The sequence below is a fragment of the Trichechus manatus genome, unplaced genomic scaffold (assembly GCF_000243295.1).
Source record: "Trichechus manatus latirostris isolate Lorelei unplaced genomic scaffold, TriManLat1.0 scaffold00025, whole genome shotgun sequence".
Lineage (NCBI taxonomy): Eukaryota > Metazoa > Chordata > Mammalia > Sirenia > Trichechidae > Trichechus > Trichechus manatus.
The window spans coordinates 1,397,451-1,469,539 of NW_004443961.1; positions in this window are offsets into that span (position 1 = coordinate 1,397,451).

Genomic DNA, 72,089 nt, shown 5'->3' on the forward strand with positions numbered 1-72,089 from the left:
TCAACCACACCATTTATCCTGTGGCCTCTGACAGACATACCTTAGCTCTGTACAAAATGATATTAAGAGTTTGCCTGTGACGTAACTTTTATTTACATATTTTGAAAAAAGAATGGAATATTTAAATGCTATAACTCCATTTAGTACTAAGCCTTGGTCATTGTATTCTCTATTAAAATTTTAATTATCGAATCACTGTCTGACCTAAAGCATCTTGAAGCAAAGGAAAGAGAAAACTGGTGTGATGATTAAGGTTATGTGTTAACTTGGCTAGGCCATGATTCTCAGTGGTTTGGCAGATATTATGTAATCATCCTCCATTTTGTGATCTGATGTGAGCAGCCAATCAGGTTAGAGGGGAATTTTCTTGGGAGTATGGCCTGCATCCAATATATATGGATGTTCTGGCAAAGCTGGCCCTATCTCAATCCTCTGACCACCTGTTCTTGGGATGTGAGCCAGCAGCCTGCCATCTGACCCGCCAATTTTGGGTTCCTCAGCTGCTGCAATCACATGAGTCAGAAGAAGACTCCAGCCTGACACCTGACCCACAGATTTGGGACTTGCCAGCCTACACAGCTGTGTGAGCCATTTCCTTGAAATAAATCTCTCTCTGTATGTTTATATATACGTCTCACTAGTTTTAGTCCTCTAGAGAGCCCAGCCTAAGACAACCGGATTAACCATTTAGCTAGATTTCTTTTGTTTGTTGATTGCAGTTTCCTTCTATTAAGAGTTCTGTAATATGTATTTAAATGCTATATGCTATACTGTCTTAGATATAACTCTCCAAAAATTAAATAATGACTTCCTCCCTGCCCTCCTAACAGTCCAGCCCCTGGTTCACTGGTTTTCATCTCAAAGCTTGTGGGAAAATCTCATCTCCTCCTAGATTTACCTAGAAGAACTGGAACTTGACTGTCAGTGTGCCTGACGATCAGTAAAGAAATGCTTTATTTTAAGTATTTCAATCAAGTATTTTCAGTATTATATTAAGGACTAGCAAACTACATCATCACATTTGGATATATATAAATGCCTGTGGTCATACTACGGCTCGGGATTCTTCCTGGGGAGGTACAAAGCATCGTCATTTCAGGCACCATTTAAATTATTTTAAGATTAACTTCCAAACAGAACAGCATTAAAATGCATAATCCTCACCTGCATAATTCTGCTCTGGAAATCACCGTCTCCATTTAAGAACTCCTTCTCCTTAGCAAAGATAAAAAATGCACCAGTGTTTAATTCTCTAGACAGGCATCCTCGAATGTATATGTATGTCCCAAACAAGGAGGCAGCTTCACTGAAGCTGGTTCTTCAGCATGTATAAAGTTTCTAATAGCATGTTAATTCTCTTGACATTAATGCATGTTTATTTATAAGCACCCCAAATGATTGAAAATAAAAAGTGTCAAGTAATAAATTCTGTGAAATAGACATATTGAAAGAGTAAAATGATATAAAACCACGTATGAAAAATAATTATGGCTTTTTTCTTCCCCCTCAATGAATGCCTGATTGCTTTTATATTCCCCCTGAAGGTTTTCCTTCAGCCTCAAAGGAAAAATTACCCAAAAAGGACAAATTTTCATTCATCTGCAGGCTGACATTTTTAGAATAAAAGGGCAAAAAATGTTGAAGTAAAACTAAGGATTGATCAGAGCGGCAAAAACGAGGAGATCAGAAAGGGAAGGGTGATGTGCCATCCCTAATTTGAGCAGGGAGTAAAGACCAGGACATTTAAAACTAAAAACGACTCTATATTCTGCTAGTGAGAAGTCGCTTGTGGAAGAATAATCAGCCTTCAGGAAGAATTTAGTCTTTCCTAAAATCATATACGTTGAGTTTATTACTTAACTGGTTGATTTATTAATAACCCTAATCCATAAACTTCCATTTGGGATTCAGAGGACATGGAGGACTTGGAATTAGCTCTTTGCAGACATCAGTTGGGTTTTAATGGTCAGAGGAATCAATGTCTAAACCAACGGAAGTGTGAAAATGCATATTTGGTGGCTGACTATGTACCTGATCAGTCCCTGGAGAAGGACATCATGCTTGGTAAAGTAGAGGGTCAGTGAAAAAGAGGAGGACCCTCAATGAGATGGATTGACGCAGTGGCTGCAACAATGGGCTCAAGCATGACAACAGTTGTAAGGATGGCACAGGACCGGGCAGTGTTTCCTTCCGTTGTGGGGTCGCTATGCATTAGAACCGACTCGATGGCACCTAACAACAATGACATGTATCTGGAGCTCCGTTTACTACCATGATTCTTGGTTACCTGAGAAATCCCACGCACTCAGACGATACCATTTATGTGCCTTACCACCTCACCTACAAGGCATCGGTGGTTCTCTAGTAGAAATCCAGCCTTACGTGTGGGAGACCAGATTGATTACCAGCCGATGCACCTCACGCACAGCTACCACCTGTCTGTCAGTGGAGACTTGTATGTTGCTGTGATGCTGAACAGGTTTCAGCAGAGCTTCCAGGCTAAGACAGACTAGGAAGAAAGGCCTGGTGATCTGCTTCCAAAAATCAGCCAATGGAAACCCTGTGGATCCCAACGGTCCGATCTGTGACTGATCATGGGGACGGCGCAGGAGGGGCCAGTGTTTTGCTCTGTTGTGCATGGGGTTGCCGTGAGTTGAAGGCTGACTCTAGGGCTCGTAACAGCCACCACAACCGCCTCACCTACCTTCTCTGTGTGTCTGGATCCATATCGCCTGGCTTCTGTCCTGTGAGTGAGGCTGAGCTTTGCACATGCTTACCTGAGACCAGCCCCTCCCCCAGAGTCCCCTTGAGTCCCTCTGTGTCCCCCTGTGCACTGGGTCCCATTTTCTCACACCCACTCAAGGACATTACTGCAGCCATTGCCCCTTCTCCCCGCACCTTAATTTCACCACCTCTTCCTTTGTGAGCAAAGGATCTAGTAGCTCCAGGGCAGTCCACCAAAGCGTTAACATCAGGAAGGCAGTCACCCAGCAGCTGGAGGGAGGCGCACAGAACAGCTGAAAAGTATCAGAGTCCAAGGACACTGGCTGGAGCTCCCAGCTCACTCAGAGGAGGCCACAATCCGTCTGTCACCTCTGTCTTCTCCTGTCCCCTCTCCCTTTGTCCCATTTCACTCAGAGTAAACCGCAACATCCTTACCATGCCCTCTCCCATCCTCTCCCCTGCCCCCAGCCCCCTCTCTAAACCAGCTGCGGCAGAGTTGACTCCAGCATGGCAACCCATGTGTGTCAGAGTAGAACTGTGCTCCGTAGGGTTTCCAATGACTGATTTTTTGGAAGCAGATCACCAGGCCTTTCTTACAAGGTGCCACCCAGGGCCTCTGTACTTTATTATGTGTTTGCTGTTTGTTTGTTTTGTTTTTTAAAAAGATAACTTACTCTTTAGCTTTTCTTTACCATTTGGAACTATCTAAGTGAAAAGATTGTGGGAAAAGTCGCAGCTAGCAGGAGTGGGAGGGACTCGTGAGTTTCCTGAGAAAAAAAGCTTTGCTCTTGTTTCTAATAATTGGTTTCAGAATCTCAGAGTTCTGAAGGGCCAGAGAGAGACACAGAGATGTCAGACCTGGAGGCAGCTCACTTGTGTCCAGGACACCTCGTCTGTCTCAGTTACCTAGAGCTGTTGTAACAGAAATACTACGAGTGGGTGAGTGGCTTTAACAAACAGAAATTTATTGTCTCACAGTCTAGGAGTCTAGAAGTCCAAATTCAGAGTGCCAGCTCCAGGGGAAGGCTTTCTCTCTCTGTCGGCTCCGGAGGAAAGTCCTTGTCTCTTTTCAGCTTCTGCTCCTGGGCGATCTTCATGTGGCTTGGCATCTCTCTTCCCCCATATCTGCTTTCTTCTCCATGACTAATCTGAACTTTTATTTATTTATTTTTGTACTTTAGATAAAGGTTTACAGAGCAAATTAGTTCCTCATTAAACAATTAATACACACATTGTTTTGTGACATTGGTTGTCAACCCTGAGACATGTTAACACTCTCTCCTTCTTGACCTCGGTTTCCCCATTACCAGCTTTCCGTTCCCCTCCTGCTGTCTCGTCCTTGCCCCTGGGCTGGTGTGCCCATTTAGTCTCATTTTGTTTCATGGGCTGTCTAATCTTTGGCCAAAGAGGAACCTCAGGAGTTACCTCAGTACTGAGTTAAAAGGGTGTCTGAGGGCCATGGTCTAGGGGTTTCCTCAGTCTCTGTCAGACCAGTAAGTCTGGTCTTTTTTTTTTTGTGAGTTAGAATTTTGTTTTACATTTTTCTCCTGCTCCGTCCGGGACCCTGTATTGTGATCCCTGCCAGAGCAGTTGGTGTTGGTATCCGGGCACCATCGAGTTGTGATGTAATCTGCTCTTTTTATGTCTCAAAGGTGATTGGCTTAAAATACCCTCTACACTGATAGGGCCTCTTAACATAACAAAGAGAACCCATTCCCAAATGGGATCATCACCACAGGGATAGAGGTTAGTATTGACAACACATATTTTTGGGGACACAATTCAGTCTAGAACGTTGTCCATACAAGCTTTGCTTTCCCGCTCTCCTTTTCTTCCGTGGTGCTCTCTAGTTACGAGAACTGTGTACACAATAACGTTGAACAAGACTCCTGCTTCCCTCTACAAAGGGGCAACGTGAAATATTCACCAAGCTAGACAGGTGAGACAGAAACAGTAGCTGCATGGGCTTTGCGTGTTTCTTTTTAGTGACTTGAGTCAAAAAACGCTGCTTTGTAGTATTTTAGGGGGAGTCCCAGGTGGTACAAATGGTTCATGCGATCAGCTGCTAATAAGAGGTGACCTGGAAGAAAGACCTGGTGATCTACTCCAGAACAATCAGCCATTGCAAACCCTCTGGAGCACAGTTCTGCTCTGACACACGTGGGGGCACCGTGAGTCGGAGTTGATTCTGCAGCAACCGGCAGTAGTAAGAAAGTAGAATTTGAGGTTGACGGAATACTGAAACAAGCTGTAACAAAACATTTTTCTGAATAATGTTAATAAGTTATCTTTAGAAAGTCAAAGGGAGGTAAAAGCCAAACCAAGCTCAAACCTCATGCCTTCGAGTTGATTCTGACTCATAGCGACCCTGTAGGACAGAGTAGAACTGCCCCATAGGGTTTCCAAGGCTGTAATCTTTATGGAAGCAGACTGCCACATCTTTCTCCCAAGGAGCTGCTGGTGGGTTCAAACCACCAACCTTTCAGTGCACAGCTGATTGCTTAATCATTGCGCCACCAGGGATTCTATAAAACAACAAAAAAGAAGAAGTGGTACGTATTAGTTGGAATCGACTAGACGGCACATAACAACAGTCTCCTAACAAAGTACCACATACCGAGTGGCTTAAAATAAGGGAGATTTCCTCTCTGACAGTTCTGGAGGCCAGAAGTCTGAATTCAGGGTTTTGGCAGGGCCATGCTCCCTCCAAAGGCTTTAGGGGAACATCCTTCCTTGTCTCTCCCAGCTCTGGTAGCCCCAGGCGTTCCTTGGCTTGTGGCTGCATCACTCCATTCTCTGCCTCGATCTTCACGTGGCCATCTTCCCTTTGTCTCTCTCTGCGTCTGCTCGTGGCGTTCTCCCTGTGTGCCTCTTTTCATTTTATAAGGACAGCAGCTATACCACCAAACCCTGTTCCAGAATGACCTCATGCTAACTTAACTAATTACATCTGCAAAGCTCCTATTCCCAAACAAAGTCACGCTTATAGACATGAGGGGTTAGGACTTCAACATATCTTTTTGAGGGACACCATTCAACCCATAACATGGTACAACAGGAAAAAAATGGACATTAATTGCAGTACCCTAGTAAAAGCAAGATGCGTCCACTCCTCTAGTACCTAGTTAGCGCAACCGTAATGCCAGCATTTCATTAGAAAGGGGGTGATGTGGCCATCGTCTGCACTCCCCTACGTGATGTTCCTCCTGACAGAAGCCATGTTCCATGTCTGAAGCTCCTATATGCTTTGGGCTTGAGTTTTCCCAGGCAGGATGACTAGGGAAGAAGGTCTTGGTTAAAATAACCTGAAAGGAAGCACTAACAGAACACATCTGTCTTGTGAGGAAAGAGAGGAGGGCTGAGGAGCGAATCTAGCCCTCGGGGAAACCAAAATCCGTTGTGGTCGAGTGGATTCCGAATCATAGCGATGCTGTAGGACAAGAGTAGAACTGCTTCATAAGGTTTCCAAGGCTGTAATGTTTACAGAAGCAGACTGCCACATTTTTCTTGCGCAGAGCAGCTGGTGGTTTCCAACTGCCAACCTTTCAGTTAGCAGCAGAGTGTTGAGCCACCGCACCATCAAGGCTCCTTTGCCCTGGGGGAAAGGAGGAGTGGAAGTTGGGCCTGAGAACCTCCCTTATCCTACTGCCTCATCCCATGTTCCCCTTATCACATCCTCCTCCAGGTATCTGTAAAATTAAGGGGGGGCAGGGGCTACATCCCATTCAAAGACTTCTTCAGAGAGCTTTGCTGTTAGACTGAGATTCTGAGGGACTCTGGAGGAAATGCAAATGACTAATAAACATAATATACTCAACCTCACAAGAAACCTGAGAAGCGGAACTCGAAACAGTAAGATACACTGAAGGACTGTGAATAGCAGGGTGATGTGGCCGAACCATTTTCCAAAAGAATGTTGCTTTGTTTCAAAAATGTAATGCCATATGTCACTATTTAAACAATTCGTATTTTAAAATTTTAATAGGAAAAAAATAATCACACCCACAAAAATATCAATACCTGCCCCAAAATAGCGTGAAATCCCAGAGCACAGACACCAACAATCAACTGGAATGACATTCCTAATTGGGAATAACCAACCAGAAAGCCAATTCCAGTGATTCCTGTTATTGCTGTTGTTAGGGGCCATCAAGTTGGTTCCGACTCATAGCGACCCTATGTACAACAGAATGAAACACTGCCTGGTCCCGTGCCATGCTCCCAATCGTTGTTATGCTTGAGCTCACTGTTGCAGCCACTGTGTCAATCCATCTCATTGAGGGTCTTCCTCTTTTTTTGTGACCCTCTACTTTACCAAGCATGATGTCCTTCTCCAGGGATTGATCCCTCCTGATGACATGTCCAAAGTAAATAAGACACAGTCTCGCCATACTTGGTTCTAAGGAGCATTCTGGTTGTACTTCTTCCAAGACAAGTGATTTGTAGGGATAGCTTAGATACAGCCAGAAAAAATGCATTATTTTAGAACTAAACAAAACCAAACCCATTGCCATCGAGTTAATTCTGACTTATAGTGACCCTACATGACAGAGAAGAGCTGCCCCATAGGGTTTCCAAGGCTGTACCATATTTTTACACAAATAAAGTGCACCTCTGCATTTGTTTGCTGACCACACCTCCCCCCATGAGACATCCTCACAAGAGCTACCATGCCAATCCTCTTTCACATGTTGCTATAAAAAAAGTTAGCATAGCATGCTTATGAAAATATCTCGCAGGAGGAGGGCCGGCTGGCAAACAAATGAAGAAAGCACATGTTATTTGCATAAAATATGGTAATCTTTGCAGAACCTGGCTGCCACATCATTCTCCCATAGAGTGGCTGGTGGGTTCGAATCACTGACTTTTCAGTTAGCAGCCAAGCACTGTTTTAGTCATCTAGTGCTGCTATAACAGAAATACCACAAGTGGATGGCTTTAACAAAGAGAAATTTATTTTCTCACACTCTAGTAGGCTAGAAGTCCAAATTCAGGGAGTCAGCTCCAGGGGAAGAGTTTCTCTCTCTCTCAGCTCTGGAGGAAGGTCCTGGTCATCAGTCTTCTCCTGGGCTAGCAGCTTCTCTGCACAGGAACCCCAGGTCCAAAGGACACGCTCTGCTTCCGGCACTGGTTTCTTGGTTGTATGAGGTCCCCACTCTCTGCTTGCTTCCCTTTCCTTTTATCTCTTGTAAGATAAAAGGTGGTGCAGGCCATACCCCAGGGAAACTCCCTTTACATTGGATTAGGGATGTGACCTGCATAAGGGTGTTACAATCCCACCCTAATCCTCTTTAACATAATCTAATCTTGCCTCATTAACCACAGGCAGAGGTTAGGATTTATGACACATAGGAAAATTACAACCACAAAATGAAGGACAGCCACACAATACTAGGAATCATGGCCTAACCAAGCTGACACATATTTTTGGGAGACACAATACACTTCATGACAACCACAACACCAACTAACAACATTTTTAGAACTAAGACCTTTAAAAAGAGATTAGGCTTAAAAATCAAGATAGTTGAAATGCTTCCTTCTGAAATGGCTACACTGATGTGGGGACTGGCAAGTTCAAAATCTGTAGGTCAGGCAACAGGCTGGAAATTCCAGCAGTCTTGTATCCCAAAATGATAGGTCAGGTGGTGGGAGAGGGAGAAGGTTTTGGCATAATGTCTGCTTATAGTTTGGAGACAGAATTCTCCCTCAGGAAACCTGTTTTTCTGTGAAGGCCTTCAACTGGTTGGGTGAGGTCCACACACATTATGGAGGGAATCTGCTTTACTTAAGGCCGACTGATTTAAATGCTAATCACATATAAAATACTTCATAGTAACATCTAGACTAATATTTGACCAAACAAATGGGCACTATAGCCTAGCTGAGTTGACACATAAAATTTACCATCAGGAAGCAAACAGATCTCAGTCTTTATTTCAGCTCTGGGCTTTGGCCAGATCCCCTCACCTCTCTGAGTCTCTGTTTCCTCATGTCTAAATCAGTGTTAGAAGAAATACAAGCCGAATGCTCCTTAGAAGTGAAGATGGTAAGAAAAGTTTGGTTACTTTGGACATGTCATCAGGAAAGACCAATGGGTTTCAGAAATGGACATTATGGTTGGTAAAGTAGAGGATGAGTGAAAATGAGAGAAGCCCTCTATGAGACGGATTGACACAATCGCCACAATGGACTCAAGCATACGAACCGTCATGAAGATGGTATAGAGTCAGGCATCGTTTCGCTCTGTTATGTGCATAAGATTGCTATGAGTTGGAGCCCACTCGATGGCAACTAACAGCAACAACCCAGGACCGACAGATGCACAGCTCCCAAAGTCTTGGCAACGATAAGACGAGATGGTGAACATGCAGCCGTAAAGACTAGGACCTTGCCCAGGACATTGCGAGAAGATAATAAGAGCGTTGGCACAAAGAGCCCAGGAGAGGGGTTCCTTCAGCATCTGCCACTCCATGCGAGGAAGATGGTATGATGTATTAACTTCTAAATCGACATGTCCTTGTACACCATCTTTTTGACACTAATGAAAGGACATGACTGTTTTCAAATGCCAAACATCTCACAAAGGAAATAACTGAGTTATATACTCCAGCCATCATCTGTCTCCTGGCCCCTGCCAAAAAAAAAGAGAGAGAGAGAGACAGAGAGAGATAACAGCTTTTCATTTATAACCACCGAGTATCTTAATCCAAGAATTCTCATCATAGAGTAGACTAATGTAGTCTGAAAAAAGTCCATTATAAATCAACACCCCAGCATATCTTTCCTAGTTGTCCTGAATTTCAAAGGGCTAGATTACCCTGCTGTGTATTTCTTCTTCCAGTTCAAAGTCTAAAAGAAGCTGACAAGAGAAACAGGCCCATATAATTCAACTGACTCTGGTGAGAAACAGCATGCTCATTGGGTAAGTGTAAAAATGAGACTCAGCTCTCCCTGGTCCAGGATGGCCATGCTAGTTGATCTGTCAAAATATATATTCCAAAGTAAAGAAATCATTGAGTCTAAGTTTTTCTTTTTAATATATAATGTATAACACTTCAGCACCCATAGATATGGTAGTGTCAAAAATTAAGGTGTCGCAAAGGGCAAAAAAAAATTTAATTAAATGGTTAGGAAGCAGACATCAATGTTTTATGTTGCATGGACTTAAAGCCAGTGTGTTGGCTCTCTTTTATGTCTTGCGTCTGTTTTTGTTCTGACTCTTACCAGCTCACTGTTTCATTTTGTGACTTCAAAAAAAATTATTGTGGCAAAATATATATAACAGAATTTTTGCCATTTGTCTTAGGCTGGGTTTTCTAGAGAAGCAAAACCAGTGAAGCATATATATGTATATATATATGAGAGACAGACACACAGAGAGAGATTTATATCAAGGTAATGGCTCATGTGGTTGTAGAGGCTGGAAAGTCCCAAGTCCCTGGGTCAGGCATCAGGCTGGAGGCTTCTCCTGACTCACATAGCTGCAGGGGCTGATGAAGCCAAGATCAGCGGATCAGACAGCAGGCTGCTGGCTCATAGGCTGCAGAGGTTGACAAATCCAGGAATGTCAGGCTGCTGGCTCAAGTCCCAAGAACTGGAGGTCAGATGATGATGAGCCAGATGCAGGATCCAGAACAGAGCAAAAGCCAGCAAGCTTTGCCAAAAAGTCCATATATATTGGATGCAGGCTGCACTACCAAAGAAACTCCCTTTCAACTGACTGGCTGCTCATAGCAAATCTTAACATGGAGGTAATTATATTGTATCAGACCTCATCATGGAGATGATTACATCTTATATAACTACCAAACTACATCATAACTGCCAAACCACTGAGAATCATGGCCCAGACAAGTTGGCACACAACCTTAACCATCAAATCATTCTAACCATTTTTAAGCATACAGTTCAGTGACGTTAATTGCATTCACCATGTTGTGCAGCCGTCACCATTATCCATTTCCAGAAGTGTTTCATCACCCCTAACAGAAACTCAGTGCCCCTTAAGCAGTGGGTCTCCCTTGCCCACCCAACCCCCAGCCCCAGCTCATTTGTTTTTAAAGGAAGATTATCAGGAAGTCAAAACTTTTCATTGGGCTAATTTGATTTACATTATAAAACAGCACATTTTGCCACCTCAGAAATGGTTGACTCATTGTCTCAGTATTAGGAATATGATTTTTGAGGTAGCCATTGGATTGGCTAAATTATTGGAAGCGTTTTGTTTCCCAAGGCTCTGAAAGTAAGAGTTGCCTTTTGACTAAGTGATCAATCACTATATCATGTTCTGGGGACTATGGGTAATATAACACCAATGAGGCACAATCATTGACCTTCGAGAACCAATCATTTAAATGGGACGGAACGTTCTGAGAATACAAAGACAAAAGGTAGTTTATGGTAATCACTACTCACCATGTGCTGTAATTGACACACACATTCTATGTGCTCACAACTGAGGGAAGTGTCCTAGTGAGTAATGAGCAATGGTGCAAACAGTTAATGCGTTCGCTGCTTAGCCAAAAGGTTGGAAGTTCGAGTCCACCCACAGGTGGCTTGAAAGAAAGTCCTGATGATCTACTTCTGGAAAATCAGCCATTGAAAACCCAATGGAGCACAGTTCTCTGACACACATGGGGACACCATGAGTCGAATCGACTTAATGGCAACTGGTCAGCTGCTTGTAGTTCTGCAAAATGTGAGTGCTTGTTCATATCCCAGTGCCTTTGCTTGTGCTCTGCCCTTTGAGAGAAATAGTCCCATGCCCACCCTATTCCCAGTCTACCTATAGAACTGCTATGTATACCTCCAGATTCAACCCAGGCATTACTTCTTCTGTAAGAACCTCCCTCCACCCTACTTCACCAGACCCTGCACAGCTGGGCTTGCTTTCCTTTTTACACCCAGAGCTTCCTGCGCTGCCTCTGATGTAGCACTTATCACAGGATTCAGAAAGAATTTATCAACCCGGCTGTCTCTTTAGTTTTCTCTAGACTCCTTAAGGACAGGGACTTCTTTCTGTTTTTCTCTGAATTGCTAGGATCTAGCTTTGGACTGGAGTCCTGGTGGCACAGTGGTTAACTGCTCAGCTGTTAACTAAAAGGTCAGCAGTTCAAACCCCCCAACCACCTCACAGGAGAAATGACATGGCAATCTACTGCTGTAAAGATTTCAGCCTAGGAAACCTTATGGGGCAGTTCTGCTTTGTCTTATAGAGTCACTATGATTCACTATCACCTGGATGATACACAACAACAACTCTTGGCTAGGAAGTTGAGAAGATTCTCTGCCCTAAAATTGTGTCCTGCAGGGATGCCCAAAATTCCAACATTAGCTCTTCATAGTGGAAAACTATAGCCCAAAGGAAATTGCTCTGGATTTGGCATCAGACAGATACATCTTGGCTCTGCTATTATGTTATCATCGGCACCCACCACCCTCCTGGCAGTTTGTTGTACTGTGATGGGCTTGCATGTTGCTGTGATGCTGGAAGCTATGCCACTGGTATTTCAAGTAACAACAGAGTCACCCATGGTGGACAGATTTCAGCAGAGCTTCCAGGCTAAAACAGACTAGGAAAAAAGGACTGGAGACCTACTTCTGAAAATTAGCCAGTGAAAACTCTGTGGGTCCCAACAGAAGACACCTTCTCCTCACTTAGCCACTGTCTCATTATCTTACATTTTGCATTTATGACAACAGTAAAAAATCTACTATTTGACTATTTTGCGCATTAACCACGTATGCCTGGCAGTAACAAATGCTGAGGTGCAAGGTGAGAGTAATGTTGGCTGTCATAATTAAGGTTATGTGTCAGCTTGGCTGGGCCATGGTTCTCAGTGGTTTGGCAGTTATGTAATGATGTAGTTATCCTCCATTTTGTGATATAATATAATCACATCCATGATGTGATCTGATGTAATCAGCCAGTCAGTTGTAAGGGGAGTTTCCTCTGGGGTGTGGCCTGCATATAGATGTCCTGGCAAAGCTTGCTGGCTTTTGCCCACTACTGGATCCTGCATCCAGCTCATCATCATCTGACCTCCAGTTCTTGGGACTTGAGCCAGTGACCGACTGTACTGCCTGCTGATGTTGGGATTCACTAGCCTCCACAGCCTGTGAACCAACAGTCTGTCATCTTACCTGCTAATCATGGATTCGTCAGCCACTGCAGCTACATGAGTCAGGAGAAGCCTTCAGCCTGACACCTGACCCATAGTTTTGGGACTTGCCAGCCTCTACAACCACATGAGTCATTTCCCTGAGATAAATCTCTCTCTTTCTCTCTGTATTTATATATGATTCACTGGTTTTGCTTCTCTAGAGAACCCAGCCTAAGACATTCGGCACTGAGAGTGGTCCTAGAGAAACAAAATGGTAAGGATGAGTTTTCTAAATTGGTTCTCAAGTCTGGTTAGTCTTAAAGATGTTGATGACCCTGCTTCCAGTAGTAAAGAGAACACTGCTAATCTGTGGCATGAGGTGGCAAAAGAAATTCGCAACACATCACCAAGAATAGATCAAGTATTGGTGAGAGGCGAGGTTATAGGTGACCACATGTTTGATACTTTTCTACATTTTGTCATAATGAAGCTGGCTGGTTACTCCTACTTTCACTACACAAAGTGGTGAAAGAAAGAAATGAGCCTAGGGCTTCGGAGTCACAGATGAAGCTCTGCATAAAAGACATCAAAGTTGCCACTTGTGCCCTGAAAGGAGGGCCTGATTTCTTGTAATAATAGAGTTGACATTGTCAAAAACCAAACCCAGAGTCTTATCGTAAGAGTGGTTGAATTACCATGCCAATTGAATTCCCAATCAATAACTGTCTGAATTTAAAATGAGTGCATTGATTGGGAAAAATGGGATCCTGACACTTGGGATGGGGACATATAGGCAGATAATCAGGAATCTGGGAACACTGAGCCCCTAAATTCTGTTGAATCCCTCCTGCAAATGAAGTCCCAAGTCCCAAAAGCCCTCTCACTCCCATCTGAAGAGATTACTCCACCTTTGTCTGCTAAGCCACACTCCCCAAACCATTCGCCCCTCCACCTCCATCAGATGAAATTAACCCAACTATTTCTGAAGAGCCTTCGTCTAAGTCATCACCTGGGGTGACATCTGAGTCATTGCAAGGGGTACTCCTGAGGGTTAGGGTTAGGGTTAGGGTTGGACAACCATCCCCCCTACCTTTTTTTGCTTCTAGAACTATAACTATAATCAAGTCCCAGTGAGCCCCAAAAGGTGATGTATGAAGTATGACCCCGGAGGAAGTATGCTACACTCCAAAAGAACTGCTTGACTTTTCTAATATGTACAAACAGAAGCCTGGAGAATATGTGTGGGAATGGCTACTAAGGATGTGGGATAATGGTGCAAGGAACATAAAGTTGGATCAGTGTGAGTGTATTGATATGGGCCCACTAAGCACAGATCCTTCATTCAATATTTCAGCTCCAGAGATTAGAAAAGGATCTAATTGTTTATTTGATTAGTTCCCTGAAGCATAGATTAAGTAAATGGTGCCCTACAATAAATCAAGTTGAAGTGCCAGACCTGCCTTGGAATACTGTGGAAGAAGGAATCCAAAGGCTTAGGGAGATTGGCATGTTAGAGCGGATTTATCAAGTTAGACCCACAGACCCATACATGAAATGCCCTGAGGACTCATCTTTTACCACAATGGTAAGGAACAAATTTGTGAAGAGAGCCCCAGCATCCTTGAAGACTGCCGTGATTGCTATTTTATGTAAGTCAGATTTGACAATGGGAACTGTCCTAACTGAATTAAGACACCTAATTACAATGGTGCTGATTGGAATCTGTGGTGATAGGGGCCAAGCGATAGCACTCAATTGACAAAGAGAAGGTGGGCATGGTTACCATAATGGACAACAGAGTCAAAGCAGTAATCAGAATAGTCTGACTCGTATGGACTTATGCACTGGCTACTTAGTCATGGTGTCCCTAGGCAGAAAATAGATGGGAAATCTACTAAATATTTACTTGATCTGTACAAGCAAAAGAAATCTAGGTCTAGTAAACAGCAGTCTAACTCAAATCGCCAGAATAGAGTCATGACCCCTCAATCAATTCCCAAACTTGAGCCAGTTTACAGACCCACAACCCTGTGAATGAAGAGGAGGGCAGGTTCCTTTGAGGAAGGACCCCACTACACTGCAAAAATTTATACTGTTAATCTTTCTCCCAGCCTTCCTCCAAGGGATCTACAGCCCTTTACTAGAGTAGACTATTCACTGGGGAAAAGGAAATAATCAGACTTCTTGGGGATTACTGATACTGGGACCCTAAATGTCAGTGTGGCCCATCAGTCAGAGTGGGGGTGTATGGAGGTAAGGTTATTAATAGAGTCCTAGCTCAGGTTCATTTCATAGTGTGTCCATTGCGTCCCCAAACTCATCCTGTAGTGAATTCCCTGGTTCCAGAATGGATAATTGAAATAGACCTACTCAGCAACTGGCAAAACCACATTGGACCCCTGACAAGTGGGGTAAGGGCTATTATTGTAGGAAAAGCCAAGTGGAAAACTTTCGAACTGCTCCCACCTAGGAAAATAGTAAACCAAAAGCAATACCACATTCTTGGAAGGACTGCAGAGATTACTGCCACCATCAAGGACTTGAAAAATGCAGGGGTGGTGATTCCCACTACATCCCCATTCAACTTGCCTATTTGGCCTATGCAAAAAACAGATGGATCTTGGAGAATGACAGTGGATTATTGTCAACTTAACCAGGGGGTGACTCCAGTTGCAGCTGCTGTTCCAGATGTGGTTTCATTGCTTGAGCAAATTAATATGTCTCCTGGTATCTGGTAGGCAGCTATAGATCTGGCCAATGCCTTTTTCTGGATTCTGGTTTCAAAAGAACAACAGAAACATTTTGCCTTCAGCTGAAAAGCCCAGAAATACACCTTTACTGTCCTACCTCATGGGTGTAACTAGTCTCCAGCCCTATGTCATAATTTAGTCCGTGGGGACCTTCATCACCTTTCCCTTCCACAAGACATCACACTGGTCCATTATGTGGATGACATTGTGCTGATTGGACCTAATAATGAAGAAGTGTCAATGACTCTGGACTTACTGTTAAAACATTTGTGTGCTAGAGGGTGGGAAATTAATCTGACAAAAATTCAGGTGCCTGCCACCTCAGTGAAATTTCCAGGGGTACAGTGGTGTGGGACATGTTGAGATATTCCTTCTCAAGTGAAGGATAAGTTATTGCACCTAGCTCCTCCCACAACTAAAAAGGAGGAACAATGCCTGGTGGGCCTCTTTGGATTTTGGAGCCAACATATCCCTCATCTGGATGTGATACTCTGTCCTATTTATCAAGTGACTTGAAAAGATGCTAGTTTTGAGTGCATCCCAGAACAAGAGAAGACTGTGCAACAAGTTCAGGCTGCCATGCAAGCTGCTCTGCCACTTGGGCCATATGATCTGGCTGATCCAATGGTGCTTAAAATGTCAGTGGAAGATAGAGATGCTATTTGGAGCCTTGGTAGGCCCCTTTTGATGAATCACAGCACAGACCCTTAGGTTTTTGGAGCAAAGCCCTGCGATCCTCTACAGGTAAATACTCTCTCTTTGAGAAATAGCTTTTCACTTGTTACAGGGCCTTAGTTGAGACTGAACACTTAACCACGGGCCACCAAGTCACCATGCAGCCTGAGCTTACCATCATGAACTGGATCCAACCCAAAGAGCCATAAAGTCAGACGTGCATAGCAGCACTCAATCATTAAATGGAAGTAGTGTATATGAGATTGAGCCCAAGCAGGAACTGAAAGCACAAGTAAGTTGCATGAGGAAGTGACCCAAATGCCTATGGTCTCCACTCCTGTCACATTGCCTACCCTCTCGTAGTCTGCATCTATGGCCTTATGGGGAGTTGCTTATAATCAGTTGACTGAGGAAGAAAAAACTCATGCCTGGTTTACAGACAGTTCTGCGCAATATGCAGGCACCACTCGAAAATGGAAAGTGGCAGCACTATAGCCACCTTCTGGGACCTCCCTGAAGGACAGTGATGAAAGGAAATTCTCTCAAAGGGCAGGACTGTGCGCAGTGCACCTGGTTGTTCATTTTGATAGGAAGGCAAAACGGCCAAATGTACAATTGTATACTGATTTATGGGCTATAGCCAATGGTTTGGCTGGATGGTCAGGGATTTGGAAGGAAAATATCTGGAAAATTGGAGACAAGATGGTATGGGGAAGAGGTATGTGGATAGACCTCTCTGAATGGGCCAAAGAAGCAAAGATATTTGTATCTCATGTGACTGCTCACCAAAGGGTGACCTTGGAGAGGAGGATTTTAACAGTCAAATGGATAGGATGATGTGTTCTGTGGAAACCAGTCATCCTCTTTCCCCAGCCACTCCTGTCATTGCCCAACGGGAGTATGAACAAAGTGGCCATGGTGTCAGGGATGGAGGTTTTGTATGGGCTTAGCAACATGGACTTCCACTCACCAAGGCCAACTTGGTTACAGCCACGGCTGAGTGCCCAATCTGCCAGCAGCAAAGGCCAACACTGAGTGCCCAATATGGCACCATCCCTAGAGGTGATCAACCAGCAACCTGGTGGCTGGTTGATTACATTAGACCACTTCCATCATGGAAAGGGCAGTGTTTTGTTCTTTCTGAAATAGACACTTACTCTGGATACAATTTGCCTTCCCTGCATGCAATGCTTCTGCCAAAACTACCATCCATGAACTTACAGAATGCCTTATCCACCATCATAGTATCTCACACAGCATTGCCTCGAATCAAGGGACTCCCTTTACAGCAAATGAAGTGCAACAATGGGCCCAGCCTCATGGAATTCACTGGTCTTACCATGTGCCCCAGCATCCTGAAGCAGCTGGCCTGATCGAACAATGGAATGGCCTTCTAAAGACACAATTATGGCATCAGCTATGTGACAATACCTTGCAGGTTGGGACAAGGTTCTCTAGAAGGCTGTATATGCTCTAAACCAGCATCCAATATGTGGTGCTGTTTCTCATATAGCTAGGATTCACAGTTCTAGGAATCAAGAGGTGCAAATGGGAGTGGCACCACTCACTATTACCCTAGTGATCAATTGCATAATTTTTGCTTCCTGTCCCTGTCACCCTATGTTCTTTGGGTCTAGAGGTCTTAGTTCCAAAAGGAGAAATGCTCTCACCAGGAGATACAACAATGATCCCACTGAACTGGAAGTTAAAAATGCCACCTGGCCACTTTGGGCTCCTCATGCCTCTGGATCAACAGGCAAAGAAGGGAGTTATTGTACTGGCTGGTGTGATTGATCTTGATTATCAAGGGGAAATTGGATTGATGTGACATAATGGAAGTAAAGAAGAGATGTCTGGAATACAGGAGATCCCTTAGGAAGTGTCTCAGTACTACCACGCCCTGTGATTAAATTCAATGGAAAACTACAGCAACCCAATTCCAACATGACTACTAATGGCCTAGAGCCTTCAGGAATGAAGGTTTGGGTCACCCTACCAGGCAAAGAACCACAACCAGCTGAGGGCAAAGGGAATATGAAATGAGTGGTGGAAGAAGGTAGTTGTAAATACCATTTACAACCATGTGACCAGTTGCAGAAATGAGGAGTTGTTGAGTTTTTTCCTCGTATGTGTGCATAGAGCCCTGGTGGCATGGTGGTTAAAAGCTATGGCTGTTAACCAAAAGGTCAGCAGTTTGAATCCACCAGCCACTCCTTGGAAACCCTATGTGTGCATCAAACATTTTTGTTTTCTTCACTTATATAAGACGTAAATGGAGCTAATGCGTATTCAGTTGTACACGTTAGTTGTATCATGTTAGGCCCAAGTTATGACTTTGTAATTGTTTTTGTGGCTTAAGGAGATGTGTACAGGTGCCAAGCTGACAAGGGGTGGACTGTGATGGTTAAGGTTGTGTGTCAACTTGGATGGGACATGCTTCTCTGTGGTTTGACAATTATGTAATGATGTAGTTCGGCAGTTATATATGAAGTAATTTGGCAATTATGTAGTGATATAGTTATCCCCCATTTTGTGATATAAAGTAATCCACTCCATGATGTTATCTGATGTGAATTTCCTCGAGGTATGGCCTGCATCCAATGTAGATGGACATTTTGGCAAAGCTAGTTGGCTTTTGCTTGCTCTGGATCCTGCATACGGCTTGTCAACATCTGAACTACAGTCCTTGGGACATGAGCCCATGGCCTGCTGTATTGCCTGCTGATCTTAGGATTCATTGGCCTGTGCAGCCTATGAGCCAGCAGCCTCCTGTCTTACCTGGCAATCTTGGATTCATCAGCCTTTGTAGCCCATGAGCCAGCAACTTGCCGTTTACCTGCCGATTTTGGATTCATCAGTCCCTGCAGCTACACGAGTCAGGAGAAACCTCCAGCCTGACACCTGACCCACAGACTTGGGACTTGCCAGCCTCTACAACTCCATGAGCCATTTCCTTGAGATAATTCTCTCTCTTATATATATGCTTCATTGGTTTGGCTTCTCTAGAGAACCCAGCGTAAGACAGCAGTTACATAATGTTAAAGTTATCCTCCATTTTGTATTCTGATGTGATCATCCTCCATTTTTACATAACACTGATTTCACATAATAACCTGGTCTTTGGGATCTAACCATGTCTACAAGTGAGGAGTGAGTGTAGTCCATTATTCTGCTGGAAGTTGAGCCTCCTAGGTTGGAAGGCACTCAAAATATACGGTGGCCGCAACAATGGACTCAAGCATACCAACAATGTGAGGATGGCCCAGGACTGGGCACCATTTTGTTCCGTTGTATGTGGGGTTGACATGAGTTAGAATTGACTCCACGGCAACTAACAATAACAACAACAAGCCTTCAGCTTGGTAAAGAACCAATGCTTAGTACAGGTTTGTTTGGAATAGCAGTGTCCTAGGGAAGGCACTGCCCTGTGATTCCTGATCTCACGGTTTCCTAGTGGGAATCCAGGCAACTGGATCTTCTTCCCAGAAGCCTTTCTTTGGCTCCTTTCTCCACCTAAACTCAAGACTGGTAAGTACAGAATCTAAAGAACCTCTGGAAAGCCATCAAAATCTACTAACCCACTGAGTCCCAGCTCAGTACTTTTACCCTTCCTCCCTACACTGACAGAAACACAGAAAAAGCCAGCTTGGGTATTTTGCTCCTCGTTGTGATAGCAGACCTCCTGGGAACTACATTTTCCTTCTTACAACATAGCTTGTAATGAGAGCCTCGTTCTCAAAATTTCCAGCTGCTTTCTTCAATATTTTAATGCCATTCACTTCTTTTTCTCATCTCATCAGTTTAATTCTTGTAGATTTTTCCTCATCTTGCCTCATCTCCAGAGTCAGAGCCTTTGTTTGATTCAAGTAACTGAGTTTATTTTCCACTTGCTGCCTAAGTAAACTAAAAGCTTCCACAAAGTGTGTGATCTCAAATGATAAATTCCAAATCCACCCTATAGCTTTTAAAGCCAACCAGTTGCCATCTAGTCGACTCCAACTCATGTGTGTCAGAGCAGAACTATGCTCCACAGAGTTTTCAATGGCTGTGATCTTTCAGGAGATCACCAGACTTTTCTTCCGAGGCACCTCTGGGTGGTTTTGAATTGGCAACCTCTTTGTTAGTAGCCAAGCACTTAAGCATTTGCACCACCCAGGGAATCCTCTATAGCCTTTGCTGTTGTTGTTAGGTGCTGTCAAGTTGGTTCTCACTCATAGCAACCCCATGTATAACAGAATGAAATGTCATCTGGTCCTGCGCCATCCTCACAATTGTTGCTCTGTTTGATCCCATTGTTATAGCCACTGTGTCAGCCCATCTCGTTGAAGGTCTTCCCCTTTTTTGCTGACCCTCTGCTTTACCAAGCATGATGTCCTTCTCCAGGGACTGGTCCTTCCTGATAACATGTCCAAAGTATGTGAGATGAAGTCTCATTATTCTTGCTTCTGAGGAGCATCTGGCTGTACTTATTCCAAGACAGATTTGTTCATTTGTTCTTCTGGAAGTCCATGGTATGTATATTCAATATTCTTCGCCAGCACCATGATTCAAATATGTCTATTCCCTTCAGTCTTCCTTTTTAATTGTCCAGCTTTTGCATCCATATGAGGCGACTGAAAATATCACGGCTTGGGTCAGGCACACCTTAGTCCTCAAAGTGACATCTTTGCTTTTTAATGCTTTAAAGAGGTCTTTTGCAGCAGATTTGCCCAGTGCAATATGTCATTTGATTCCTTGACTGCTGCTTCCATGGGCGTTGATTGTGGATCCGAGTAAAATGAAATCCATGACTTTAGTATTTTCTCTGTTTAACATGATGCTGCCTTTGGCTGAGTTAAATTAGATCTACTCCCTTATTTTTGCTGGCCTGTTGTGGTTTTCTACCTTTATTGTGGGATCTTTCTTTTGCTTTCCCATCCACTTTTCTCCTTCTTCGCTTCACCCTTCTCTGTAGGAGCTCCCGTGTTCCATTCTTGCCTCTGCTTTCCTTTGTCTCTGTGTCAATTCCATCCTTTAGCACGGTTCCCATCTTTCTCTCTGGCCCTAAGTTTAACAACAAAGTTTGAGTTCTGCCATGAAATCTTCCTGTTAGATGTCCCCAATTTGTATTCTATAGATGACTCAAACTCACATTAAGAATTGAACTCATCATCTTTCTTCTCAATTTTCTACTTCCTCTAGGATTCCTGATTGCTACCATCTTACTCATCTATGACTCCTTTTCATCTCTGCTTCCCCCATAATCAATCAAACATAAAGTCATGAAGATTTTACCTCCAAAAGATCTTTTGCATCCACCCAAGCTGCTCTATGATTCCTGTCCTTATCATCTGTAAAGGCCTCTTTACCTTTATTTGGTCCACTCCCCATCTGTCAAGAAACCCTGGCAGTTCAGTGGTTAAGTGCTGGGCTGCCAACTGAAAGATTTGCAGTTTGAACCTACCAGCCACTCCACAGGAGAAAAGACTCGGTGATCTGCTTCTGTAAAGGAGCCATATTGACACAGAGGTTAAGCACTCAGCTCTAACCAAAAGGTCGACAATTTGAACCCACCAGCTGCTCTGCAGAAGAAAGATGTGGCAGTCGGCTTCCGTAAAGATTTAGTCTTGGAAACCCTGTGGGGCAGTTCTACTCTGCCCTACAAGGTTGCTATGAGTCGGAGTCTACTCAACAGGAAACAACAACCCATCTGTCAGTTTGTCGTACTGTGGGGACTTGTGTGTTGCTATGATGCGGGAGGCTATGACATCAGTAGTTCGTGTGCCAGCAGGGTCACCCATGGTGGACAGTTTTCAGCAGAGCTTCCAGACTAAAACTGACTAGGAAGAAAGACCTGGAGATCTACTTACGAAAATTAGCTAGTGAAAACCCTATAGATCTCACAGAATATTGTTCAAAAAAGTGCTAGATGATGAGCCCCCTAAGTTGCAAGACACTCAAAATGCCCACTGGCTGCAACAATGGACTCGAATATGCCAACAATCGTGAAAGTAGTACAGGACTGGGTAACGTTTCGTTCTGTTGTTCCTGGGGTTGCCATGAGTCAGAGCTGAATCAACTGCAATTAACAATACCTGTGTTTGGGACTACTGCAGTAGCTTCCACTTGAATCTCTCTTTCTTCAGTGCACGCTGTTGTTGCCACCAGGTGAATTATTAAAGCAGCATTCCACATTACACATCTTGGCAAATCTTGCAATGACAGCAGCCAACCGGGTGACAACCATGTTTACTCTCAGGGCCTCACGATACCATTTTTAAAATGGGGAAAGTGGACTAAGATATTTCTACATCTCCATCCCACCCTACAGTTTTTTGTTAACACTTTTATCGAGATGTAATTTACGTACTGCGTAAAGTTTGCCTGTTCACAGCGTACAGGTCAATAGTTTTTAGGATATTCACGGAGTTGTGCAACTACCCTGCTCATCTAATTTTAGAACATTTCAACACCCCCAAAAGAAACCTGTTAGTAATCACTTCCAGTTGGTCCTCAACTCTCCCCACTTCCCACCCCCTGCCCCTAACAACCACTACTCTCTTTCCTGTCTCTATGGATTTGTCTATTTTGGTCACTTCATAGCAATGGACACACACAGTATGGGGTCTTTGATGTCTGGCTTCTTTCACTTAGCATCACGTCTTCAAGGTTCATCCATTCTGTAGCGTGTTTCAGTACTTCATTCCTTTTTATGCCTGAGTAACAGCTCATTGTATGGACATACCACATTTTGTTGATGCATTCATCAATGGATGGACATTGGTGTTGGTTCCCCTTTTTGGCTGTTATGAATAATGTTCTACAGCCTTAGACATTATGCTTATCATTAGACCAAGAGAGAAATAGACCAATATTCCATTTTTTCCCTATGCTTTATAGAGGCATCTTTACACAGGGGTGGGGAAGAACCCTAAAGGAATAGTCTGCTCATAGAAGTTTATGGAAGTATCCCACCCGCCAAAAAAAAAAAAAACTTGAAGAAGTTTCTGTTACTGCTTCCAAGTGTGTAGCCATGTCTATTAAAAGCCACTTGCAAAGAGCTAACTTCAGCTCTGGCACGCCACAGATTAGGCATATTTGTTTTCCAGGGAAGATTATAAATAGAGGGGGGAGGGGAGGAGCGAAACAGAATGTATTTTGCAAATGAGCCCAGATGGAAAACTAACAGATGGCCACATGCACTGTATTTTGTGTGTTCAGCCCTACATTTAAATTAAAAATTTTCATAATTATGATTAATGTCTGTAGCAACACTAGTTTTCCTGTGGTGGCATCGTATATCACGGATCGGAGGTATTGAATAGCACATTTTCATGAAAAGGTTTCAGACTTTATACAAATGTTGGCACTTGCCTGCCCCACACTTCAGAAAGAAACCAAACCAGACCTCCATCAGCAATGAGCGAGAGTGCTGAGAAAACTTCAGAACAAGTGGACTTGCTATAATCAGCCCGTTGGCCACCATCTGGCTTTTCTGCCCATGTGAAAACTCAAAGACAGTCATTCCGTGCAGCAGGGAAATAGTGGGTCCTTACTTACATGGCTTCCCCCCCCCCCCTTTTTTAGATATAGTTGTGAAGCATATTCTCGTGGATCACTCACATTTCTTGATTCTCATCGATGGGAACAATGTGTTTATTTTCCAATGGTAGATGTCTCGTCTTCTTATCTTATCCAGCCCCTTTCACCTCTCCTTTTCCCCTTTTGCTGGGTAATTTTGTGACTTATCATTTTTCCAGTTTTCTTAAAGGTGGACAGTGTTGTGGGGAGTTGGTGAAATGACCATCTGTTACGGATTGAATTGTGTCCTCCAAAAATATGCACTGTAAATCTAACCCCTATACCTGTGGTTATAATCCCATTTGGGAATGGGTTTTCTTTGTTACGTTAATAGGCCACATCAGCCTAAGTGTATTTTAAGCCAGTCACCTTTGAGATGTATAAAACGGCATATTAGGCCCGAAGAAGCAAGCAGAGATGGGGGACGTGAGATGCCACACCACAAGAAGATCACCAAGGAACCAAGGAACAAGGACCTTCCCCCAGAGCCGACAGAAAAAGAAAGCCTTGCCCTAGAGTCTGCACCCTGAATTTGGACTTCTAGCCTCCTGAACTGTGAGAAAATAAATCTGTTTGTTAAAGCCACCCGCGTGTGATATTTCTGTCATTTCTCAGCACTAGATACCCTGGTGGCATAGTGGTTAAGAGCTTGGCTGCTAACCAAAATGTTGGCAGTTTTGACTCCACCAGGCACTCCTTGGAAACTCTATGGGGCAGTTCTACTCTGTCCTGTAGGGTCACTATGAGTCGGAAATCGACTTGACGACAGTGGGTTTGGGTTTAGATACCTAAGACAGAATCCTTCTAGCATCCTGATTTGGGAAGCTGTATAGTGAGACTGTGAAGTCCAACTCATTCCATCTAGTGCCTTTGGTCAACTGGATGGACGTTGTGTAGTGGAGTTGACGTCCTCACCCCAACTCAGATTCCAGATATGCACAATGGGGGAATCTCACGGCTCTTCAGAAGACATCCGATCTACACCAACTCTCTGACCTCTGCCATGGAGCTCTACTCTGGCCAGTACTCAGGCTGCCTCCCATCCTGGTGGTTTCTTCTTTCTGACTCCTGCTCCTCTGATATGCTCTTCCCTCCTTCTGGATTTTTACTTTTGTCACAACTGTGCCTACTTTTGACTTGCTAGGTGGGCTCAACATTGGTGTTCTGTTTTCAGCAAGATTCTTCTCCCCCCACTGGATTCTCTATCAGCCCAGAACTAAAACAATTTCCTAGGCCAACTCTTCAGACAGGGATTGGACTGGACTGTGGGACATAAAGTGATACTCGTGAGGAGTGTGCCTCTTAGCTCAAGTAGATACAAGAGCCCAAAGGGGCAGCTTCTGTCTGGAGGTGAGATGGGAAGGCAGAGAGAGTTAGGAGCTGGATGATTGGACATTGGGAATCAGGGACGGAAAGGAGGAGTGTGCTGTTGCAGAATGAGGTGAGCAATTAGGGTCACATAACAATGTATGTATAAAATTTTGTATGGGAGACTAACTGGAAATGTAAACTTCATTTAGACTACAACAATAAAAAAAATATTCTTCTCCCCTCTCACCTGTATTTTTTCTTTCTGATTGTAAGGAATATCAGACACAACTCTGCTCTTTGGCCCCAATACAGGATATTCCCGCTGATGATTTCCAGGCTATAACTCAAGGCTCTCTCATGGTCAGGCTTCTCTAGTGGGAAGACCCCTGGTATAGAGCTCCAGCTGGACAGGTCAACTAAGGCACCATCCCATGGTTCCACTGGCCATGGTAGGTCTGCACTTAGAGGGGGGAGGATTTTACTTTGCTGATATCCTACAGCTGCTGCCATTTGGTCAAGGCAACAAACAGTGTTTGCTTGTTGACAAACATTCTGAATTTAAGTAGTGATAAGGTCCAAAGTTTATTGTTAGGGCAACAGTTTATTCATCCATATTAGCAACATCCATTGAGCCTGGAAAGTGGAGTTGAAGAAACTTTCTTTCATATAGTTTCTGCTTTTTAAGAAGTTGAAGGAAAAAAAGATAAGACCAGGTTCTGGTGTTCAACTCTTTACTCCTGACTTCCTGTTCAGTATTACAAATCTGAGCCTCTCGGTGGTCCAAATGGTTAAGGGGCTGGGCTGCTAACCAAAAAGCTGGAGGTTTGATTTTACCCAGAGACACCTTGGAAGAAAGGCTTGGCAATCTACTTCTAGAAAATCATCTACTGAAAACCTTATGGAGCATAGTTCTACTCTGACACACATGGGATCACCGTGAGTCAGGGCTGACTTGATAACAACTGGTTAAATATAAAAATTCCGGGGAGAAGGGAGAATTAAAAAAACAAGATACAAGGAAAAGATTAGTCCAAATGACTAATGGACCACAATTACCATGGCCTCCACCAGACTGAGTCCAGCACAACTAGATGGTGCCTGGCTACCACCACTGACTGCTCTGACAGGGATCACAATAGAGGGTCCCGGACAGAGCTGGAGAAAACTGTAGAACAAAATTCTAACTCACAAAAAAGACCAGACTTACTGGTCTGACAGAGACTAGAGAAACCCTGAGAGTATGGCCCCTGGATACCCTTTTAGCTCAGTAATGAAGTCACTCTCAAGGTTCACCATTCAGCCAAAGATTAGATAGCCCCATAAAACAAAACAAGACTGATGGGGCACAACAGCCCAGGGACAAGAACTAGAAGGCAGGAGGGGACAGGAAAGCTGGTCATGGGGAACCCAACCAAGGTTGAGAAGGGACAGTGTTGACATGTGGTGGGGTTGTTAACCATTGTCATAAAACAATATGTGTACTGTTTAGTGAGAAACGATTTGTTCTATAAACCTTCATCTAAAGTACAATTAAAAGAAAAAGAAATACCGGAGAGAAGAGGCTGTAAGGAGGGAGGAGAAGGTGGACAAAGTGAAGAGCTGCCCTAGGAATACTGAGCTTACAATTTGGACAAGTGTGGTTAGAACCTCTTACGAGGTTCTCAGATACACAACGAAAGGGATAAAGCAGCGGCAGCACGTTTGATAAATCAAGCCAGCAGCCATGTTCTATGATGAATTTAAAATATCGTATGTGCCCATAAGCCGGAGATGAACATACGTGATGTCAAGAAGAAATCTTGGAAGAGCGGCTGAGTACCTAACAACATCGCTAATTATTTGTGCAACTTTTGGCAAACAGTCAAAACCAGAATTTTTTTTTTCTGGCAAATGTATTTTTACACATTTGTCTTCCCTACAAAAATAACCAGTTGAGATGCATATATTTTCACTTGCACATGTTTGCATTGCTGGAGCATAAACCAATGCTCTCTTAAAAGGTTCCTTTCAAAGTTATTAGCTAATTCAGAAGCCCAGCAAACCTGCGCACCCACAAGCATATGCTTTGCATTGAAATGAGGAGCAATCTAATACGAGCTTTCAAGGCAGGTAGATTTGCCTGTAAATCATAGCTCTGCACATAGGTTTGTATTTTCTATTCTTAATTACATCTGTGCAAATCTCCATTTGTTTACGGTTGCCCAATACAGCGAGTGGGCCTTTGCATTCCCAGAGGCACATTTCCATGGGGTGTACTTCTCTGGAAAACAAAAAACAAAAAACCTGGATTATCCAGTCATTCGAATATTAAGTGCAAAATGAGACGCAGAAATGAATGCTCTTCTTTCCTTCCAATTCAGCAAATATTTATGGAGTACCTGTGCAAAGTACTGATAGGACTACATGGGAAATCCATTCCACCTAAACTCCTTGAAGTTCAATTGCCTCATCTATAAGATGGGAGTAATAGGGAAAAAAAAAAAAAAAAAAGGGGCTCTATGAATATGAGCAAGTAATAGTAGCAGTAGTAATTGCTATATATATATGCTGTTGTTGAATGTCATTGAGCTGATTCCGACTCATAATCACCCAATGTGACAGAGCAGAACTGCCCCATAGGATTTTCTTGGCTGTAATCTTTATGGTCTGGTACTCATAGTGATCCTATAGGACACAGCAGAACTGTCCCATAGGGTTTCCAAGGCTGTAATCTTTACCGAAGCAGACTGCCACATCTTTCTCCCGCTGAGCATCTGGTGGGTTTGAACTGCCGACCTTTCAGTTAACGGCCGAGCACTTCAGCACGGCGACACCAGGGCTCCTTCTGTAAAGATTACAGCTAAGAAAACCCTATGGAGCAGTTCTGCTCTAAAACACATGGGGTTGCCATGAGTAGTTATCGACTCCACTGCAACGGGTTTTTGTTTGTTTGTTTGCTCTGTGAAAAGAGAGGAAGCAGGGCGAGAGTTAGCTCTGGACGAGTTTAAGAGAATGAGGAAGGGTGGAGGGGATGTTCAGATTGCTTGTAGGTGGCTCAGTAGTTTTCCTAGTCAAGATAAGACAGCAAGGATTCCCAGCAGATGATTCATCTGGGATTGGAAATGACATACCTCCCCAGAGAGGTATTAGTCTATAAAATGTAAATCTACTTGTCCTGTCTACCACACAATGGCCTTCCAGAACCCAAAACCAAACCATGATCCATCCTGATTCATGGCGACCCCATGTGTTACAGAGTAGAACTGCTCCATTGGGTTTTCTTGGCTGTAATCTTACGGAAGCAGATCTCCAGGGCTATCTTCCATAAAGCCACTGGGTGGATTAGAACCACCAACTTTTAGGTTAGTCATTGAGCATAAACCGTTCATGCCACCCAAGGACCTTCGCAGTGTCCTTGTTGTTGTTGTTAGGTGCTGTCCAGTCAGTTCCGACTCTTGGCGACCCTGTGTACAACAGAATGAAACACTGCCCAGTCCTGCGTCATCCTCATGATGGTGGCTGTGTTGGAGCCCATTGTTGCAGCCACCTTGTCAATCCATCTCATTTAGGGTCCTTAGCCCTAGCCCTAGCCCGTTGCCTTCAAGTTGATCCCGACTCACAGCAACCCTATAGGACAGAGTAGAACTGCTCCATAGGGTTTCCAAGGAGCAGCTGGTGGATTCAAACTGCCAAACTTTTGGTTAGCAGCCGAGCTCTTAACCACTGTGCCACCAGGGCTCCAAGAGGGTCCTTAGGAAGACACAAACAGATAATACAGGTAAAAGCTCTTTATAAAATACTGATCAGCTGCATTTTTATTATTTTCCTCTTAATCTGAGTTTAGGGGATGAGAAAGAACGTATTGAAGAACTTTCCTAAATATCCTTTCTCAAGAAAGAGGAATAAATAAGTGTACCAAGGGACACCTTGGGCTCCACTTCGCTTGGACATTTGCATCCTAACTCTGTGCGATGATGCAGAGTCAAGACTGGAGCTGCATTCAGCAGCAATGACAGAACAAGCAGACAGAGTGAGGTCATCAGAAAGAGCACCTTCTCTCTTTAGGCCTCCTGTTCTTATTTCTAACATGAAGGTACCTAGTCAGGTAGTCTCAGAGGTCCCTTCTGACTCAGGTGGTCCCTCAGGCAGAGAATGAATGAGTACTCAGTATGTGTCAGTGGTGAGAAATGACATTGGTCATGGCATGAGCCCTCCCCTTCAGCATCCTGAGGAGCTAGCATCTGACCATCTGGCTTCACAACCTGAGGGTTCCTCATCAGGCAACCACGAACATTCGTTGTTCTTCTTGTTGTTAATTGCTGTTGATTCTTGAGTCAACTCTGACCCATGGCGACCCTATGTACAACAGAACAGGACATTGCCCGGTCCTGCACCATTCTCCCAGTTATTGGTATGTTTGAGTCCATTGTTGTAGCTATTGAGTCAATCCATCTCATGGAAGGTTTCCTTCATTTTCCCTGACCCTCTACTTTACCAAGCATGATGTCCTTTTCTAGTGAGAGAGCTTTCCTGATGATGTGTCCAAAGTAAGCAGGTCAAAGTTTGGTCATCCTCTCTTCTAAGGAGCATTCTGGCTGTACTTCTTCCAGGCAGATTTGTTCATTCTTCTGGCAGTCCACGGTAGATTGAATATTCTTCACCAACATCCTAGTTCAAATGCATCAATCCTTCTTCAGTCTTCCTTTTTCACTGCCCAGCTTTCACATGCATATGAGGTGATCAGAAAGACCATGGCTTGGGTCAGGCACACCTTAGTCCTCAAAGTGCCATCTTTGCTTGTTCTGAAAAGCCAGAGCTTCTGCTGGCCTGGCGGATTGGCCAAGACCTTCCCATTCATCAGTCCTCCCTCATTTCCACATGTCCCTTTCTCAGGCTCTGCAATGGTGCAATTTCCCCCAGGTAACCCCGACCATTGCACTGACAGCATATTTGCGATGGCCTTTCCGGAGTGCTTTGGTATAGAAGTAACTACAATTTATGGCCTCAGAAGCCACAGGCCAGTGACCCTCTGCATTTATGAACCTCGCTTGAGAAGAGAGAGTAAACGCTTCTTTGGCACTTTCTTTTTCCTACGCTTTCCCTCCTCTGTCCATACCCCTCTCTCCTTTATTTGTCATCATCCATACATTAACATAGTAAGCAATTGCTCGATAAATGTTCTTTCTGAAGGGCGCTTCACTATTCACACAGTGAGCAGCTTAGTCGTTGCTGATTAGCAGGAGAGCTGTGTCAGTTTTGGGAAATGGCCCCCCAACATGGCTTCCTTTTGCCAGGGTATAAAATCATAATTAGTTAGAAATACAACTTCTGAACCAAGCCAAAGAGGAAGACATGGGTAAAAAAGCTATTCTTAAGAACCAAGAGGTTAAGTGATTTGTCCAAAGTCCCAGTAAGTTCATACCCTAGCCTTCCTGACACCGAAGTCTCTATTTTTCCAGGTCCCCACAGCACTGATGGGGAAGCAAATTATCCAGCAAAGACGAAGAACTACTCACTAAAAGCATCCCTCCTGCCTGCAGAGCTCCCAAAAGGCACAGGCTTTTTACCCCCGGGGTGCTCTCTGAGACAGAGTCCTTAGACCCTCTAACCTGCTGACCGCAGCATATTTATGTGCCCGAGTTCCACGGCCGTTCCATTATATGGTCCCAATTTAACATTTTCCTACATCTTTCATCCAGGATAACTTGGTTTCCTGGGAAATCACGATAAAGAGACTTCATCACAAGACAGTGACATTGGTGCATTGAGCGCTTTGGGTATCGTAGCATTGGATGTGCGCGTCCCAAGAGCGCTCCTCTCTGTTGCCTAAAGGACTGACCTCTTGGGTGGCCTTGGCAATGGCAGCAGAAGCCTTCATAAAGCACAGAGAATCCTACCACAAGCATTACGTAGCAGAGCTGGGGATGCTTAGTGACTACCCTGTGACAATCAGAGCTGTGGGGGCAGTGGTGGTTCAGTGGTAGAATTCTGACCTTCCGTGCGTGAGACCCAGGTTTCATTCCCAGACAAGGCACCTCCTGTGCCGCAACCACCTGTCTGTCAGTGAAGGGTTGTGTGTTGCTATGATGCTAAGCAAATTGCAGTGGAGCTTCCAGAGTAAGATGAACTAGGAAGAAAGGCTTGGCAATCTACTTACAAAGATCAACCAACGAAAACCCCATGGTGATCAATGGTCCATCTGCAAATGATCCTGGATTGCACAGCACTGGACAGTGTTTCATTTTGTTGTGTATGGGGTCACCATGAGTTGGGGGCTGACGCGACAGCAACTAAAAATCAGAGCTGTGGGTCGTTCGGAGAACCTTCTATGTCTTAAGAATTGAATGCTTGGGTATTGGTTGGTAGCCCATCAGTCACTAAAACAGGTTCTCTATGACAGGGCTTTTAATTGCTCTTGGGCATATTTTGGGTTGTCCTGTTCCATGTTATTTTGCCAGAGGCTGCTAAGAGGGTATAAACCCCAGGCAACTAATACAGTATGTGATAGCTGTAGAAAACCCGTTACTGTCAAGATGATTTCGACTCCTAGCAACTGTGATGGTTAAAGTTGTGTGTCAACTTGGCTGGGCCATGATCCTCGGTGGTTTGGCAGTTATGATGTAGTTTGGCAGCTTTTTAATGATGTGATCACATCCATAATGACATCTGATATAATGTGATCACCTCCATGATGAGATCTATTATGAACAGCCAATCAGTTAAAAAGGAGTTGCCTTGTTGTGTGGCCTGCATCCAATACAGGTGGACTTTCTGGCAAGGCTCATGGGCTTTTGATAGCTCTGGATGCTGCATTTGGCTCCTGTTCATCTGACCCCGGGTTCTTGGGACTTGAGCTAGCCACTTACCTGCCATCTTACCTGCCTATCTTGAGACTCCTTGGTCTCCAAAGCCTGTGAGCCAGAGACCTCCTGTCTGACTTTCTGATCTTGGATTCACCAGCACCTGCGGCCATGTGAGTTAGGAGACGCTTCCAGCCTGACCCACAAACCACGTGAGCCATTTCCTTTACATAAATTTCTCTCTACATGTATTTATACACTGAACTGGTTTTGATTCTCTAGAGAACCTAGCCTAAGATGGTGATCCTATAGGATAGGATAGAACTGCCCCATAGGGTTTCCAAGGCTGTAAGTCTTTATGGAAGCAGATTGTCACATCTTTCTCCCATGGAGTGGCTGTTGAGCTCGAACCACTGACCATTTGGTTAACAGCCAAGCGGTTACCACACTGCCCCACTAGGGCTCCTGTGACAGCTATTGCACCTCTTTATTTTCTGTGAACTAATAAATATTTCCTTTTATCATTTAGTATCAGTAGGTTTTGTAGTGATGACCCTTCTTTCTCTCATGATATTGGTAATTTGTACCTCCTCTTTTTTCTTGATCAGTCTGACTAGAGATTTTTAATTTTGTTGATATTTTTAAAGAATCTTTGGTGGGCATTTTTTTTCTTTTTATATATTTCTGTCTTATTGTTTGTGTCAAATTGCAAATTTGTGTTACTATCATGTTGCATTCCATAAAGTGGCCCAATGGCTAAAAAGCAATTGATTAAATTTTCAAAGCAGTGCTGAAAATTTTCATGCAAATGCTACCATTCAGAAAAAAATATGTAAGGTTAAATAGTTAATAGAGTCTGTGTAAATATGAAGCACTCATTTGAATATGCTACAATAAGTGAATCTGTAAGTAGTATGATTTTGTAAAAGTAGTTGAAGATGAAGAGTAAATAGTAAATACAATGATTTTTATCTGAAAATCAGTTTCAAGTGGATGGAGATCCATTTGACCTTGTCTTTACTCATTGTTATAAAATTTTTTCCACTACTGGCAGGAAATCATCAGACTTTTCTCATTTTTAAGCTCATCACCATGATCATGCTAATAAACCAATTCAGTTTTTCTAATACACATGCAAATTTATACCTTTCCAGTTAGAAATGACGATTTGGTTACTGAAGAAAGAGATAAAATCAAATGTATTCAAAGCTGCACTCAAGTAAAAATGGAAATAATCCACATTATTATAGAAAAAGTATAAAACTAGTCACAAATTAAGGATGAATAGTATGTGCAGCAGAAAAACAAAGTATGTTAGTCATCTACTGCTGCGTAAGAGTCCCTGGATGAGGCACCCACTTAACATGCTTGGCTGTTAACTAAAAGGTTGGAGGTTTGAGTCTACCCAGAGGTGCCTTGGAAGAAAGGCCTGGAGATCTACTTCTGGAAAATAAGTCATTGAAAACCCTATGGAGCACAGTACTACTCTGACACACATGGGGTTGCCATGAGTTGGAATCAACTCAACAACTGGTTTTATTCCTAAGTAACAGATTACACAGAATTTAGCAGCTTACAATAACTCCTATTTTTCTTATCTTACGTTTTCTGTGGGTCAAGAAATCAGGAGCAGGTTATCTGGGTGGTTCTGGTTCCAGGTCTCTAATGAAGCTATAGTCAAGATGTCAGCCAGGGCTGCAGTCATCTGAAGGCTTGGCTGGGGCTGGAACACCTACTTCCAAGATGGCGCACTCACATGACTGTTGGCTGGAAGCCTTACTTCTTTTGCGGTTGTTGGCAGAAGACCTTGGCTCCTCACCGCGTAGACCTCACCTTGGACTGCTCACATTCTCGCACAATGGCAGCTGGCTCCCTCCATCCCCCCAAGTGAGTGATCCTAGAGAGAGAGCAACAAGGAAGCCACATGCTTTTTATGACCTAATCTCAGATATCGCACACCATTTCTGCCATATTCTATTTGTTAGAAGTGTTATTAAATCCAGTCTACACTTAGATGGAAGGGAATTTAGGTTGACCTTTTGAAGGGAGAAATATCCATAAGCTTGTGGTCATATTTTAAAACTACCACACAATGCAAGCTATTAGTAAAATTCCACTACAATACAACATTTGGGGATATCAATGTCATATGAAACAGCAATTGCTATCATATGTGCTGTTAGCTGACATTTTGCTTAAAAGTTTGGTCAAACCACCTTGGGACATACAAACAACACATATATAAGGAATAAGTGCTGGGTGACTTTTTGTTTGCTTATGAATTGAAAACTCTGCTAGAGGAGAGGGTTTTGGTTTGTTTGTTCAGCGAATGGTTACTTTATGCCATGTAACGTAGATTGTGTTGAAATAGGAACTGAATGTTACGCCACTTACGAGAGCAAAAAGAAGGGCATCGTCAGACAAAGGAAAAAGGTTGCCCTTAACCTCCTGTCCACAGAGTGCTTTCTTCCCAGAGTACAGGTGGTGGTCAACCATATGATTTGTAATATTCTTTCAGTTTTGAGAGAAATAGTGACATATTGAACGTAACCAAATTGCAGCTATTGATTGTCATTTCAGTTTTCTTGGCAAAGAAAATGGCGGCTGTCCAGAAGGCTGCTTTTCCACACACAAGAACACTTGCTGTCAGGGGAGGTGGTGCTTGCATGGATTTTGTTAAAGAGTAATGAGATGAAAACATCTTTATGAAGTTGGCATTTCTGGCCACCACCGTTTCTGTCAGTGGCTTGCTTAGGTGGTAATCCAGCATGAAAGTACAGTAGTTAAGACTTCAAGCTCTGGCATCAAAGTGCCTGAATTCAATGCCCAGCTAGGCCTTTCAAAATCTGTGTGTGTCCTTTGACAAGTCACTTAATCTCTCTATGACTCAATTTCATTACCAATAAATGAGGATAATAATAGTACCTGCCTCAAAGAATAAATAAAGAATAAAGATGTCACCTTGAAGACTAAGGTGCACCTGACCCAAGCCATGGTGTCTTCAATCGCCTCATTTGCATGCAAAAGCTGACAATGAATAAGGAAGACTGAAGAAGAACTGACACCTTTGAATTGTGGTGCTGACCACGAATATCGAATATACCATGGACTGCCAAAAGAAAAACAAATCTGTCTTGGAAGAAATACAACCAGAATGCTCCTTAGAAGCAAGGATGGTGAGACTATGTCTCACATACTTTGGACATACTATCAGGAAGGATCAGTCCCTGGAGAAGGATATCATTCTTGGTAGAGGGTCAGCAAAAAAGAGGAAGACCCTCAACGAGATGGATTAGCACAGCGGCCTCAGCAATGGGCTTAAGCATAACAATGATTGTGAGGATGGCACAGGACCGGGCAGTGTTTTGTTCTGTTGTACATAGGGTCCCTATGAATTGGAACCAGCTCGATGGTGCCTAATAATAACAACAGCCTCAAAGAATTGTCCTAAGGATTGAATGGGATAATCCATGTAAAGTGTTTACAGTCTGTCTGGTATAGAGATCATTTTGCCAATATTGTCGTTGGTGGTGGTGCTGTCAAGTCAATGTCACCTCTCGTAGTGACCCCATGTGACAGAGTAGAACTGTCCCGTGTTTTCTAGGCTGTAGTCTTTACTGAAGCAGATCACCAGATCTCTTGCCCGTGGGGCACTGGGTGGGTTTGAATCACCGACCTCTTGGTTAGCAGCCAAGAGCTTAACCACTGCACTACCAGGGCTCCTTAAATGTGTACTGAGTTTTAATTTAGCAGAAATATGGAACAAAGGAAAAAAAAAAAGAAGGCTGGATAAGGAAGCTGCCCCATGATTCGAGCTATTTTTCACTTTGCGGGCTATAGATACTTTGAGAAAAGACTTCAACACTATTATCCCTCTGTCAGGTTTGAAATATCTGTTATTTTTTTTATTTTAAAATGTGGGGCTTTTAAATTGTGGTGAATACTTTATTTTTAACATGATTCTAAAATAGGTGCTCATTTTGTTCTTGAAGCACGCTGGTGGACCTGGGCCCAGAAGCTGAGGGTTTGAGTCACCCCGATCCAGCAGGAGAGGGGCTGGAGATACCACATACACACTAGAGCCACGTGACCAAGCAGAGATAGCTGGGAAAGAAACTAGGAGGAAGGAGAGATGCTTCAGGCGGAAGAGGTCACCAATGGCTTCACAGAGGAGGTGGGGTCTGAATGGGACTTTGAAGGATGAGAAGAACTTCTAGACATATCAGTGGGAAGATAACTTGGCAGGCACGGCAAATAATGTGCCCAATAGCCAGAGAGTAGGAAGGCTTATGGCATGTTCTAGGGAAAGTGACAAGAACAGTATGAAGAAAGCAAAGAGGTGAGGGATAGAGACCTAGATTACATCCCCACTGTGAGGCACATAATGAGCTCTGGCGGCGCAGAGGTTAAGTACTCGGTTGTTAACTGAAAGTTTAGCAGTTCGAACCTATCAGCTGCTCCGCAGGAGAAAGATGTGGCAGTCTGTTTCTGTAAAGGTTACAGCCTTGGAAACCCTATGGGGCAGTTCTACCCTGTCCTATAGGGTCACTATGAGTTGGAATTGACTCAAAGGCAATGGGTTTGGTGTTTTGGATTTGGTAAGGATCATTGGAGTTGCTGGCAGGTGCAAACGGTGAATGTAGTCGGCTGCTAACCAAAAGGTTGGAGGCTCAAGTCTACCTAGAGGGACCTCAGAAGAAGGGCCTGGAGATCTACTTCCAAAAAGTCAGCCATTGAAAACCCTATGGAGCACAGTTCTACTCTGACACACCTGGAGATGCCATGAAGGCAGCTGGCTTGGTTTTGGCTTGGTGAGGGACATCAAATACTTGGCACCAAAGCGGTCCAACTTTTACGTTCAAGTATCCGCTTATAAGCTATCTTTAGAAAGAATATGAGAAAATAAGAGAGTCGGGGAGAGGAAGTAACAATGAAAGCCTTGAAAGGAGCACCAAGACACACAATTTTACCCTTTTTAAAAAATAATCCATGACGGACATCTCTCTCTCTGTCAAAAAGAGAAACCTTTCTTTACACAATAGAAGTGGCGTGATAGAATCATTAGTCAGATTGTGACGGTGTTGTTTTTGCTACGGAGTGGCAGATTTAGCGGCCTTCACTCTTGGTATTTATGGCTCTGATGGGGGTGACGACCAAAGTGGGTATATATCTCTGTGACTTTGAATAAAACTCAAAAGTCATCTTGGCAGTTTGAGTTCACCGAACGCAATGCTATTCAAGAAGTAAAAACCAAGGCTTTCTTCAGTCATCTCCTCTGTTAAACGTTGCACCCACGACTTAATTTTACAGATACAGAAAATACCTGTTTCTATGTAAAAAACAATTCTTTGAGCAGGTGGCTCTCTTCTCTTCCTCTGTCTTTCATTACCCAACGACCTGGCTTTATTTCTCTATAAAGAAAAAAGACTTGACCTTACTGTTTTATTGCTCCAGGGGAATTCGTTCTCTGATTTTTGATGGGTTAACAACCACTAAAAGGAGTGATGAACAGCCTTCTCCACTCCCATCCTCCCCACGCAGAATTGGACAATGTTCTCCCTCCTCCCCCTGCTTTCAGAAGAAAGGGGATTCTTGAGAGAACTGCAGGGTGAAATGAAAATTGCTACTCGCCACGTGGTGATCCCTGGTGGAAGAGGAATGTGCCGCGTCTGGGGACACTTGGCTGTGTGTATGAGATTGTTATTAGGTGCCACCAAGTTGGTTCCGACTCATAGCGACCCTATTGGACAGAGTAGAACTGCCCCATAGAGTTTCCAAGGAGCGCCTGGTGGATTTGAACTCCCGACCTTTTGGTTAGCAGCCATAGCTCTTAACCACTGTGCCACCAGGGCTCTGGGTGTATGTAGCAGGGTGGAACAAAGAGGAGCTAAAAGGTTAAGATGTTGAACCAGGGCAGCATGAAGGAGAGACAGTTCTTCTGGACTGGTTGTTTGAGGATAAAACCTATTGCTATCGAGTCGATTAAGACTCACGGCAATCCCATGTGTTACAGTGTAGAACTGAGCTTCATAGGGGTTTCTTGACTGTAATCTTTATGGAAGGAACCTTGGTGGCACAGTGGATAAGCACTTGGCTGCTAACCAAAAGGCTGGTGGTTCAAACCCACCCGCTGCTCTGTGGGAGAAAGATGTGACAGTCTGCTTCTGTAAACATTACAGCCTTGGAAACCCTATGGGGCATTTCTGCTCTCTCCTACAGGGTTGCTATGACTTGGAATTAACTCAGTGGCAATGGGTTTGGTTTTGGTTTAATCTTTATGGAAGAAGATTTCCAGGACTTTCTTCCACAGCACAACTGGGTGGGTTTGAACTGCCCATCCTTTGGTAATCGGCCAATCACAAACTGCTTGTGCCACCCAGGGACCCTAAAAATTCCAGGGTGCTGGATAATAGAAAAGGACAGGAGATTTTAATAACAGGGGTTGTGAATTCCACATCAAGATGGTTTCCTCTACTGATTCATTTACCCTACCCCTCTCCTGGTACCCCATGTAGATTATAATGCTGGATTTTCTTTTCAGATAAGTCCATCCCATAAACCAAACCAAATCTGTTGCCGTCAGGTTGATTCTGACTCCTAGCAACCCTACAGGACAGAGTAGAGCTGCTCCACAGGGTTTCCAAGGCTGTAATCTTTATGGAAGCAGACTGCCACATACTTCTCCCACAGAGCAGCTGGTGGGTTTGAAGTGCCGACCTTTCAGTTAGCAGCCAAGCTCTTAACCACTGCACCACCAGGGTTTCTTAGGTAGAACAAATAGAAGGGGACTGTCATCAGACGTCGTATCTCAACAAATGTCTCAAATATAATGAGCAAATGGAACTACGACCGTGACCGAAGGAAGCAGCAAAAACTTCAGCCAAAGAGTCTCGCAAAGGGGCACAAGGTGGAAGGAAATTTCTCTTCTCAGAAGCATCTCTGTGAGGTCGGTGGTGGAGGAGGAGAAAAAAGAGGAGGATGGAGCACAGGGCTCATATGAGGCCTGAATAAAAAACATACCCTCTTCTTCCCCACAGGCAGAGCCAGTGGTCAAGTAAGTACTTGCCCTTAAGCAAAAAAGAAATCAAAACCAAAAACCAAACAACTGAGATGTCTCCTTTCTAAAGAAACAGAACAAACTATGAACCCCTGGAGAAGCAATAGGCAGGAAAGTGCAGTTGCTGAAACGCCAAATGAAGACTTCACTTTGGCTTCTGGGAAATTCCCTGGCCCAAGATTAACGGTGGTTCTCTGCTCCTCACACCACAGCAAAGATTGGCAGATAAAAATTTAAATAAGAATCATGGAGAATGCATGAGATAAATACCCGATTAAAATTGCAAAGTGGGTGAAGAAAAACCTAAAAGCTCCCAGCCTCTTGTCCTCCAACCTGTTCTTCAAAACATGGGTGGTCAATTGTTCTTCTTCCTGCCTTTTCCACGCAGGTCCCCTGGGTCTACCTGTCCACCCTCTGATCTCAATACAAGGTTCAAAATTTACTTACCCAGCTTTCGTCTTTAAGCAGTGGTCTAAGCCTTAAACTGAAGTTACCCGGTGTGGAGAGAACAGGCTGTCTTTGTTGGAGTCCATAACATCACGTTGGTCCTGAAAGTGAAGGTAAACCCTGACTAGGTATTCAGTTCAGTATAAACAAGCAAGGAGATGGCAATTAACACCATTAATCACTTGCTTTGTGACTCAGAGGTTGTTTCTCTGCTCGCCCATGGTAACATTTCAGGGTTGTCTTAGTCATCTAGTGCTGCTCTAACAGAAATACCACAAGTGGGCTTTTAACAAGAGAAATTTATTCTCTCATAGTCCAGTAGGCTACAAGCCCAAATTCAGGGCATCAGCTCCAGGAGAAGGCTTTCTCTTTCTGTCAGCTCTGGAGGAAAGTCCTTGTGACGCATCAGTCTTCCCTTGGTCTGGGAGCTTCTCAGCGCAGGAACCTCAGGTCCAAATGACGTGCTCTGCTCCCAGCACTGCTTTCTTGGTGGTAGGAGGTTCCCATGTGTCTCTGCTTGCTTCTCTCTTTTATATCTCAAAAGAGATTGGATTAAGACACTATCTAATCTTGTAAACCTCATCAGCATAACCTCATCACAGCGATAAAATTTACAACACATGAGGAAATCACATCAGATTACACAATCATGCAATACTGGGAATCATGACCTAGCCAAGTTGCTACACACATTTTTTGGGGGACACAATTCAATCCATGACAAGGGTATTCATGAATTCCCTCAAATAACAGTTTCTCCTTACCCCAGGGGGGAGTTAACAGCTTTCATGAAAATTTCAAATGATTCTTTGACACAAAATGGTACAAGAACTATTGACATACATGTCTCATTTTATCTTCTTCATAAACTTTGAGGCAATGGAAGAGGAAGAGAAATAACATTTACTGAATATGTATTATGCTTACGTATTTTTCATTTGATTTTCCCAACACTCCAATGAGTGTTTAATGAGTAAAACAAGGTCAGAAGAGCAAGGGATGAGGCAGGATTCAACTTGTCTGTCTGCTTTAAAGACCCATGTTGTTGTTGTTGTTAGGTACCATGGAGTTGCTTCCAACTCACAGTGCCCAATGTACAACAGAACGAAACACTGCCCTGTCCTGTGCTGTCCTCACAATCTTGTTATGCTTGAGCTCATTGTTGCAGCCACTGTGTCAATCCATCTCCTTGAGGGTCTTCCTCTTTTTCACTGACCCTCTACTTTACCAAGCATGATGTCCTTCTCCAAGGACTGATCCCTCCTGATAACATGTCCAAAGTCTGTGAGACATAGTCTCGCCATCCTTGCTTCTAAGGAATGTTCTGGTTGTACTTCTTCCAAGATAGATTTGTTTGTTCTTTTAGCAGTCCATGGTGTATTCAATATTCTTCGCCAATGCCACAATTGAAAGGTGTCGATTTTTCTTCTGTCTTCCTTATAAATCATCCAACTTTCACATGCATATGAGGCGATTGAAAACACCATGGCTTGGGTCAGGCACACCTTAGTCTTCAAGGTGACATCTTTGCTTTTCAACACTTGAGTCTTGCAACAGATTTGCCCAATGTAATGCATCGTTTGATTTCTTGACTTCTGCTTCCACGGGTGTTGATTGTGGATCTGAGTAAAATGAAATCCTTGACAACTTCAGTCTTTTCTCTGTTTATCATGATGTTGCTTATCGGTCCTGTTGTGAGGATTTTTGTTTTCTTTATGTTGAGGTGTAATCCGTACCCATAGTCTTTCTGAATTATCATGATTCCTCCTTGTCTGCTCATTTAGTTATTACACAATTAATAATTTCTCCACTGGGGGAGAGAAAGGGAGGTGATTTTGTGAGGAAGTCATATGCTTTGCTATAATAATTTACATAACAGGAGAGGAAACCCTTGTATCATTCCCGGTGCTCCATGGGATTAAAGTCAGTGACGTAGAACCCAGAAATCTCCAGTGTGAGCAAGCAACTGAGAGACCTGCAGACTAACAGCCCATGAGCTACAGCTCCACTTGTGTTCTGTGCAAAAAAGCGTGCATGTTCAGACCCTACAAAGCTGGAGAAAAGAAAAGGTGTGACACCTGGGAGACAAATTTTATTTAACAAACAGCTTCAAAATCAAGACTCTAGACTTTAGCATCAAATGCAATTAAAATGAAGTTGCCAAAAAAAAGAAGGAGTTGCCAAATGGAATTGAAATCTCCATGGTACCCACTTAGCAAACACAGCATCAGCTGCCCCAAATGCACTGCGAGGGCATCTGCTGTGTATTCAAGGTAGCTAGTCCTCCAACTGCACTGGCTTAGCTAGTTTTTCTTACCACCTTTATTCTTTTTTAGGAAAAAAATATAAGTAATTGGATTGATGAACTGGAAAATCACTCTTAAAATCCCTACAAAATTTGGTAAAAAGAGCACAAGGAAATCTTTCCAACTGATAAATTCCTAATTTACAACTATTAACCCCATGTGTTCCTCCTCTCTTGGCAAAGGAAATCAATCTGTAGTTAAGGCAGGGATATTAAAACAAAACTACCGAATTCTGAGAGTAGGTTTATTTCGTAGATACTCAAGCTTTTAGACAATTTGGATCAGAATGTGGAAATTCAACTGTCAGTTGACTGGTAAATCAACTTGTATTGCCTGTAAACCTAGGTCACTGATAAGTTTAAAAACTGTCTTGTCTAACCTATCATGCCAAGGATACATCTTTTCTACAATTCTTTACAGGTGATCCTCCTTTTAATACTTGTAGGGACAGGAATCTCATCTCCTTATAATTATTTGTAGCAGTCTCTTGGTGCGCAAATAGTTACTCCACTCTGCTTCTAACTGAACAGTTGGGAGTTCAAGTTCACCCAAAGGTACCTTGGAAGAAAGGCCTGGCGACCTACTTTCAAAAAATCAGTCGTTGAGAGCCCTGTGGAGCACCGTTCTGCTCTGACGCACATGAGGTCACCACGAGTCTGAAATGACTCCACTGCAACCCTTTAACTGGTTAAATGAGCCAATTTTGTGGTGTTGTAAGCAGAAGAATGTACTCCATATATAGACGAATGGGTTAGAGTCCAACAAAACTGTTTATCGTTCCTTTACCCAGATTCTGTCAATGCAATCTTGAACAGCATTAGCTTTTTGCTGGTCTCTGTTGATCCATTTTGACTTTGTAATAAATTAAACTCCCATCTTGCTTTTGCCTGAAAAACTTTTGGTCTCTTCAATCAGTCCTTGTGCAATTTAGTTTTTGAACTTGAAGAAAAAGTTCACACTGCCCTTAGAAGTCTTATCGTGATGTGATTTGCAAAATTATTTTGGAATCATCAGTATTTTAAGCAATATGTATATGCTATCCTTCCCAGTTTTGCATTATATGCAAATTATAGAAGTGGCCTCTATGACACCTAAATTGTCCTATAGGTTAGGACCAAGAGCGCAGAATTCTAGAATCTCGTTAGAGACAGGTGGGCATGAAAGCATCAATAACAGTTCTCTGAAGGTACCAGACTTTTCAGTTTGCAAAGCCCTTGCCCCCCCACTGACTTGCTTGAAGCTCACTGCATCCTGTGTGCTACAAAAGGCTGCTATGATTCGACCCATTTTAGAGATGAAGAACTGGAAGCTTAGAAAGAGCGTGTAACTGCCCAGAGGGTAAAAAGCTACTAGGTAAGGGTGTGGAGTCCAGAGCTCAGGTGTTTAATTCCTGGTCTACTGATTTTTATAATCATCAACCAAAGGCAAATCCAGAGGATGTCTGATCAGCTAACATCTCCCCTTGTTGGTCACCAGAAATCATGAAAGACGGGTCAGATATTCTTTTCTCTGTATCACTCTGATCGACAGGTCAGGTAACCTAGAAAAAAAGAAAGTTTAATTTTCTTCAACATGTCCTGAAGGAACTTATGCTAGCTCCTCATGACAGCAGCTTTTTCTTTTCCTTTTCCTTTTTTTTTTAGACAATGAACACTACTAAAAAGCCAGTCTCAGATGTTATTAGAACGTGACAGCCAGCTGACTGGCCTGTAGATTCTGCAGTGCACCTTTGTTTTTTGGCCAAGGGACTTGTGTATGAGTGTGGTAAATATATATGCAACAAAACGTTTGCCATTTCAACACTTTTTAACATGTACAATTCAGTGACATTAAGTACATTCAGCATATTGTGCAACCATCACCGCTATCCATTTCCAAGTTTTTCCATCACTCTTAACAGAAGATCAGTGTCCCTAAGCAATGAGGCTCTCTCTTCCCCTTTTGCCTGCCCCTGGTAACCACTAGAAATGTTCATCTCTATGCATTTGCCTATTCTGGATACCTCAGTGGGATCATACAATATGTATCTTTTTGTGTCTGACTTGTTTCTCTTGGCATAATGTTTTCAAGGTTCATCCATGCGGTAACGTGTATCAGGACTTATTTCTCTTGATGGCTGAGTAATATTCCATTGTGCACTTTGTATGCATTTGGATGATATTCCCTTTGGCATTTCTCAAAATTTCAAGAGTCGGAACCTTCCTTAGCCTTGTCTAATGGAACTGAGAGGCAGCTGTTTCAGGAGGCTTGAGATCACCAAGGTTCACATCTGTTGTCCATCTCTAGAAAGGCTGTTTTTCCTCTTCTCTGGTTTCTTCCCCGAGTCGCTGCTTTTCACTTGCCAACTTGTCGATACCAATTTTAATTCCCTTCTGCCTCTTGAAAAACTTCCCCTCCTTGGCTCCCTTTCGGTGTTCTTTCTTCCAGCCTATCCTGGAAGCTTTCAGCGTATTTAATAAACTCTTCCACGGAGACACATACTTCAAGTGCGTTGCTTTTCTCATCAAGCAAAGACACCAGATTGCATTCACAGCGAGCAAACTTGAGTGCACCGCTCGAGTGTTCCAGGTAGAAGCTGCAACCAGCTGCAGCAGCAGTGTTATTGTTCCGGCTTCTTGTGGACGCTGGACTAGGTAGCTTATATCATCCCCATTTTGTTGCATTTCCCACTCTTGGCCACCTTTGTCCAAACTCCTTCATTTTCATCAGGAGTCTGTGGGTGGTGCAGACAGTTAACATGCTTGGCTGCTAACTGAAAGGTTAGAGGTTCAAGTCCACCTCAGAAGAAAGGCCTGGCAATCTACTTCTGAAAAATCAGCCACTGAAAACCCTATGGGGCACAGTTCTACTCTGACACACATGGGGGCGCCATGAGCTGGAGTCAGCTCGACAGCCCCGGGCACTGGCCATTTTCATCTGTAGTCTGACTGAGCACCTCTCTCTGAACCTGCATTTTGTATCTCCTGGTTTCTCCCTTTGCTTTGTCCCCCTAAACGTGGGCATGCCCGCAAGATCCTGCCCTCTTTCCTTTTTATGCTCTTCGTCTCCAAGATCTCATTTCTTCTCATGATTTCAAGTCTATCCCATGCACAGATAATTCTCAATCTCTACCCTCCCAGCCTCACATTTCTCCTTTGATCTGATCCTGGACATTTGATTCCCAAAGCTTCCCTCTCTTTATGAAATCTTAACATGTCCTAAGATGGAAAATAGCCACAACAGTGGACTCAAACATGCCAATGATCATGAAGATGGCGCAGGACCGGGCAACGTTTCGTTTTGTGGTACATGAGATCACCACGCGTCAGAGCCGACTGACAGCACCAACAACAACAAGATGGCCAACATTGCCAGTCCCCAGATGATCTGTTCTCCTGAATTCAGGCGCTTACAGTGTTGTCAGTTAGCCATTTAAATGCCTTTGAGGTTCTTTGTTTCCCCTCTTTTCCTTTTCTGTAATAATTTCTCCCCAAATCTCACAGCTACTACTTCCATCTCTACCTCCACTGCCTGCTGCACTGGATCATTTTCTCGGCTACCATCCTAACTCAAAAACTTATTATATGCTGCATGATCGCAATAATCGAACCCAGTGGTTCTCAACCCTGCTTGCACATTAGAATTACCTGGGGGAAATTTAAAAGTATTCTGATGCCTAGACTTCTGATTAAACTGGGTTGGGGTGGGGTGCAGGCATTGGCATTTTTTTTTAAACTTCCCGGATGATTCTAATACGAAACCGAGACTAGGAATCACCACGCTAACTACTCTGTTGTTGTTGGGTGCTGTCGAGTTGGTTCTAATTCATGGCGACCCCATGGGACAGAGGAGAACTGCCCCATAGGATTTGCTACGCTGTAATCTTTACCGAAGCAGTCACCAGGTCTTTCTCCTGAAAAGCTGCTGGGTGGGTTTAAACTGTCAATCTTTTGGTTAGCAGCCAAGTGCTTAACATTGCCCCACCAGGGCTCGCTCTTATTGTGTGCCGTCAAGGTGACTCCGATTCACAGCGACCCTGTAGAACAAAGTAGAACTGCTCTGTAGGGTTTCCCAGGTTGTAATCTTTACCGGAGGAGCCCTGGTTGTGCAGTGGTTAAGCGCTCAGCTGCTAACCACTAGGTCCGCGGTTCGAACCCACCAACCGCTCCTTGAGAGAAAGATGTGGCAGTCTGTTTCCATAAAGATTACGCCAGCTTTTGTTGATTTTTTTTTTTTTGATCAGTGCCATTATTGTTGGGGTGAGAAGGTATCTCATTATAGTTTTGATTTGCATCTGTCTAATGGAAACCCTTGGAAACCCTATGGGGCAGTTCTACTCTGACCTACAGGGTTGCTGTAAGTTAGAATAAACTCAACAGCAATGGATATGGGTTCAGTTAATCTTTACTGGAGCAGACCACCAGGTCTTTTCTCCTGTGGCAGCTGAGAGCTTAACCACTGCACCACCAGAGCTCCTGCTAACTGCTCTACTCACCTTCAATTTCTTCCTATCTTGAATCCGTATTGCATACTAATATTATGATTCTAAAGATTTCTTTCTTCCATCACTCTCCCACTCAAAAACTTTAATTCATTAACACCTATGTGATAATTTTCAAACTGATTAGCTTACCCTCTGTTGTTCCCTAATCTGACCCCAATACACTCTCTTCACGTAATTTCACAATACACTAATGCTTCTGCCCATTTAATCTTTATTGCCTGAATCTCTCTCTCTTTTTTTTTTTTTTTTTTTTGAACATTTTGTTGTGGTTTAGGTGAAAGCTTACATAGCAAATTAGTTTCCCATTCAGAAATTCATACATAAATCGTTCCATGACAGTGGCTGCAATTCCTGCAATGTGACAGCACTCTCCCCATTTCCACCCTGAGTTCCCCATTTCTATTTGTCTAGTTTCCCTGCCTTCCTATTTTTGCTTTTGGGCAAATGTTGCCCATTTGGTCTGGTATAGTTGATTGTTCTAAGCAGCACTTTCCTCACTGGTGTTATTGGTTATTTTATGGACTTGTCTATTATTTGGCTGAAGGTGATCTCTGGCAGTGACTTCAGTACCAGTTAGAAGGGTGTCTTAGGGTTATAGTGTCGGGGGTTCCTCTAGTCTCTATCAGACCAGTAAGTCTGGTCTTTTTTTATGAATTTGAATTTTGCTCTACATTTTTCTCCCATCTACTATTGTGATCCTAGTCAGAGGGGTAGGCAGTGGTAGCCAGGCACCATCTGGTTCTTCTGGTCTCAGGTTAGTGGAGGCTGTATGGTGCCTGTGGTCCATTAGTCCTTCAGACTAATTGCTTCCTTGAGTCTTTGGTTTTCTTCACTCTCCTTTGCTCCAGACTAGAGGAGAACAACAGTTGTATCTTAGATGGCCGCTCGCAAGCTTTTAAGATCCCAGACACTACTCACCAAAGTAGTAGAACATTGTTTTTATGAACTAGGTTATGCCAATTGACCTGAATGTCTCCTGATACGATGGTCCGTAGGCTTCTAGCCCAGTAGCTCAGTCCCACGGGGTGTTTGGTTATGTCTACGATGTTTCCATAACTGTCCCTCTATGTACTCTATTATACATATGAATGTACATGCAGCATAAACCAATATGTATGTAGAAATATCCACAACCATACCTATATATGCACGTGAGTGTACTCCCACACAGCATCTCACATCTATTTAGCGTATGTACCTACCTATGTAGAGGAGTAAAAGTAAAGTAGCGGGGCGGCAAAAAAGAGGAAGACCCTCAACGAGATGGAATGACACAGTGGCTGCAACAATGGGCTCAAGCATAACAATAATTGTGAGGATGGCACAGGACCAGGAAGTGTTTTGTTCTGTTGTACATGGGGTCACTATGAGTCGGAACCAACTCGATGGCACCTAACAACAACAACCAACCTACCTATGTATCCACTCGTAATTATTGTTTGTTATTACTATTGCTGCAGGATTGTGTATGTTATAGTATTTACTGTAGTTGCTCTTTATTCTTGCGTACCTCTCAGGGCCTTCCTTTGCCTTGGTCACATTGTGCTGACTTCCCCCATATTGTGCATTGCCTTTCCCTTCACCAGAATTAACACTTGTCTACTATCTAGTTAGTGATTCTCTCCTCCCCTCCCCCCGCACATTCCTGGTAACTATCATAGAATGTTTCTTTCTGTATATAGACCTCCTTGACTTTTTATAATAGTGGTCTTATACAAAATTTGTCCTTTCGTGATTGACTTATCACTCAGCATAATGTCCTCCTGACTCATCCATGTAGTGAGATGCTGTGTGGATTCATCATTATTGTTCATCGTTGTGTAGTATTCCATTGTGTGTACGTACCATAGTTGGTTCATCCATTCATTCAGTGATGGACACTTAGGTTGTTTCCATCTTATTGCTATTGTGAATAATGATGCAATGAACATGGGCGTGCCCATGTCTATTCATGTCTTGGCTCTTATTTCTCTAAGATACATTCCTAGGAGTGGGATTGCTGGATCATATGGTATTTCTATTTCTAGTTTTTAAGGAAGTGCCAAATCACTTTTCATAGTGGTAGTACCATTTCACATTCCCACCAGCAGTGTATAAGAGTTCCAGTCTTTCCACAACCTTGCCAGCTTTTATTGTTTTCTGTTTTTTTTTTTTTTAAATCAGTGCCATTATTGTCGGGGTGAGAAAGTATCTCATTATAGTTTTGATTTGCATCTCTCTAATGACTAATGAGGAGCCCTGGTGGCATGCTGGTTAAGCGCTTAGCTGTTAACCAAAAAGTCAGCAGTTTGAATTCACCAGCTGCTCCAAGGGAGAAAGATGTGGCAGTTGGCTTCCATAAACATTTACAGCCTTGGAAACCCTACGGGGCACTTCTACTCTGTCCTACAGGGTCACTATGAGTCAGAATCGACTTGATGGCAATGGGAATGGCTAATGATCGTGAGCTTCTGTTCATGTGTTTGTTAGCCATCTGAATGTCTTCTTTGGTGAGGTGTCTTGCCATGTCCTTTGCCCATTTTTTAATGGGATTGTTTGTCTTTTTGTTGTTGAGGTGTTGAACTTTTCTATAAATTTTAGAGATTAGACTCTTGCCAGATATGTCATTGCCAATTTTTTTTTCTGAGTCTGTAGGATCTCTTTTTACTCTTTTGAAGAAGTCTTTTGATGAGCATAAGTATTTAATTTTTAGGAGGTCCCAGTTATTTAGTTTCTCTTCTGCTATTTGTGCATTTTAAGTTATGGTTGATAGTCTATTTATGCCATAAATTAGGGCTCCTAGCTTTGTCTCTATGTTTTCTTCCATGAACTTTATAGTTTTAGGTTTTACATTATGTCTTTGATCCATTTTAAGTTAGTTTTTGTGTATGATGTGAGGTATGGATCCTGTTGCATTTTTCTGCAGACAGATATCAAGTTTTGCCAGCATCATTTGTTAAAGAAACTATCTCTTCCTCATTTAATGGACTTTGATCCTTTCTTAAAGATCAGGTGTCTGTGTCATTGTTGTTAGGTGCCATTGTCCAACTCATGGTGATCCTATGTAACATAATGAAACACTGCCCGGTCCTGCACCATCCTCACAATTGTTGTTCTGCTTGAGCCTACTGTTGCAGTCACTGTCTCAATATCCATCTCGTTAAGGGTCTTCCTCTTTTTTGCTAATCTTCTTCTCTACCAAGCATGATGTCCTTCTCCAGGGACTGGTCCCTCCTGATAACATGTCCAAAGTATGTGAGACGCAGTCTTGCCATCCTTGCTTCTAAGGAGCATTCTGGCTGTACTTCTTCCAAGACAGATTTGTTCATTCTTCTAGCAGTCCATGGTATATTTAATATTCTTCACTAAAACCATAATTCAAAGGCATCATTTCTTATTTGGTCTTCTTTATTCATTGTCCAGCTTTTGCATACATATGAGGCAAATGAAAACACCATGGCTTGGATCAGACACAACTTAGTCCTTAAAGTGACATCTTTGCTTTTTAACACTTTAAAGAGGTCTTTTGCAGCAGATTTGCCCAATGCAATGCTTCATTTGATTTCTTGACTGCTGCTTCCATGGGCGTTGGTTGTGGACCCAAGTAAAATGAAATCCTTGACAAGTTCAATATTTCTTCCCTTTATCATGATGTTGCTTATTGGTCCAGATGTGAGAATTTCTGTTGTGTTTACGTTGAGGTGTAATCCATACTGAAGGCTGTAGTTTTTGATCTTCGTCAATAAGTGCTTCAAGTCCTCTTCATTTTCAGCAAGCAAGGTTGTGTCATCTGCATATCACAGGTTGTTAATGAGTCTTCCTTCAATCCTGATACCATGTTCTTCTTCATTTAGACCAGTTTCTCAGGTTATTTGCTCAGCATACAAATTGAATAAGTATGGTGAAAGGATGCAACCCTGACACGACTTTTCCTGACTTTAAACCATGCAGTATTCCCTTGCTCTGTTTGACTGACTGCCTCTTGGTCTATGTACAGTTTCCTCATGAGCACAATTAATTGTTCTGGAATTCCCATTCATCATAATGTTATCCATAATTTGTTATAATCCACCGAGTCGAACGCCTTTGCATAGTCAATAAAACACAGGTAAACATCTTTCTGGTATTCTCTGCTTTTAGCCAAGATCCATCTTACATCAGCAATGATATCCCTGGTTCTACTTCCTCTTCTGAGTTTGGCTTGAATTTCTAGGATGCTGCAACCACTTTTGAATAATCTTCAGCAAAATTTTACTTGTGTGTGATATTAATGATATTATTTAATAATTTTGGCATTCTGGTAGATCCCCTTTCTTCGGAATGCGCACAGATATGAATCTCTTCCAGTCGGTTGGCCAGTTAGCTGTCTTCCAAATTTCTTGGCATAGACAAGAGAGTGCTTCCAGTGCTGTATCCATTTGTTGAAACATCTTAATCAGTATTCTGTTAATTCCAGGAGCCTTGTTTTTGGCTAGCGAGTTCAGTGCAGCTTGCACTTCTTCCTTCAGTACCATCAGTTCTTGATCATATACTACCTCCTGAAATGGCTGAACATGAATCAATTTGTTTTGGTACAGTGACTCTGTGTATTCCTTCCATCTTCTTTTGATGTTTCCTGCATTATGTTTTCCGGAGGGACCAGTCCCTGGAGAAGGACCTCATGCTTGGTAAAGTAGAGGGTCAGTGAAAAGGAGGAAGACCCTCAGTGAGATGGATTGACACAGTGGCTGCAACAATGGGCTCAAACATAACAACAATTGTGAGGATGGCACAGGACCAGGCAGTGTTTCATTTTGTTGTACGACTCGATGGCACCTAACAACAACAATCCAGAATCAACTTGTCTTCTGAGAAATTAATTATTGTAACAATTGACAGAAAATTCTGCTTAAATGCTAAATCAATCAAACTCACTCACAAACATGCTCATACACACCCACCAAATTAGAAAAATCTAAAACCCTGCTTTCTGGGAGGAAAATATTTTCTTCACCCACCCTCCAGCCTAGTCAGACACCACTATTAGCTCTATCCTGGTTAACTCCACTCTCTCCCTGTTACCCATCCATATTGCCCTAAGATTTCACCACTGGCCACAGTAAAGTTTAACAATCCCATATATAAACATTTCCTATTGAATATAGAGGACAATGAGGACAAGGCTATCCATAGCCCTAAGGGAAGTTCTTCTGAATCACTCCATTTTCCCAGAGTACTCATTGTTAATCCTGTAAGCAACGGGTTTTTAATCATCCTTTGAGAAATTTCTAATTTTAATCAAAATATAGACACAGATATAGGTACGTATATATATGTATGCACGTGTGTATATATATACATACATATGGAGTCCCTGGGTGGTGCAAATAGTTAACATGCACTCAGCTGCTAACCGAAAGGTTGGAAGTTAAAACCCACCCAAAGGCACCTTTGAAGAAAGGTCTGGCAATCTGCTTCTGAAAAATAAGCAAATGAAAACCCCACGGAGCACAGTTCTACTCTGACACGCATGGGGTCACCAAGAGTCAGAGTCGACTTGATGGCACCTGTTTTTTTTACACCATTTTAAATAGAAGGTGAAACTTATTTCCATCTCTTAGTTCCAGCTCTTGTCATTGTCATGATACACCAATAAAGCTATAGATACACAGAGAAAGGTGTAATTTCAAATTTAAAATCCCAAAGATGTTAGAATTTTAATAGCAAACCCTTCCATAGTGCTTATGATGTGCCAGGGACTGTTTTAATCTATTTACATATATTAACTCATTTAATCCTCAAAACCCCAGACCTGAAATAAGTACTATAGTTACCCATTTCACAGACAATTCAAATCAAGGCTTCGAATGGCTTTATTCTGGTTCCAACTTCTGCTGAGAATTTGCATTTCCACCCCAGATATACTGAATCAGAATCTACATTTCAACAAGATCACCAGGTCATTCTTACGTATAATAAATTTTGGGAGTCACTGCTCTACTAGAGGTTCTCAGAATTGGTCCCTAAACAGCAGCATTAGCAAACCTATCAGTAATCTGAAAAACCCCAAAAGCAGATCCTAGAAATTTTTTACCCAAAAGCTGAATAGTGGTGAGATTGATTAGTCAGCATAACTGATAATCCCTAAACTATTTGGGTTTGGTTCTGAAATATCTTTTGATGGCTATTGTATGTATAGATTTGTCTTTCTGCATTGTGCATGCAGACAGGCTGTGCCTCCAACTTCCAGGCAGCCTTTAGACCGCTAGCAATGAGACACGGACACCCACTGTCATCAACCATTCCATGGGTGCCACATACATCTGTGATCAAGCTGGACACACAGGACATCTACACATTGCTGGCGAAGTGAAAGCCATTATTATTATTTAGAGAAACCAAACAGTAAGCAATAATAACAGATTCCCAAAGAGGGAACACTTACCCTTCCCCAAATTACCCATGTCCATTCTTGTGTTGCTGGGCAGGCACGTTGTGGTTCAGGTCAGATGCTGAGTTCACGTCACTGCTGCTTCCAGTTACTGCCACGCTGCCTGAGGCTTCTGCTTTGCCACTGAGCCTTGCTGGGCATCACCTCACAGGCCGGAAGACCCCTGCACAGGATCTCCTGAGCCTTTGCTGCTGGGCCCTTCTAAGTGTCTGCCACTGACTCCTGCCATACTACCTGAGCCCCCATTGCCCAGAGTGGAGGGAGGCTTGCAACCCCTGCATGGGACAAACTCAGGCCTTTCTTGCCCTGCACAAGCAAGTGTTACAGCTCTTTCAGCTCTGCTGGCAAGCCTCATGCTCAGAGGTATCTGGCTCTGCCCTGCTGTAGGAAGACCCCTACACAGGATCCTTCTAGGCAAACTGTGCATGGGGCACACTCAGGCCTGTGCCTAGCACAGGCAAGTGTTAAGCTCTTTTAACTCCTCAGCAAACCTCCTGCCTGAAGGCGCTGAGCTCTTGCTCTGTGGCCCAGCAAGCTGACTGCCACCGTCTCTTGCTGTCTTCAGTGTTACAGCTCTCTCTCTAGGTCTAGGAGGTTCTTGGCACACGTATACCTGGTCGTTGGTCAAAGGACACACTCTGCTCCAGATTCTTCTTTATATCAGAAGATTCCCCTCAAGTTTTGTGTAAATGGTCCTTATGTAAGCCTACGTCTTGTCAATTTCCTTCGTAGACCACAAATCATTCAATTTGCATAGTAAACTGACCAGTTCCCTTGGTGGACCATAAGTTACTCAATTTGCATAGTCCCAGCCAAACACTTTGTAGGAGTTACAAGACTATGGCTAGAAAGGCCATATAAAAGCTACTCATTGCACTGCAGCTATATATTGTTATATTTGACTGAGGCTTTGTCTGAGTGCAGAGTTACCTTACTTAAAATTAAGTCATTGGAGGTGGTCCAAGATGGCAGAGTACTCAGATGCTTCGTAACATCCCTCTTATAACAAAGGCCAAAAAAAAAAAAAATAAGTGAATCAGATATAGATGAAAATTTAGTAAAGCTAAGCATCAGACAAGACTAAAGAATCAGACTGAGCAGCAGGAGGAAGGAGAGACAATACAAAAAACAGCAGAAATGGAGAATTTCAGACCACTGGTGCCCTGCTAGCTGAACCTGCACAGCACAGCCATATTGAGACAAAGCGAGCAGCATTCCAGCCAAAAGCCCTATCACTGGGTGCAGCCAAGCAGGGCAATGCTGCACTCACAGCCAGAGCCAGGCAGGAATGCTTCCTGCTCTGCAAAAATCAGGTGCATGTACCCCATTCACTGCACACACTCCAACTGCCCAAGCCAGAGGTAGGTGGGCTTGTGGGGCACCCCCACCCTCCTCGCCCGTAACCCCTCCCCACTTGACAGTGCAGTCTGATGGCTCTTACCACTGCCCTGCCCCCTAAGCCAGAGACCCAACTGTCTGGAGGCACCCGCCTCTTCACTCAGCCACTCGCCCTGGGGGCCCACACTCCTGCACTACCTTCTGCTCCCTCCAGTCACTCATGCATGTGCCCTGCTACCCAGCTTGCACAGCATGGCCATGTTGAGACAAAGCAAGCATCATTCCCAGCTGAAACCCCCATCACCTGTTGCAGCCAACCAGGAGTTACTCTACACACATGGATAGTGAGACAGGAGTGCTTCTCACTCTGCTCACACTCCCCGGTGCCCTGCTACCTGAACCAGCAAAAGTGCAGTCATACTGAGACAAAGTCAGCAGTATTCCCAGATGAAGCCCCATCCACCTGGTGTAGCCAAGTAAGAATGACTCTGCACTCATAGCCAGAGCCAGCCACCCCTGTCAGGATCCTGAGAACTGGTGGTGCCACCTACTGCCTACAGCCACCTGTACTGGGGCCTAAGGACTAGCTGCACAACCTCCCCCATGATGAACTCTAGCAGATAGGGCTCCCTGATCAGGTGACGTCCACCCTGTGTAGCCCCCTGCATTGCCGCCCCTGCAACTGGAGGCCTGTGCCACTCCAAACACCCCCGTGCACCTGGCCCACCCAGGACTGTCAGTGGGAGTTTCTGCATAACCCACCTGTTGGCTAATGACCCAGTTACCCTTGCCCCAGACCACCTGGCGAACCACAGAGCGCACACACAACCTCTAACCAAGTGACCAAGGAGAATGTCCCCTGCACCCACAGCCAGGTGACTGGCTGGACAGATACACCACCTCACCAGAAACGACACCTACATCCTCATCAGCCCTGCAAGACCAGTGAAAAGAGATCTGCACTCACACACCAAGTTACTGCTCCACCTAACCAGAAACAGGAGGTAAGAGCTTCAAAATGGCCAGATTAGCAAAGAGAGCAGCACACGTGTCCAGCCTACCGGGATACGTCAGAACAAAACATCAGGGCACAGTAAACAAACATGCAATAAATAAATATAATAACTTCTCGATGTCTCAAGGACAACAGACAATATCAAGTCACATAAAGAAGCAGGACAAGATGGGGCTAGCAACTGACCACAATAAAGGACCAGAAAACCTCCTGGAGGAAGAAACAGCAGTGAAACTACCTGACAAAGAATTCAAAAGACTAATATACAGGGCTCACCAAGAGATCAAGGAATACACAGACAAAAGCAAGGAAAACCCAAACAAAATAAAGGAAAGCACTGACAAAGCATTAGAATAATTCAGGAAAACAATAGAAGAAAAAAATGACAAAATAAATAGACAACTAGAAACCATACAAAAACAGCAACCAGAAATCCAAGAGATTGGCAATAAAATCTCAGAAATAGACAACTCAATAGAAGGATACAGAAGCAGAATTGAAACTATGGAAGACAGAATTAGTGAAGTAGAAGACATCCCTTGACATCAATTTGTTTGAGGAAAAATCAGAAAAAAGAATGAAGAAAGATGAAGAAATCATAAGAATTATGTGGGACATTATCAAGAAGAAAAACTTGCATGTAATTGAGGTTCCAGAACAGCGGAGGACAATAGAAAACACAGAGAGAATTGTCAAAGAAATACTGGCAGAAAACTTTCCTAACATCATGAAAGATGAGAAGATATCAATTCAAGAATCACAACAAGCCTCAAATAAGATATCCTCCCCCAAAAAAGGCATCAAGACATATCATAATCAAACTTGCCAAAGACAAAGAAAGAATCCTGAGAGCAGCTAGGGAAAAACAAAAAGTCACCTACAAAGGGGAACCAATAAGACTAAGCTCTGATTACTTGGCAGAAACCATGCAGGCAAGAATGCAATGGGATGACATATATAAAACCGTGAAAGAAAAAGAATTCCAGCCAAGAATTATATATCCAGCAAAATTGTCTCTCAAATATGATGAAGAAATCAGGACACTTCTAGATAAACAGAAATTAAGGTAATTTGTAAAAACCAGACCAAACTTACAAGAAATATTAAAGGGAGCATTTCAGATAGAGAATTGACAACATGAGACAACAATCTGAGATCTGGACACAGGTCAGACCACCCATAAACCAACCCAGATAAAGAAATCTCAAAAATAAAACAAAGCTAAAAGACTGAAAACAGGGAACCAGAGGCTTCAATATGTAAATAACAACAACATCAAAACAAAAAGAGGGAATAAGTGGTGTAGTTATAGAACTTTCATATGGAGAGGAAGTCAAGGAGATATCAAGAAATAAAAGACTGTTTTAAACTTAGGAAGATAAAGGTAAATTTCAAGGTAACCACAAAGAAAGGTAACAAAACTACCCATCAAAATAAAAAAGAAGAAAAACATAAAGACTCAGCAAAGACAAAATCAATGATAATGAAAGAAATGAAAAGTAATTCCACAAACAAAAAGAACTCAGCACAGAAAATTAAGTGAAACAAAGGAACTGTCAACACCACAAAAAAAGTACAACAAAATGACAGCAGTAAACTCATACTTATTGATAATTACACTGAATGTAAATGGATTAAATGCACCCATAAAGAGACTCAGAGTGGCAGACTAGATAGAAAAACAGGATCCACCAATATGCCATTTACAAGAGACACATGTTAGACACAAAGACAAACAAAATAAAACTCAAAGGATGGAAAAAATATATATCAAGCAAACAATAACCAGAAAACAGCAGGAGTGGCACTATTAGTCTCTGATAAAATAGACTAAAACAAAACCCACCATAAAAGATAAGGAATGACACTATATAATGATTAAAAGATAAACCCAACAGGAAGACATAACCATAATAAATATATACACACCCAATGACAGGGTTCCAAAATAAATAAATAAATAAAAACTCTAACAGCATTGAAAAGAGAAATAGACAATTCCACAATAATAGTAGGAAACTTTGACACACCATTTCTGGTGAGGGATAGAATATCTAGAAAGAAACTCAACAAAGGTACAGAATATCTAAAGGCCACAACCAACTTGACCACATAGACATAGACAGAACACTCTACCCAACAGCAGCAAAGTATACATTCTTTTGTAATGCACATGGAACATTCTCCAGAAGAGACCACATTTAAGGCCATAAAGCAAGCCTTAACAAAATCCGAAACATCGAAATAATAAACAAAGCATTTTCTCTGATCACAACACCATAAACGTAGAAATCAATAACAGTAATAGCAAGGAAAAATAAATCAAATACATGAAAACTGAATAACACCTTGCTTAAAAACCACTGGGTAATAGAAGAAATCAAAGAGGAATTAAAAAATGCCTAGACTCTATTGAGAATGAAAACATATCTTAACAAAACCTTTGGGACGCAGTGAAAGCAGTACTTAGAGGTCATTTTATAGCAATAAATACAAACCTCAAAAAAGAAGGGCCGCAATGAAAATATTAACCCTGTAACTCGAACAAATAGAAAGAGAGCAGCAAAAGAAGCCCACGGTCACTGGAAGAAAGGAAATAATAAAGATTAGAGCAGAAATAAATGTATTAGAGAACAGAAAAACATTAGAAAAGAATAAACAAGAGCAGAAGTTGGTTCTTTGAGAAGATCAACAAAATCGACAAACCATTGGCCAAACTGACAAAACAAAAGCAGGAGAGGAAGCAAACAACCCAAATAGGAAATGAGACGGGTGATATCACAACAGAACCAACTGAAATGAAAGAATCATAACAGAATATTGTGAAAAGCTGTACTCGAACAAATCTGAAAACCTAGAGGAAGTGGACAGATTTCTAGAAACACACTCATACTACCTACCAAAATTAACACCAATGAGGTAGAAAAACTAATCAGTCACATAACAAAGGAAGAAACTGAAAAGATCATAAAAAAAACTCCCAACCCAAAACAAACAAACAAACAAAAAAACACCCTGGCCTAGATGGCTTTGCTGGAGAATTCTACCAAACATTCAGAGAAGAGCTCACAGCAATACTACTCAAACTATTTCAGAGCATAGAAAAGGAAGGAATACTCCCAAATTCATCCCATGAAGACAGCAGAACCCTGATATCAAAGCCAGGCAAAGATTCCACTAAAAAAGAAAATCACAGACCAATATCCCTCATGAATAAAGATATAAAAATTCTCAACAAAATTCTAGCCAGTAGAATTCAACAACATATCAAAAATAATACACCACAACCAAGCGGGATTCACATCAGGTATGCAAGAATGGTTCAACATTAGAAAATCAATCAGTGTAATCCACCACATAAATAAAACAAAAGAATCACGGGATCATTTCAATTGGTGCAGAAAAGGTATTTGATAAAGTCCAATACCCATTCCTGATAAAAACTCTAAATAAAATTGGAGTAGAAGGGAAATTCCTCAACATAATAAAAGGCATTTATACAAAACCAACAGCCAACATTATTCTCAGCATAGAGAGATTGAAAGCATTCCCCTTGAAAAGGACCAGATAAGGAAGCTCTTTATCACCACTCTTATTCAACATTGTGCTGGAAGTTCTGGCTAAAGCAATAAGACAAGAAAAAGAAATAAAGGGCATCCAAACTGGTAAGGAAGAATTAAAACTTTCCCTATTCACAGATAGTATGTCTGAAATTGCTCAAACTTGCAATCAGGATGCATTGATAATTACTGGTGATTAGAATGTGAAAGTTGGAGAACAAAGAAGGGTTCGTAGTTGGAAAAGATGGCCATGGTGATAGAAATGATGCCAGAGATTTCATGATTCAATCTTGCAAGACCTATTTCTTCATTGCAAATACCTTTTTTCACCAACATAAATGGCTACTATACACATGGACCTTACTGGATGGAAAACATAGGAATCAAATTGACTACATCTGTGGAAAAAGATGATGGAAAAGCTAAATATCATTAGTCAGAACAAGGCTAAGGGCTGACTGTAGAAAAGACCATCAATTGCTCATATGCAAGTTCAAGTTGAAACTGAAGAAAATTAGACCAAGTCCACAAGAGCCAAAGTATGGCCTTGAGCATATCCCACCTGAATTTAGAGACCATCTCAAGAATACATTTGACACACTGAACACTAATGACCAAAGACCAGACGAGTTGTGGAATGACATCAAGGACATCAAACATGAAGAAAGTAAGAGGTCATTAAAAAGATAAGAAAGAAAGAAAAGACCAAAATGGATGACAGAAGAGACTGAAAATTTCTCTTCAATGTTGAGTAGCTAAAGCAAAAGGAAAAAATGATGAAGTAAAAGAGCTGAACAGAAGATTTTCAAAGGGTGGCTCGAGAAGACAAAGGAAAGTATTATAATGACATGTGCAAAGACCTGGAGTTAGAAAACCAAAAGGGAAGAAAACACTCAGCATTTCTCAAGCTGAAAGAACTGAAGAAAAAATTCAACCCTCCAGTTGCAATACTGACAGATTCTACAGGGAAAATATTAAATGACACAGGAAGCATCAAAAGAACATGGAAGGAATAGACAGAGTCACTATACAAAAAGAACTGGTTGACATTCAACCATTTCAGGCGGCAGCATATGATCAGGAACCAATGGTACCGAAGGAAAAAATCCAAGCTGCACTGAAGGCATTGGCGAAAAAAAGCTCCAGGAATTGACAGAATACCAATTGAGAGGTTTCAACAAACAGATACAGCACTGGAAGTTCTCACTCATCTATGCCAAGAAATTTGGAAAACAGCTACCTGGCCAACCAACTGGAAGATATCTATATTTATGCCTATTCCCAAGAAAGGTGATCCAGGCGAACATGGAAATTATTGAACAATATTATCAATATCACATGCAAGTAAAATTTTGCTGAAGATCATCCAAAAGTGGCTGCAGCAGTATATCGACAGGGAACTGCCAGAAATCCAAGCTGCATTCAGAAGAGGACATGGAACCAGGGATATCATTGCTGATGTCAGATGGATCCTGGCTGAAAGGAGAGAATACCAGAAAGATGTTTACCTGTGTTTTATTGACTATGCTAAGGCATTCAATTGTGTGGATCATGATAAATTATGGATAACATTTCAAAGAATGGGAATTCCAGAACACTTAATTGTGCTCATAAGGAACCTGCAAATAGATCAAGAGGCAGCTGTTGGAACAGAGCAAGGGATCCTATGTGGTTTAAAGTCAGGAAAGGTGAGCGTCATGGTTGTATCCTTTCACTATACCTATTCAGTCTGTATACGGAGCAAATAATCCAAGAAGCTGAACTATGTGAAGAAAAAAGGGGCATCAGGATTGGAGGAAAACTCATTAACAACCTGCAATATGAAGATGACACAATCTTGCTTGCTGAGAGTGAAGAGCACTTGAAGCACTTGCTGATGAAGATCAAAGACCACAGCCTTCAGTATGGATTACACCTCAACATAAAGAAAACAAAAATCCTCACAACTGAACCAATAAGCAACATCATGATAAATGGATAAAAGATTGAAGTTTTCAAGGATTTCATTTCACTTGAATCCACAATCAACACCCATGGAAGCAGCAGTGAAGAAATTAAAAGATGCTTTGCATTGGGTAAATCTGCAGCAAGAGACCTCTTTAAAGTGTTGAAAAGCAAAGACGTCACCTTGAAGAGTAAGTTGTGCCTGACTCAGGCCATGGTGTTTTCAGTCGCCTTATACCCATGTGAAAGCTGGATGATGGATAAGGAAGACCGAAGAAGAATTCATGCCTTTGAATGGTGGTGTTGGTGAAGAATATTGAATATACCATGGACTGCCAAAAGAACGAACAAATCTGTCTTAGAAGAAGTGCAACCAGAATGCTCCTTAGAAACAAGGATGGTGAGACTACGCTTCACAGACTTTGGATATGTTATCAGGAGGGATCAGTCCCTGGAGAAGGACATCATGCTTGGTAGAGGGCCAGTGAAAAATAGGAAGGCCCTCAACAAGATGGATTGAGACAGTGGCTGCAGTAGCAGGCTCAAGCATAACAAAGATTGTGAAGATGGCACAGGCCTGGGCAGTATTTCGTTCAGTGGTACATAGGGTCGCTCTGAGTCAAAACTGACTCGACGGCACCTAACAACAACAGCAACATACATAGAAAACTCCAAGGTTTCCACAAGAAAACTACTGGAACTTATAGAAGGATTCGGCAAAGTAGCAGGATACAAGGTCAACATATAAAAATCAGTTGAATTTCTCTACCCCAACACAATGATAACTTCAAAAAGGAAATCAGGAAAACAATACCATTTACAGTAGCCCCCCAAAAGATACAATACCTAGGAATAAATCTAACCAGGGTTGTAAAAGACCTATACAAAGAAAACCACAAAACACTACTGCAAGAAACCAAAAGAGACCTGTATAAATGGAAAAATATACCACGCTCATGGATAAGAAGATGCAACATTGCCAACATGTCAATACTACCCCAAGTGATCTACAGATATAATGTAATCTCAATCCAAATTCCAACAGCATTCTTTAATGAGATGGAAAACTTAATCACCAACTTTATACGGAAAGGAAAGAGACCCAGATAAGTAAAGCATTATTGAAGAAGAAGAACAAAGTGGAGGCCTCACACTACCGGATCTTAGAAGCTACTATACAGCCATGGTAGTCAAAACAGCCTGGTACTTGTACAATGACAGACACATAGACCAACAGAATAGAATTGAGAACCCAGACGTAAAGCTATCCACCTACAGACAGCTGATATTTGACTAAGGACCAAAGTCCATTAAATGAGAAAAGATAGTATTTTTAACAAATGTGCTGGCAAAACTGGTTGTCCATCTGTTAAAAAATGAAACAGGGCCCATACATCACACAATACACAAAAACGAACTCAAAACGGATAAGAGACCTGAATATAAAGCCTAAAACTATAAAGATCATGGAATTAAAAATAGGGACAATGCTAGGGACCCTAATATATGGTATGAATAGAATACCCAACGTAACTAAAAATGCACATACAGCAGAAGATGAACTAGGTAAATGAGACCTCCTAGAAATTAAACATTTATGCTCATCAAAAGACTTTTCGGAAAGAGTAAAAAGAGAACCTACAGACTGGGGAAAAAAAATTGGCTACAACATATCTGACAAGGGTCTAATCTCTAAAATCTATAAAAAGCTTCAACACCTCAACAACAAAGAGACAAACAACCCAGTTAAAAAAATGGGCAAAGGATATGAACAGATACTTCACCAAAGAAGACATCCAGATGGCTAACAAACACATGAAGAAATGCTCAGGATCATCTGCCATCAGAGAGATGCAAATCAAAACTGCAATGAGATACCATCTCACCTTGACATTACTGGCACTAATCAAAAAAGCAGAAAATTACTAATGCTGGAAAGGTTGTGGAGAGATTAAGACTCTCATATACACTGCTGATGGGAATATGAAGTAGTACAACCACTTTGGAAAACATTATGGCACTTCCTCTAAAAGCTAGAGATAGAAATACCATATGACGCAGCAATCTAGGACCTAGGTGTATACCCTAAAGAAATAAGCCCCATGACATGAATAGACATACGCACACCCATCTTCACTGCAGCATTATTCACAATAGCAAAAAGATGGAAACAACCTAAGTGCCCACCAGCAGATGAATGGATCAACACACCTGGAACAAAAGAGAATTAAGAAAACCAAAGACCCAAAGGAACGATTAGTCCAAAGTGCTAATGGACCGCACGAGCCACAGCCTACACAACCCTGAGAACAGAAGAACTAGATGGTTCCCAGCTACCACTACCTGCAGCTCTGACTAGGATCCCAACAGAGGGTTCTGGACAAAACGGGAGAAAACGTGTAGAACAAAATATCAAACCCACAAAAAAGACCAAACTTACCGGACTGACAGAGATTGGAGGAATGCCCGAGATTACGGCCCTAAAACACCCTTCTGAAATGGAACCAAAGTCATTTCCCGAGACCACCCATCAGCCCACAGATAGGCCCATGAAATAAACACCACGACCTGAGGGGCATGTGTTCCTTAGAACAATCTATTACATGAGATCAAAAGGGCAACATTTACCCAAAAGCAAAGATGAGCAGGCAGGAAGGGGTAGCAATTCAGGATGCAAGGAAACGGGGAACCTAGGATGGAAATGGGGGAAGGGCAGGCACATTGTGGGGAACGGAACCAAGGTCGTGGAACACTTTGCGTACAAACTATCAAACGGGAAACTAATTTGCTATGTAAGCGTTCACCTACTGCACAATAACAATTTAAAACAATAAATGTATAAAGTTAAATCACGAAGCCAAACAATAAAGATTTCACTTTGAAGCAACAGGGCAATTGTCCAAGCCTCCATATGCTGCCCCTCGGCTTCAATTTCTTGCTCTCCCAGCTCTATTTCTGGGAAGGAACAAGCTAGATTACTCCTAAATTCCTCTCTAATGCTCTGACTCTCAGACTCAAATTCAACTAAGGTTCAAGTAGCATTTGCTATTTGTTGCATGCCAGGCTATTTCATGTACATTATGTCAACCTAATCTTATTTCTGAAATATGGTTAATGCCACTTACAGATGAGCCAATGAAGGCTGGGAAAAGTAAAACAACTGGGCACAGATCTCACAGCCATGAACAGACAGAGATGATTCTTGAACAGTCTTTTACCTCCAGTCCACAGGCCTTCGCACTAAAGCATGGCAGCCCCTTGAAATCTCAACCTAGAGCAGAGCAAGCTCTTTGAGAACAAGGGCTTCGTTCACGATGTACGACCGGCATCTAGAGCAGGGCCTGGAACATAGTGAGCACTCAAAAATATGAGTTGAACAAATACGGGGCTGCTAGTGGTTGGAGCCCTGGTGGGCCAGTGGTTAAGCATTTGGCTGCTAATCAAAAAAAGGTCGGCTGTTTGAATCCACCAGTGGCTTCTTGGAAACCCTATGGGGCAGTTCTACCCTGTCCTATTTTTTTGATTTATATTTATTTATTTGAGTACCTGCTCACCCACCAACCAGAAATAAGTAATGAAATATTTTGACTCACACAAGCTCTTTCTAGGTTTATCCTTATTTTCTACCACATTCTGGGGTATAAAACCAAAAAAAAACAAACACGTTGCCATCAATTCAATTCCGACTCATAGCGACCCTGTAGGACAGAATAGAACTACCCTATAGGGTTTCCAAGGAGCAGTTGGTGGATTCGAACTGGCGACCTTTGGTTAGCAGCCGCCCTCTTAACCACTGCGTCACCGGGGTTTCCTTTACTTTCTACAATATTCAGGGGTACAGTCAACACAAATCCTGTCTTTGTGCAATGAGTTCCCCTTCTGCCCTGAGGATCTGTCTTTTAAGTTAATATGTTTTAAAGGACATTCCCCACACCCCCAAGTCTCCCCCAACAATATCCATTTACTGCTGCTTCTGCCCACCCTTTTCTGACTTTAGCATCAGGCTTCAATGCATCTGTCTGGTAGAGAGAACACTGTGGGTCTAAAAAATTTATAGCGTCTCTGCTATCCCATAGATCCAAATTTTATCAAAACCATCAGCAGCTCTTCTATTTCTTTTATACCTAGTTATTTCATAGGCTCATAGCTTTGGAAGAATTATTTAAGATAATTTAGGCCCGTTATTTTTTCCGAACTTGCTAGATGTGCTAATCATGGTACATGAGATGACTTTTAAGTAGTATACAAGTAAAGCACATTTATTTTTCCTAATTGTTATGTTTTTCCTTTCATAAATAATTTAAAATATACACAACTATCACACCAAACCTGAAACTTGATGGAGATCATTGCTTGTGTGAAAATGCAAGAGTGGGCAGAACTAGTTTAAGTTTAAGAAGTTAATTGATCTAAAGAAATAAATGGAAGAAATTGTAAAGAAAGTTTAACAAGTTAATAATAGTCTAGATGCCCTGATACTATTGCCCTGAGATAATCTTTAAACCTTAAACCAAAAATATCCCCTGAAGTCTTCTTAAAACCAAACAATAGTTTAGCTTAACTAGTAAAAAAGGTCTGCCTTGAGCATTATGCTCTTTTAAAAACTATCTATATGGGATCAAAGTGACAACAGCAACTTGAAAGATCGGATAGGAATCTCAGAGGGCAGCGAGTTTATGTCAGTGGGAGAGGGACAACTCAGGGAAGGACAGTGGGAATGTCTGCTCAACTCAAAGAATGTAATCGATGTCACTAACTATACAAGTAGAAGGGGTTGAATTGGTGCGTGTTTTGCTGTGTATATTCTCAACAACAACAACAAAATAAATACAATTTTAAAATAATAATCTAGATGGTTCTCAGATTGGCAAAAATCATAAAGAGAATGATCGAAGTTTGGAAAACACTTATCTCATCCAATCCTTTCCCATTGCTGTCGCGTCAACTCCAACTCCTGGAGACCCTAAAGGACAGAGTAGAACTGCCCCATAGGGTTACCAAGGCTGTAAATCTTTATGGAAGCAGACTGATACACCTTTCTCCTGGAGAGCGGCTGGTAGGTTTGAACTGCCAACATTTTGGCTAGCATCTGAGCGCTTAACCACTGCGCCACCAGAGCTCCTGTGGAGAAGACAAGGGAAGGTAAAATGACATGCCCAAGGCCCAGGGTTAATTAGAGAAAATATGAGAACCAGCTTCTAAGTCTCCAGGTTCCAGAAAATTTGTCCTCGTCAATAATGTCCCACTTTTCGATTCTGAGCACATTAACGTACTCCTCTACAATTCATATTGTTAATAAATTTCTATCCTCCTCTGACAAATGCCTAAGATTCTAACTTTCATAATTGAAGTTGCAAAGACAGAAAAGCCCTCTGGCCTCCTCGGAGTAAAAAGCATTCTCAGGTATAATTACAATTTGTGTTTATAATGTGCGTTTCAGTAGGGAACATTAGTGAACTTCAGAAAATGGATCTGATGACTCAGTATCCTGCTTTTATACATCGGGAGACAATGGCCCAGACAGGTTAAGTGAACCGCCCAGGGTTGGCCAGGGCGTCAGTCACTGAGAAAGAGATAGAATTAAATCTCTAATCCCAACCTCCCTCTGTGGGCTTGGCATTTCCCGTTCAGCCCCTAATCACTTGCCAGATTTTGCATCACAGGGATCTCCGCTAAATGGGATTCTAATCTAAGAGCTCTACTTTGAACCTTCCCAAAGTTACATGTGGTAGACATCCAATCTTGGGGTTTCCTATTTTAACTGCCTTGCTTGTTTTATTAATTGATCATATAACAGGCTTTAAATCTGTCATTTATTGTTCTTTTTGGTTGTTTGTAAATTATTTTTGTACTACTAGAGTTCTTTCTCCTGCCTGCTCCCACACAGGGGAAATAGTTACCACTACCGCCTTTCCAGAAGGAGCCCTGGTGGCACAGTGGTCAAGCACTCCGCTGCTAACAGAAAGGTCGGCAGTTTGAACCCACCCGTGGCTCCATGGGAGAAAGAACTGGTGACCTGCTACTGTAAAGATTTGCAGCCTAGGAAACTTGATGGGGCAATTCTATTGTGTCCTATAGGGTCACTACGAGTTGCAATCAACTAGACAGCACACAACAATAATATTGCCTTCCCACATGGAGACCCAGGTTCCATTGCCGGCCAATGCACTTCGTGTGCAGCTACCACCCATCTGTCAGTGGATGCTTGTATGTTGCTATGATGCTGAACAGGTTTCAGTGGAGCTTCCAGACTAAGATGGACTAGGAAGAAAGGTTTGGTGATCTACTTCCGAAAATCAGCCAATGAAAACTGTATGGATCACAACGGTCCTATCCACAACTGATTATGGGGATAGACACAGGACCAGGCGGTGCTTTGTTCCATTGTGCATGGGGTCGCCATGAGTTGGGGCCAACTCCACGGCAGCTAACAATACCACCACGTAAGACAGGACACACACTGCGATGTTTATGCTCTACCTGCTCGGAATTCCTAACCCGACCACTTGACTAGCTACTGGCCAAACGAAACCAATAAACACATTGATTGACTGAGAAATTTACTTCCCACATTCGCACAGGGGATGGTACAAATGTGTGGCCTTTGATTGGCTCTAGGAGTCGGCTCCCATTGATCCGATGTCCTTCAAATGCCCTCTAGTGGTTGAAGGCCTGTACGGACTCCACTTTTCCTCACTTGAAACACCAAGGGCTTCAAACATGCAGGAGAGTCGTTGCTGTTGTCAGTTGCCGACACCATTGAGTCAACTCTGACCCGTGGAGACCCTGTGTACCAAAGGACAAAATGTTGCCTAGTCCTACACCATCCTCACGATCGCCGGCATGTTTGAGACCATTGCTGCAACCACTGTGTCAATCCATAGAGGAGCTATCCTTTGAAAACTTGTGTTTAAGGGATCTCATGTACGCACCAAAGAGCTTAGCCCTCCCCTTTGCTCCTTGGGCCCATTAAGCTATCTCCTCCAGAGCAAATGCCGGGCATGGCTACCCATGCTGAGCACCCACTCTATGCCACAGACTGCCATAGGTACACTAAATAGATAATCTCTTAACAATTCTTTGAGGTAGTTATTGCTGATTCCCATTTCAGATGAAGAAATGGAGGAATGGAAAGATTAACATGTGGCCCAGGGTTAAACAGCTGCTAAATGGTAGCATAGTGTGGTCAAGGCCAAAGGCCAGCTCTACCCCCGTTGCCCTTTACAGCCAGGAAAGAACTGAACTAATAGCAGTCCGGGGCCTGGTAACAAGGGGGTCTGTTCTGACACTTCGGGAGGAGCCTGTAAAGGAAATCACAGCACTAGAAAGAACACTCATGAGATATGAAATTACATAGAAAAAATACTATGAGCTAACATTCACTGCTACCACCTGTCTGTCAGTGTGCTGGACTGTGGTGGTCTGTGTGTTGCTGTGGTGCTGGAAGCTATGCCACTGGTATTCCAAATACCAGCAGGGTTACCCATGGAGGACAGGTTTCAATGGAGCTTCCAGACTAAGGGAGACTAGCAGGAAAGCCCTGGTGACCTACTTCTGACAATTAGCTAATGATATCTGTGGATCACAATAGAATATTTTCGGATATAGTGCTGGAAGATGAGCCCCCAGGTTGGAAGGACTCAAAACACACAGTGATTGCAACAGTGGACTTGACCATATCAATAATCATGAAGGTGGTACAGGACCAGGCAACATTTCCTTCTGTTGTCCATGGGGTTGCCATCAGTTGGAGCCAACTAAATGGCACCTAGCAACAAAACATTTACTGAGTTTTTACCAAGTGCCAGGCACTGTTCTAAGCACTTGACTTGTATTCAGTCCTTCAACTTCTGCAGCAACACTGACAGAGGTGCTCTTATTACATCCATTTTTCAAACAAGGAAACTGAGGCAGAGTGGTTGCATAACTGACCCAGGTCACTCTGCTGGAGAGTTGCAGAGACAGAATTCAAACCCAGACAGTCTGATCCCAGAGTCTGACGACCCATCATCATGCCTGCACTGGTGTCTCCTGATATTCTCTTTTTCATATGTATTTGTTTGTACTTTACTACCAACCGAAAGGTTTGTGGTTCAAACTCACCCAGCAGTACTGTGGAAGAAAGACCTGGTGATCTGCTTCTGTAAAGATCACAGCCTTGAAAATTCTATGCAGCAGTTCTACTCTGTAATACATGGGATCGCCATAAGTTGAAATCGACTTGACGGCAACAGGTTTATGTATTAGTTTGGTCTTCTGTTCTAAAATACAAGCTTAAAACATAACCTCATTGAGGGCAGGAATGATATCTTATACTCCTTCACACCCTTCATAATCTCGGGCACAGTGCTGGTCATACTTGTAGCTTCTGGAAGAAATTTAGCTCTAGAGGTGGGACATAGGCCACCTGGGCAGTGCCATTAACACGGATTGGGCTGTGTGTTGGGGTATCAGCTGAGTCTCGTCTCTGCTTCACAATCCACCAGTGAGACGTCCTGTCCACCTTAGAAACAAGTTCAAACCTGCAAGACGTAGTGAGTCCAAGAGCCCCTTGAAGATTTGTTCAAATTTGACACATCTGAACAAATCTACAACCGGAAAGTGCTTTCTCCCCAATGAATTCCTCCAAAGAGATGCTTAGCTGCTCTGCCCCCACATCTATATCTTGAGGGCAGGGATCAACTCCTTTATTTAATACCATATCTTGCACATGGCTGGAGATCTGCCATCTAGAATTCCAACTAACTCCTGCAGCGGGGCTGAAACACATTTAAAAAGAGTGTCCATAGAAGAGAGACGCCGCAGATACCTCCCTTACATCTTCCCTGTGAAAATTCTAAATAAGAAGAAATGCTGCCAGTCCCATTTTGGAGGGTCTCAGAAATCATACTCATTCGGGTCTCCACTGGGCCCTCTCAGGCCTTGGCAAGCGGCCAACGTCTCTCCAGGCTGGAGTGTGCATACAACTTCAACCCTCGGTGCCCAAGAAAGAAGAAAATGCCCTGCTCCGAGCTATATGTGGATGTGTAAATTACAGCAGATGATGCACTTTGCAATTAGGTTCTTTGCATACATAAGCAGGAACAACAGCTCCCAAACTGCCAATATCCTTCTCAATTCTCACACAATGTCTATGTGTCACACGGTCACGCAGCAGGGGGCCTGGAAATGAGCTGAAGGAATGGCACAGTATGAAGTTCCAATTTTGGAGAAGCACCCCTCCTGCGGGAGCGAACAAACAAACGAGAGAAGCCTCCGAAGGCACGAAGGCCTGGCTACATGCCTCAATCCTCCGAGGGCGAAGAGGATTTGAGGTGGAAATGGGAGCTAGGAAGAAAAGGGACAGAAGCGGGGAATGACCACGCCTGGTGCCTTTGGGAGGATGTCGGGAGGAGCCAGGTAGCCCTGCTAACTAGTTTGAAGCTGGGTGGAAGGCTTTGATGAAACAGCTGAAGCTACATTGCAAACGCAAAAGCTGGATGGGGCAGGCTGTTGTTGTTAGCTGCCTTTGAGTTGGCTCCCACTCACGGCGACATTGTGTACAACAGAACCTTGCCAGCAGGGCTTCGAACAGGTTTGAACCAGTTCAGTCATGGCCTACGAAGGTGGAACAGGAATAGACTGGAAGTCTTACAATTTGGCAGATTCAGCCAAACAGTACCTGGAATGGGAAAAAGTACGGGTCAAGGCTCTGGAATGGGAGGCTTGGAAGAGGCATAGTGAGCCCTTTCAGAAACCTGATGCCTGCCATTGAATTATTGGTAGCATTGCAGGAGATTGACACACATTCAAAATGGCCCCGTGAGCTGCCATCTTTGAGCAGGCACTGCCATCTTTGAGTGGGGCGCCGCCATCTTTGAGTGGGGCAGCTCTGCTTCGGACTGTGCTCAAAATCCTCAGGCAAGAGATTTGGTTGCTAGCATACGCTGCCCTTGTTCTCTAAGACAGAGATTAAGTTTCTAGCAAGGCTTCAACTCGTAATTTTTCCATTCCAGCTATCTTTCCAATTCACTGTAACTTTAAAAATTTGGATCTGTTTTGGTAATGCCTCCTCAGCCATGACTGAGCTGGGCAGAACCGGTTCAAAGCCCTGGTTGCCAGGTCCTGCGCAGTCTTCATGATCATTGTTATGTTTGAGTCCATTGTTGCTACTATTGTGTTGATCATCTCGTTGAGGGTTTCCTTGTTTTTGATGACCTTCTACTTTTCAGTCATGATATCTTTTTCTAGCAATTGGTCTTTCCTCATAACATGTCCAAAGTAAGTGAGCCAAAGTCATCCTCACTTCTAAAGAACACGTTGGTTGTATTTCTTCTAAGCCTGTTACAGTGGCAGTCCATGGTATGTTCAATATTCTTGGCCAACACCATAGTTCGAACAGATCAATTCTTCTTCTGTCTTTCTTTCTCATCATCAAACTTTTGTATGCATGTGAGGTGATGGAAGAGACCATGGCTTGGGTCAGATGCACCCAAACACACTAGAGAAAGGCCTAACGATCTACGTCTGAAAATTAGCCAATGAAAACCCTGTGGATGGAGCAGGTAAGTAGCGTAAATGAGCTGCCGTTTTGAGTTTGTCATACTATGGTGGCTTGCGTGTTGCTACAATGCTAGAAACTAAGTAGTAGTTCAGATACCAGTAGGGCCACCTATGTTGGATAGGTTTCAGTGGAGCTTCTAAGATAGACTAGGACTAAGACTAGGAAGAAAGGCTTGGTGATCTACTTTCAAAAATCAGTCAGTGAAAACCCTATGGATCACAAAAGAATAATGTCCAATATAGTGCTGGAAGATGAGTCCCCTAGGTTGGAAGACACTCAAAACACACAGTGGCCATGACAATGAACTTGAACACACCAACCATCGTGAAGATGGCACAGGACTGGGCAACATTTCATTCTGTTGACCATGAAGTCGCCATGAGTTGGAGCCATCTGGATGGCAACTAACAACAGCAACATAGATATAATATGTTTGTAGATCTCTGTGTATATTCTAAGTTACATATAATGTGAATTACCTCCACCCCCACACATGTATAGTATCTTGGGTGTGTTACCTAACACCTTCATTGTTTGTCCAGATTGCATCTCTTGCCCTTCCAAATGGTGCTGTTTAAAAAACTGTAATTCTGTGGCGGAACTTTAAAGATTCTAGAATTACTGATAACCTAGATCTTAAATCAAGCCCCTGGGAAGAAGATATTGAGGTAATATGCATCACGTTTAAAAAAAAAAATTTAAAAAACCCACAAATAAGACTGTATTTTTCAAGTCCCGAGAATGGGTCAGGGATGGGCTGGTGGTGGGGGAGTCCTTTAGAAACTGTTATCCAGGGAGTAAAGAGAATCAGAGCCAGAGAGGGGGGCACAGTGACAGGACTAGGGGTTTGCAGGAAAGGGCAGAGTTTTCACCTCTTCTCTCTCTTGTTTGGCCATTCGCATCCCATCTCTTTTTCAACACCACTGCAGACCTGAGAAACAGGCCTTGGTTTAAGTTACATGTGAAAATGAAGGTGTAGCTCTCAGCCTGGCTCTCGTGGTGGAGGGTGGAACTGCATAATTGGACACGGTTCCATATGATTGACAGTGGCAAGCTGACTGCAGCATCTCATGGGTTGGGAC